The 72,089-nt window shown below is 35.3% G+C and overlaps 3 protein-coding genes and 1 non-coding gene across 4 annotated transcripts; 3 read left to right on the forward strand and 1 right to left on the reverse strand.

The window, feature by feature from the left end:
- Positions 1–8,819: 8,819 nt before the first annotated feature.
- On the reverse strand, positions 8,820–35,049 carry LOC112638479. Its single transcript, XM_025410311.1, is given in 12 exon segments — positions 8,820–9,229; positions 9,462–9,702; positions 9,704–9,933; positions 10,228–10,412; positions 11,655–12,397; positions 12,399–12,794; positions 13,479–13,781; positions 13,991–14,311; positions 14,450–14,604; positions 23,818–23,921; positions 34,079–34,553; positions 34,648–35,049. Coding segments are annotated over 12 exon segments (3,903 nt in total). The 3' UTR covers positions 8,820–8,881.
- Positions 35,050–43,134: 8,085 nt separating this feature from the next.
- LOC112638476 (proto-oncogene tyrosine-protein kinase ROS-like) lies at positions 43,135–45,325 on the forward strand. Its single transcript, XM_025410304.1, has 6 exons — positions 43,135–43,152; positions 43,304–43,445; positions 44,008–44,101; positions 44,241–44,561; positions 44,771–45,073; positions 45,319–45,325. The coding sequence occupies exons 1-6, from the start codon at positions 43,135–43,137 to the stop codon at positions 45,323–45,325; spliced, it is 885 nt and encodes a 294-aa protein (XP_025266089.1).
- A 439-nt stretch (positions 45,326–45,764) lies between these two features.
- LOC105255159 (protein sevenless) lies at positions 45,765–51,267 on the forward strand (the record flags this gene model as incomplete). The annotated part of the gene is made up of 6 exons (XM_025410305.1): positions 45,765–46,780; positions 47,230–47,246; positions 49,383–49,487; positions 49,673–49,890; positions 50,163–50,636; positions 50,892–51,267. Coding segments are annotated over 6 exons (2,178 nt in total), but the record flags the coding sequence as incomplete, so codon positions are not given.
- Positions 51,268–58,222: 6,955 nt separating this feature from the next.
- On the forward strand, positions 58,223–58,294 carry Trnaa-agc. The gene has a single exon. It is a non-coding gene; the product is annotated as a tRNA-Ala (tRNA).
- The last annotated feature ends 13,795 nt before the right edge of the window (positions 58,295–72,089 follow it).

Consider the following 72,089-nt stretch of genomic DNA (forward strand, 5'->3'; position numbering starts at 1 on the left):
TCCGGAGGTCAGACGTATCGTCGCTGTTACAAACACTACAATCAGCCGTGGCAGGAAGCGCACATCGACGGTCCGGCGCCATTGATAAAGAATTGCAGCGAATGTCAACGAAAATAGGTTAGGGCCTATTAAATCACGCGATAAACAAACTTCCGATCGAATTACATCCTGGCTATCAGTTTTGCGGGCCAGGTACACGGTTGGAGAAGCGATTAGCCAGAGGTGATCGAGGTATAAATCCATTGGACGCTGCGTGTCGCGAACACGATATAGCATACTCTCGAAGCAACGATTTCACCGAGAGACACGCTGCGGATAGGATACTCGCCGAGAAAGCGCGGAATCGCATCGTTGCGAGAGATTCGACTCTCGGTGAGAGAGCCGCCGCTACAGCTGTCTGGACAGCAATGAAAGCTAAGACGAAGCTCGGTATGTGTCTGAAGACAACGAAGACGAAGAAAAGAACGGTGAAGAAACGGATACTTCCGGTAGCGAAATGCGGCGGCATATTGCCGATTCTACCAATGTTGGGAACGCTCGGATCCCTGATCGGTGGAGCGGCTGGTGTAGCGAAGGTGGTGAACGACAGAAAAGCCGCGCAACGTCAGTTGCAGGAGATGCTACGTCACAATCACGCCATGGAAGGTCGTGGATTATATCTCGCTCCTTACAAACACGGACGAGGAGCCTCACCGAGAAAAAAAAAAACGTCAAAGAGACGCTAAAAATGCCGCAGGGTGCAACTACCAACGTACAATTGCTGCAACTGGCAAAACGTATGCGCATTCCATATTTGAGAGGTGTTTTCATGCGCAACTCTTTACCAATCGGTTGTATTTATCAAAACGAGAGCGGCATCGTAAATTTGGATAGCGTCGAAGGAGCAGGTACTCATTGGATAGCGTACGCAAAGAGGAGAAATCGCGTTATATATTTAGACAATTTCGGCAATCTTCGACCACCGAATGAACTGGTGCGATACTTCGGACGAAACGTAACGAAGATACAGTACAATTACACACCTGTTCAAACTTACGAGACAGAGCATCTGTGGACAATTGTGCTTGCAGTTTCTTCGAACGGTCGATGCGTGCGAATTTAAAGACTGATATTGCGCTATTTAACTCAGTATTCGTTAAACAGTTTTGCCGACATGTCTATGACATTCACGTTGAGTGGGAAGAGTAGCGTTCTCACGGCAAACTTCTTTCCCGCCGTAGATTTGGGCGACGATGCATACGAACTCAGTCTAACGGATTTTGAAACATATCACACAATACCGAATGTGAATTCCTCGAATAATAAATTTTACTTTGGCAAAGACGACGCGGAAATTACGATTCCCGAGGGATCGTACGAGTTGCGAGATATACATGAATTTTTGAAACATGCAATTTCACGACAACATCGCGATACGAAACACAGTGACGACGGTGTCAATGAAGATGACGAATATCCGATAGTGTTCCGCACTAATTACAATACGAAACACATTGACGACGGTGTCAATGAAGATGACGATGGTGTCAATGAAGATGACGAATATCCGATAGTGTTCCGCACTAATTACAATACGATGAGGAGCGAGATCAAATGCGCATACAGATTAAACTTTAGCAAACCCGGCAACATTGGATCGCTGCTAGGATTCTCGAATCGTATTCTCGAGTCGGGAAAATGGTACGAATCGAACATGCCGATTAACATTATCAACGTTAATATTATCCGCGTAGAATGTAACGTGACCGCGGGCGCGTACAACAACGGCAAACTCGTTCATACGATACATGAATTTTCACCGAGGGTACTGCCGAGATATAAGATATCGGAAACGCCAGCGCAGATCATTTACCTGCCGATCATCGCGCGGAGCATTACGGATTTAACGTTACGCGTTGTCGATCAAAACGGACGATTGCTCGATTTTCGAGGAGAAGAGATCACCGTAAGATTGCACGTACGACGGTTGCAGCGATAACGTACGTATGCGACGTACGGATCGAAAGACGTGAGAGATAACACAATCTTTATGAAATCAGTGACACCAACAACAACAACAACATCGACGTTCGTTAATATACAATCATCCGAGAAAAAGAAACTCAACACATCGAACGTTGCGTTTTTGCAATCTTTGGGATTCGCTGTGCGAAACAGTTGAACGATGATCGACATCCTCAACATCGGTGACGAACCTAACTTTGACGATCGTATCGTCAAGATCGAGACTCACACGTACAACCCGTTCGCCAATACAACGTTCGGACACAATGACGAGATAAGAATACCCATACAACAATAGGATCTGTATACGCTGCTGCATGAGAGTTTCCTATACATCGAGGGAAAACTAACAAAAAACAAACCACAAGCTAGAGGAGAAAATGAAGTGTTACTGGGAAAAAATTGCGTCGCATTCGTGTTCGATGAGATTCGATACGAACTCGACGGTGTTGAGATTGAACGCAATAGAAACGTAGGAATAATTACTATGCTCAAAAACTATGCAACAGCATCAACCGATAGACACGTGATTTTGAAAAATGCTGGCTGGGAGACGTCTACCTACACGAATGGACATTTCAATTTTTGCGTATCGCTCTACATGTTGCTGGGATTCTGCGAGGATTATAGACGCGTGGTGATTAACGCTCGTCACGAATTGATCTTGATACGATCGCGCAACGACAACAATTGTCTGCTTGGAAGTTCGGTGCAGGAGTCTGTGATCGACATATTCAAGATACAATGGCGAATGCCTTACGTGCTGTTGAGCGAAATCAAAAAGTTGTCGATGCTGCGTGCTCTGGAAAGCGGACGATATCTCAGCATGGATTTTCGCTCGTGGGATCTGTACGAGTATCCGCTATTGCAGTTTACAACCAAGCATTCGTGGGCCATTAAGACTGCGACTCAGCTGGAGAAACCACGATACGTTATCTTCGCTCTGCAGACAGGTCGGAAGAATGACATGTCTAAGGATGTGGGTGCATTCGACGATGCAATTTTATCAACGTGAAACTCTATCTGAATTCGGAATATTATCCGTATGACGATATGAATCCGGATTTCGAAAAAAGTAGATATGCCATTCTGTATGAAACATACGCACGCTTTTGCAAGAATTATTACGGACACGAGTATCTCGAGCGGAGTCTCACCGTCCTGAAGTTTCTACAACACGGTCCGTTCATGATTATCGATTGTTCTCGACAAAACGAATCGGTCAAGAGCGCGACCGTGGATGTGAGATTGGAATTCGAGTGTAAGGAGAACGTGCCGCCGAATACCACTGCGTACTGTCTCATCATACACGATCGCGTGATCCAGTTCAATCCGTTGACCAACGTTGTATGCAAAATCACCTAGGCGACACAAGAGTGAGGGGGAAGAGGAGCATGATATAAATCAAAGTCTTGCGAGATGGTTTTAGAGTTTTGTTATTCCTTCCGACTGGCGTATCGAAGAGAGAGAGATCTCATCATGTCTGTACCAACGTTTGTGGATCTGCAAGGATTTATCGTTGGGAAAAATTTTGTCGTGAAGGAAGCGGCAGTCTTGAGAAAGGGATACATTCTATCGCATTACTTTTTCGTAAGTCCCGTACCGTGGAGCGTGCTTACAAAATCTGAGCGATGTCAAGTCTCATGGCTGATTAGAAATCATCATGGATTACAATGGGAAGATGGAAACGTTCCGTATGGTTTGGCTCAGCGTGTAATTACAACAGCTGTCGTTGGTACGATACACGAAGAAGAAGAATCGTCTATCGTATACATTAAAGGACTTGAAAAGCGAAAATGGTTGACCGATATACTAGACGATGCGGGGAATGGCTATATTATTGAAACCTTGGATGCAGATTACGAAGATATTGATGCTTTAAATAAATTAGATATTATCAATAGTATGTGGAAAAGCGATGTGGAAAACATATTAAGAATTGCGCATTACAAAATGTATTTAAAAGGTATCGAAATATTTAACTGGTGGTCGCAACGCCAGAAAGAATTGCAAGAAAATAAAACAAATATGTAAACATTAATATGTGTTTTATCTCTTATTTCCTCCCCCTTATTATCCTCCTCCCTAGACCTTTCCTTGCGTTTCTAAAAATATTTTATCTGAACGTTATTTCACCCTTCTCCTAAAATTCAAAGCGTTAGAAGCATTGATCCCCCCACCACATTATACTTTTGGAAGATGAGCGTCACGTATACCCGGTTAATTCCTGTACGATCAGTCTCGCGTTAACCGCTCGTGGTTCACTTTTCATAACCTTCAAAGAAATGTACTACGTCGAAAGAAGCAGTAGCGGCAGCGACGTCGGAAGACGCGTGAATAATAATTACGTGCCGAGTCGTAATAAAACTTCATCATTTGAGAACAAATGTGATGAGTAAGTTTCATTTAACTTTTTTCTATTTTTATAATTTTATTATTATTACTATTATTTAATTTTAATTTTTCTATAGCATTTCGTTGGAGCGTCGTGCGACTCGTATACTAGGTAGACGATACGCATTGACAGCTACGGAATTCAAATTCCTCGAAATTGGTATCAACGTGGGTCCACCGAGTTACGTGGAGATTGCAATAGGAGACCATGCAATAGGAGGAAAGGAACTGATATTATCTCTCGAAATGTGGAAAGGACTCTACGAGCAACGTCGCAATATTCAAAATTTACTTCGGAACGACTCTAAAGATGACTACAATTTCATAAGCGTTGGACCGCTAACAGTGAGAGTTCGTACGATTAACGACGTCAAACTCATAAGTCTCGAATCTTCGGATGTACGCATGATGATGGTCGAATCGACGTTACATCGTATGTTCGATCTCGATCAATGCATAGATGTAACTTTTGATCGATTAGATAAAATTATCCAAACAGTTGATGTTAAATTTACGCAATTCTGCAATATCGCGTCCACTGTAACGGATCCGAAAGAAGTATCATATGTAATACGCGCGAGTGATGTTTTCAACAAGCATCAACTCGTCGATTGCGAGCTGGCAGCTTTAGCTTTTAATTCTTAATATGTAAGACAAAAATTATATTTGTATACTAAATATATAAGCAGAATAAATAGTTATAAATCTATATTATGGTGTACTTTCTTTGCGTTTTGGCGTGCTCTCCCGTTCCAGCTTTCATGCATAGCTCCTTGCGAGAGAATTATCATGAGAGAGTAAACATTAGGAAAGAAAGAGACAGAAGGAATGATACGGCGCACGTGAGAGAAGAGATATCACGCAATAAAAATATTTTTGATAATTTAATAGAATTTTTTAATAGTTTTCTTATAATTTAGTAATAAATGGAGCAATGAAAAGAGAGGGAGAGAGAGGAATTTGGAAAATAAATCAGATTTTTTTATATTAATTAATTAATTTTTAATAAAATAAAATAAAATGTGTATTATATACATAGTGTGCAAAAGAATTTAAAATATACAAAATATAAATGTGTATTATATACATAGTGTGCAAAAGAAATTTTAAAGAATTTAAAATATAAATGTATATTATATAAAGTGTGTAAAAAAAAGATACTGTAAGAAAAATTTAAAAGAATTTAAAATATAAATGTGTAAAAGATAATGTACGAACAAAATTTAAAAGAATTTAAAATACACAATATATACAATTATATAATATATATAATACAATTATAAAAGTATAAAAAGAATACAAAATATAAATGATATATATATAATTGAATAATATAATATAATAGAAGGGCGATGGCGACGACGATATGGTGGTGGTGGTGGTGGTGGTGGTGTCGATGAGAGGCGATGGTGGGGCGGCCGGTGGAAGAGTGGTGACTCTTTCTGCACATAAAAAAATTTATTAATTATTTGAATAATTTGAAAATAAATTCCTACACATGCGACCTACCTCCAATTATTGATCAGCATCCATATCAGAATCCGAATCAGAATCATATATTGATATACTGATATTACATAACTGATCATATATTCAAGATAGTTATGCTGATGGATTCCTCGCATCCTTTCGGAACACGCTTCTCGATTTCTACCTGGCAAACAGCAATCTCGGCAAATGGCTGCCTCTAATTTGTTCCTCTTTCTAATCCGCATATCCCTCTTTTTTATCTTTATATACGATTTTAGATGGGAGGTCGCGATTGGAGAATTTCTTCCGCCAAGTTCGCGATTTCTTAAATATTCCACCACCGACATGTTCATTAATTTTTTATTCCGTTGCTCGCACACTTTAGTCTTATTCAATGTTTTTTTTTCACAACGTGCATTGTGGACACATATTGCACGGGAATGTTAGATATAATGGATCTCTGCAATTGGAACAGTATCGTCCATCCGTTGCATCCAATGTCTGAATTACATGTTTTCGTACGGCATACATCACTATGGGGTCTACACCTTGCAGCCTAATCATGCAGGACGCACATACTGCTAAAGCGCCGCCAGTCGAGTAATAAAAGAATATCGTGCAATATTTTTTTCGTCCGCTTAATGCATTAATTTCTGCGATAGATACTATTTTTGCTCTGACTAGTGCAGAGTCACTATCCTCACTGCAGTCACTAATACAGTCACTGTCGGACGACAACACGCGATCTTCGTCTTCGTTTTCCATTTTATATATTATCACACAATATATCACACTTTCTAACAGAACATTGTACTTTCTGACAGAACACTACTTTGCACTATACTTTTGCTATCCACGTGTTAATGCGCTTTCAAATCACGTACTATGATATGATGCGCTTCAATCCTTATATTCGACTAACAAACTTTCAGAGATTGTCGGGAACAAAAATTTTTTTGCAAATGCGCTATTATATTACGTCGATACACAGATTGCTTGAAAAGGTTGGACGGAAATATCTCAAAAATATAAGTTTATGAAATAAAGTTATTAAAAATATATATAAGGGTATAAAAGGTTTTTTTACAATATCCCATTTGCAAAAAAAAAATTTTTTGTCCCCGACAATCTCTGAAAGTTCGTTAGCTTACTCTGTATTGTTCATACGTCGAACGGAAAAAAACCTAGAATTTTTTATATTAGGGGGGTGTACCGCGAGAGCACAAAGTAGCCGAACATCGACGCTGATATGTAAACGGGGGGAGACAAAGCAGTCGAACATTGGCGCTGTTAAAATTTTTCCTTAAAAAATAAAATAAAAAATAAAATAAAAAATAAAATAAAAAATAAAATAAAATAAAATAAGATGATAAAAAATGATTTTTTGGGTTAGGCCCAAAATCATCTTCAAAAGAATACCGCCCTTTTTTCCTGTTTATGCATGTCATAAAACATCCAACACGTGCATCCCCCACCCCGCAACCCCGCGTGACGTCATACCCCCGCTCCGCTGAGATCCCCTCGCACCTCCCCTGAGAGGACCTGAGTTAGAACCCTTCTAGTACTAACTACTATTCTTATTTTCAAAAATGTTCCTATATTGTTAAAGAGACATTCTGCATAAGAATATTTTTAATAATGTAAACATTAATATAATGATCTTTTTTTAAATTCATGCATAATAATAGATGTATTTTCAAATATTTTACAAATTTATAAAAATTTCTTACTCACCAACAAAGATATATATATACGTGGAAAAATTTTTTCGAAATGATAGACCGTACTTGTGTGTGAATATATATTTATATATTATTAGCTTTATTAAACAGTTATTGGAGATAGAACAATAAATGTAGTTCATTTTTACTGCATACTTTTGTAATCATCAATATAATTTGAATATACAGTAAGTCATTAAATAAAAAGATATAATATATGTATATACTTATCTCGAATGATGTAAAAAATTCATACATGATAACATGTTGAACGCATTTTGCGGTTAGCATTCAGTTAAGAGACAAATATCACATGAGAGCTTCGAGAACTGCAGAAATTATGACGTTTACATTTAATTCTTCTAGCTTTAAACTTGGCTGATTAATTTTAAGTTTATTACGATCTCAATTTCCTTTTGTTACGTAAAAAGTTATTTTTGAAAGTCTAAGAAAATTATTTTTGTTAAATTTTAACTTTTTAATTTGTTACAAAATTAATAATTTTAACTTAATACTTTAACTTTTTTAAAGAGAGTTGTTAAATATTTTATTATTTAAAAGAAAATGAGACTGATTTTTGCCATAATTAAAGTTTTAATAAGTGGACACTAATGTTTATTTCATTGCGTAGTACAAATTATCTATTGTTAAAGAAAAAATATACTAAAAAAGATTTAAGACTGTTGCCTAGTAAAAGATTTATTACTTTTAATAAAGTGAGAAAACAAGAATTATCTCAATTATTCATTATCAATCCTAAACTGCCCTAGTGGAGTCCTAAACTTCCTTCCCAGGAAGGCAGATTAAGAGAACATACTTTCTTAAAAGTAAAAACAATGTACTACTTTCAAATGTGTTTCTTTTAGCATACGTTTATATTGAACATTAACAATTAAACTAACTTATAATTGTAGCGGAGAATCAATTTCTTAAAAATTGAAAAATCTATGAGCTTTAAATAAAAAAGTGTTCTATAGTGCCCCCTTCACTCCTATATATACAATCGTAATCATTAGCTTTCGCTTCAATTACTCAAAAACACAAATTAGATATATCATTATATTATTTGATTTTGAACAATCATGAAAACGGATGTGATATTTTTTAATAATAATCAAAATTTTATGGAAGGTAAGATTAAAAAATTTCTTTTACTTTCATTGGTACATATAATATTAAGTTCAAACCTAAAAATAAGCATCAATTTAGAAATATCCTAGAAATATTTTTTCTACATTAAGATTTATTGAATCGTTTGGAAAATAAGATAAACATTAATTTAATTATATCGGCTAAATAGTATCGACTGGACTCAGTAAGGCATCTTCCGTGTCCTTTCTTAAAGCTATAATATTTTTCAGACAAAGATTAAAATTTGGTCTGGCATCTGCTGTATTCCAGCAACGCAGCATCAACTGGTACAACGTTGATGGACAGTTAAGAGTTATCGGTAACTTGCCTCCAGCACGTACATAATTTATCACTTCTTCATTAGCCTTGGCACTATAAGGTTGCTCACCCAACGATGTAATTTCCCACATTAATATTCCAAATGACCAAACATCGCTTTGAGAAGTAAATATTCCCATTATCAAAGATTCGGGTGCCAACCAGCGAATAGGAAGCAAACCTTCTCCTTTCTAAAACATGATTTAAACAAAAATTTAATTTTCTGATTTATGTTGTTCATTTTTAGAATGTGTGCAAAATCAAAAACGTTCATTTATCTTATGCTATATATAAATAAAAACTTACTTATATTCTATATTACTTAAAAAAACAATGCACGCTACTATTATGATAAAAAAATAGAAAGTATTTTTAGAAGAATTCATTTTTTAATTATTAACTTTTTTTCATAATTGTATTTACCACGCGATAATAATCATCCTTGTAGATATCTCTGGACAATCCAAAATCTCCAATTTTGATGATACGATCCTCGCGATTTCTTGAAGATACTAAACAATTGCGACACGCTAGATCTCTATGTACGAAACGCAACTCTTCCAAGTAGCAACAACCTCGCGCAACATCTTCGCACATGGCGAGCAAATCCTGCAAATGCAGAACAGGCGAATCTGATGCTTGCAAATTTCGACAATCTCTCAAATTTTAACAGATCACCAGTTTCCATCAATTCCAATACTAGTAACGAAGAATCTCCATCTAAACAAACGGCCAACAATCTTAATATATGTTTGTGTCGAAAATGATTCATAAGCTTGGCTTCTTTTAATAATTTCTCTTTTTCATAGGAAGAAGCATCTTTTCGAAGCGTTTTTATTGCAACGGATATCTCTGTGCCCGATTTTTCTAAATCCTTTACCTTTCCTTGATACACCTGCGAAATATTTCACACAAATTTACATGCGTACTTTATTAGAAAAATGTATAGTTTACTGTAGTATTATATTTTATTTTATATTAAATAATTCAATGAAAAATATATAATAAAGTGCATGCTTGTTGTCTCATGTAAATTTTATATTACTTATAATCTATTAAAAAAATTCATGTAATTTATATCTTTATTAGAAAATACGTATTTGTTTTATAGAAAATACGTATTTGTTTTGTTATTTCAAATTAATCCAAAAATTAATTTGATCTATTGCTTGAAAAAATCAATTTTTACCATTCCGAATGCGCCGCTACCAAGATGTTTTGTGAGTGTAATTTGATTTCGTGCGATTTTAGTTATCGCACATTCATCCGGATTATAATGTAACATAGGACTGTAAATCATATTGAATTGAGTGTTTCGGCAAGATACTTCATGTAGAATCGCCAATTCTACATCGGTCATTGTTGAAGACAAAAATTTTAGATATTATATCAGATATATATGTGTAATCTACAATTCAAGTCGACACCTACATCAAATATACTTACAACGATAAAAATAGCAGATACAGATTATTATAATTATAACGATAAAACATAACATCAATAATAAGTAATATTTTTTCGCTTTTATTCCAGGAGTGTTCGGAACATCTGTATTAAGCAAATATATAATTTTAATATCTTGGTGTGTGTATATTTTTACAAATTTATTTTTACTCATAACTTTATTACAAAATTTAATTTTTTAAAATTCTAGGCCTATTCATATCTAAAAAATTAGCATATAATGTTATAATATCTATGCAGCACAGAATGTTACAACTACTTTGCAATAATATTGCAATATTACAAATTGCAATGCAACATTACAGAAACATTGTAGAAATATAATTTAAAAAAGTATGAATTAGACATTAGTAATATAATATTTATATTTTGAAAACATTTTAAAACTATAACACCCTTTAATGTATCTATAAAAATAATGTAATAATATATTTTTTTATATTTGTATATATGCGATGAATTTTACTTTTTTGCAGAAGTCGAATGAAATAATGACACAATAATACTCGACAGAAATAATCGAGTAAATATAATTCTAACCCAGAGATAAGCACTGCTATCTTTTTATTAAAATATAAATAACATTTTATATCAATGTTACAATTACGATATTAATCTTCAAAGATAATATATCTTTTTATTATATTAAGTATATAGAGACTATTATAACTATCATTATATTTTTCTGTGCATTTTTATGTACCTTTCACATGCAAATAAATATAATTATAACGGATATTTTAAACTTTTAAATAAAAATATAATAAAAAATGTATAATTAATTCTATAACTAACATATATGTATATGTGTATAAAGTACACATTATAAGAGGACATAGAACATTTAAAATAAAAAAAGTGATTCGTAAGTAGGAGTTCGTAAAGAGTAAAAAGAGTTTAATTTTGTATAAAAATATAACATTTTATGTTATATGATTATGATTAATGCAATTTTGTAATATATTATTTTAGATATAATTATCTTAGATATTGCAAACTTCTATTTATATCGAACTATTTAATTTAATTTAATTTTTTATTAAATGTTTGTAAGATATTCATCCATCGAAAACAAAAATATGGTTACAATAACATTTCCAATATATTACACTGTAATATTACTACAATGTTTCATTGCAAAAAACGAACAGCTTAACTTTATCGCAATCTTATAACAATAACTCAGCAGAATTTCGCATTCGATTTGTAATATTGCAATGAAATTATTTTTCAATATATCCGTAATCTTATTGTGTTGTATGGGTATTTTCATTTGCTTACCACGTTTGCTACCATGTGTTGAAAAAATAAATCTTTCATCAGCCGGCCATATAAAAGTTTCCTCATATTCGAGGTATCTCAATATCAAGCGAAACTTGTATAAAGTTCCCGATTGTAAATTTTCGATATAGTACATTACTTCATTGTTATAATTCATTTTAATATAATACATTGTTTGCCACTTTTCTGCTGCAACATCTTTGTACTCTAGTGTAAAAAAGATCATCAGATTAATGTTTGAGATCCATGAAATGTTCATGCTATTTATGTTGACCCCGCTTAAAGTAATATTGTTTGGTTCTGAGTATATGTGAACGATCTTGCTTAAACTCTCGTTGTAGAAATCGCTGAAATTAATTGGATACACACGCACGTATATCAAGTAATCTTGTACTGATAGCGACAAGTTAATCTTTGTGAAAAATCTGCCGTCTACCATACGTTTCGGCACATTGATAAATTGTTTGCCTTCTTGTTGCGTGCCATTCACTAATGCAACTGACTTCCAATGCACTTCGTAGGTCACGGCCGCGCAGTTCAATTTCATGGATGGCATCCAATGAACTACTGCTATAGTAGGCGTCAAAGCCAAAACACTTATGTTTTCTGGCATTAGGCCTGCCCAAATTAGTTTTTATTGATATCACATTCGAATCGAATGGATTTATTGATAATTGATCAAAGTAAAAATTGCTTAAAGTAAACTTCAACTTGTACTCCGTAAATGGTGTTAAGTTCTGAATCTCGTAATATCGCTCGTATGTCACATATCGCAGCACATTGAATTTCTCAGACTTGTTGAGATTGTTGTATGGACAGCTTACAGAGATAGTATATATAGTAGTTGGTAAATTATACTTTTTGCATCCACTCTTTACAACCGGCTCCGGAAGATTCACAAAGATGCTATTTGCCGTTGCATTCACATTCTCAAAATTGTAAACTTTTTCGTCAGGTGTCAGGCATCTCATTGGAGGATATGGTTGTAAAGATTTATCAAAAGCGTATATTTTAAATATATATTTATATAAGCTTTTTGTTATCTTTTCAATATATTCGGCTGCATTTACACTCTTGAGACTTGCATATTTCTTTTTCAAAGCGTATATATATGGAAGATAATTCAATTTATCATCATTTTCATTGTCTGCTAAAATGTAAATGTTTGTTTTGTCAATCGTTATAGATCGGAAGTAGGTGTCATCAGTTATATGTTTGCTGTTTAAAATCTCATTGCACATAGAAACATTAATGTCTGTTACAATTAGGCAATTTCTATCTAACCAGTAAATTAACGGCTCTTCATTATTCATGTTATCAATTATCAAATCATAAAGAGAATTTATATAATTTAATAGGCAATTGGGTTTATTTATCCGAGCAATTTGCTTGATTTTTCCATCGAGATCATATTGCATCATATTAGATTCTGTATGCGTACTATCGTCTAATAGAGCATATAAAATTCTGAAAAATATGTATTTATTTTACTCATTATAAAACATTATTTTAATAAAAAGAGAAACTTGTATGTAGTAAAAATTCGAAATTCTTATAATTATATAATAACTTATTATATTTTTTACTTATGATCTTAATTATAAGATCATAAGTAAAGTTATAGAAAAATTACAAATTTCGATAAATCTTTAAGAAAAAATTATTTTCTTAGGTGAGCGGTAGTAAACGTACCCCATAGACGGTGATATACGTAAAGTAAAGTCATTAATTTTTGTTTCCAAAAGCTCATCAAATTTAATTATGCCACTTTCCCACATTGTTAAATCGAATTTTACAACATAAGAGGACCATGTATCTTTGATCTCGAAATATAGATTTCTTGTTACCCAGTTAATGCAGAGATTAGATAGATCATTATCAAAGCTAGCTATTTTTGTGACATTATTTTCATTAATCTTCAATGTCATTAGATTTTTTTTGTCAATCCAATAAATTCTATTCTCTTGTATCGAATAAGCGGCATATTCTACTTTTCTGAAAAATAGAGCCAACTATAATTGTATAGTAAAAAATTATAGTTGAGATTTCTAATTTTATAGTTATTACTACTATAATGTTGATAATAATAAACTTGTGCATAATAATAATAACTTTAACTTTATAGTGTTGAACATAATTTATAATAATTAGTGTTGAACATAATTTATAATAATTATAACTATTTATTTTATGAGTATACGTACTCTGATGTTATGAAATTAGTAACGTTTAAATCCACGTCCAATATTTCAATACCTCGATTCGTTGTGAATAATAATTTAGGTATTGGATTTTCATGTGTAGTCGACACATTGATTAAATCCGTGTAAGGATCAGCAACAATTTTAGTATGCGCACGTACTCGAAAATAATATGTCGTGTTAGATGTTAGATTGTGCACCGTGTGCTCCATTTTTGTAGTTGTGATATTTTTATCGTCGCAGGTTTCTTTAAAGTCCTCGAAGAAAGAACATTGCATTTGGTACTCTTGTATTATTTCATCAGTAAAGTTAGGTTCGTTCAATCTGTAAAAGAATAACATTTCAATATTTTTATATTTAGTAAAATTATAACAAATTTAACGTTTTTATGTGTATATGTCGTTGAATTTAAGAAAAAGAGACAAAAATGAAAGATACAAACTAAGAATTTAGATTCTTTACCTCAATGTCACAAAAATGTTGTTTACTTTTTGAGTGAATTGACTGTCGAATTGTACAAATGCTCTGAGAGATGTTGGCTTGTTCAAACCGCTTTCTAGAGATTTTAAGATTGTACAGGGTGTTGCATCAACATACAGATCATTACGACGGGTTACCTGCCCATAGGCGCGCAAAGCCGATAAAATAGAATAGGCAATTCAGTCCATTCGCGCACGCAATTATCGACGTATTATATATACTAGCTGTCACGCTATGAACGCGTAATAAGCTATTAGAAGAAGAAATCACAACGAAAAATATATTTTTTGTAAAAGAATTATAAACTATAGTCGTATAACATTTTATAAAAGTGTATGTTTAATATTTATACTTTATATTTTTTTTCACACACACACAGACACACATACACAATACTAAATTTTTTGATAAGATTTGTCGTGAATTAATTTTATTGTAAAATATATAACTTAACATAATATAATTCTTAACATTATAATATTATTAATATTCTTTTATAATATTATTAATATTATTTTTAATATAATATTATTGTAATTATACATATATAGATAAGGATTATTGAAATATAATGTTAAGAATTATATTATGTTAAGTTATATATTTTACAATAAAATTAATTCACGACAAATCTTATCAAAAAATTTAGTATTGTGTATCTGTGTGTGTTAAAAAAAAATATAAAGTATAAATATTAAACATACACTTTTATAAAATGTTATACGACTATAGTTTATAATTCTTTTACAAAAAATATATTTTTCGTTGTGATTTCTTCTTCTAAGCTTATTATGCGTTCATAGCGTGACAGCTAGTATATACATATAATACATCGATAATTGTGTGCGCGAATGATCTGAATTGCCTATTCTATTTTATCGGCTTTGCGCGCCTATAGGCAGGTAACTCGTCGTAATGATCTGTATGTTGATGCAACACCCTGTACATATTAACATAATTATATATAAAATTCAGTGGATTATCTCAGTATATCAGAAAGAACAATTTAATGTGAAAATAGAGGAAAGAGAAAATATAAATAAATGTACTCTACAAAATATGAAAATTAGCACAGTATTGATCTTTAAACAAATAATATAATAATTTTTTGCGTCATTTAAGATTTAGAAAAATTATTGTTAATCGATGACAAAAATGAATAAATAACTTTTAATAAAATGACAAGTATTTTTCGATAAATTCCTATAGCTTAAGAAATCAAAAATATAATATTTGCGACTGCTTCAAAAAAGCAAATTAATAAAATTGTCTTTATTTTAAATCATGACAATTTTTATGTACAATGTTATGTTTATATTATGCTTTTCTATTTCTTTTTGGGGTAGAATTAGAATTTATATTCTTTTGAATACTGAAAGATATTTTTAGATTTGACTGCCACTCTCTCTTTAATTTAAATTATATTAACACTTTTTTGTCATAGATTTTGTTATTAATGTTTTATGCATTTTTTTTGCAACTTACCGATAGATTCTGGGATGATAGAAATATTTGCAAGTGTAACTTCATCGACTTCTCGCTCATTTCTCACAGTATTATCAGAATGACTCTGGTCGGATTTGAAATTTAGTATATGATGATCATTTTTCTTGGATATTGAAATATCTTTATAAAGTATTACATACGAAAAGAATTAAGTGACTATCGTTGAAGCGGTTTGATGCTTTTAATGTTAAATTATATAAATTATAAAATTAAATGAAAAATTTCCATTCGTTTTTTGTTTGCTTAATAATACCGGTTTGATATACAGGGTGATTCTGAACAAGCGTGCGTCTTTAAAATATCAAATTCTTGAATGAATTCTAAGACGATTTTTCCTTTACCAAAATTTTCTACGAGACTTAGTTTTCAAATTATTAAATAAATAATAAAATAGTTTTCGAGTTACGGAACGAGTACAAGAGGTAGATAGGGACGGCGCAACTCACTGTCCGATGTAGGCGATCATGCGGGGCGCTCGACGCGATCAGCTGATTGCTGCACACGAGGAGTGTAACAATCAGTGTGTGTGTGTTGCGTGTGTGCGCGCGCGCGCGTGTGTGGTGTATTTATACTCGCGACATGCGACTCGCGGATTCGTCGCGGGAGACGTAGAGGGGGTATGGACCCCCTGCGAGGATCGTATAAATACGGTCGGATGATCGATGCTGCAATCAATAATCCTTCCATCATTAGAAGTGTTAAAAGAACGATATGGCGTACACGAACGAAGAATATTACGATATGCTGATGGCACTTCGCGAGTGTCATGGGCAATATCGTGTAGTTGCGAGAAGATACACAAAATTGTATCCGAATCGAGCAAGACATCCATCCGCTGGCGTAATACTTCGAGCAACTCAAAGGCTGTACGAAACTGGCAGTGTCCTTTTAAATAAACACGACACTGGGAGACATCGCTATGTAAGAAATGTATGAAATATGGAGCAAGTTCTGCGTGCTTTCGAGAATCATCCCGAATCAAGTATTCGGGTGATTGCTCGAGAACACAATTTATTTTACGCAACTGTACAAAGAATAATGAAAGAAGAAAAGTTGCATCCATTCCATTATATTCGCGTGCAACATTTGCGAGCAGAAGATTACCAACCAAGACGAACGTTTTGTGAAAATTTTTTACGAAAAGTGGATCAAAATCCTAAATTTCCTTCTTATATAATATTCAGCGATGAATCGCTTTTTACACAAGAAGGAATTTTTAATACTCACAATATGCATTTTTGGAACGAAGAAAATCCCAGAGTCACGCGACAAAGAAATTTCCAAGTTCGCTGGAAGATGAATCGGTGGGCTAGAATAATGAGAACTAACTATACTTGGTCCAGTTATTCTGCCAGATATTTTAACAGACCAAACATACGCAGAATTTTTAAGAAATAATCTGCCGGAATTTTTAAAAGAAATTCCATTATTAGACAGAAACAAGATTGTTTTTCAATAAGACGACGCTGGACCATACAACGCCAGAGTTGTAACAAATTATTTAAACGAGCAATTTCCTGGACGTTGGATGGGTTGATATGGTCCGATACGGTGGCCCGCAAGATCCCCGAATCTCAACCCTCTCGATTTTTTTTATGGGGATATTGTAAGGAAGTAATTTACAAAACGCTTTCCGAAGATGTCGACGAATTAGATACAAGATTACGACATGCTATTTGGGCTATCGAAAATGAAATGATGGAGAACGTCCAAAATAATTTACTGAAACGCATGAGAGCATGCATTAGAATGGATGGTGCTCATTTCGAGCATCTATTATAAATCTTATTTAAATCCGCTCTTCTCAGAGCGATCAAAGATAATCCGCTCTTTTCAGAGCGACCAACATATTTTTACATTTGGCTTGGAACATTTTGCTTGCGAAAAAGAGACAAAGCAAAATTAATATTAGTAAATTATTTAAGAAAACCGAATAATATTATAGATTTATTTAAATCCGCTCTTCTCAGAGCGACCAAAAATAATCCACTCTTTTCAGAGCGACTAACATATTTTTACATGGAACATTTCGCTTGCAAAAAGGAGATAAAACAAAATAAATATTAATAAATTATTTACACAAACCGAATATAATAGTACAGATTTTGGATTTTCCAAACTATCGCATTCACAATGCGGAAGCTGCAGCTGATTATAAGACACACGATAGCGTCTCGCGTCTCGCGTGTAATGCTACACGTTTATATTTGGCAGCGCTAGAGGCGCTAGTACTAACCTGCTTGTCGTCGGTCGTCGCGTCGCGCGCTTTGCATCGAGTATCGCGTGCTGTTAACGCATTTCTTTAATCGAGTGTGTAATTAATAATTAAATGTGTTAATCGTTTATTAAATTCGTACTGTAATCGTTGATAAATTCCTCCTTTTATCAATCGCGAGTGATTAAGTGCGCGAGTAAATTTGTAAAAGTGTCAGACTGCGTGTGAAGAAACGACGTCTCGTCGACGATGATTATTATCACACACTGGGCACTGCTATTTATCAGCAATATGAAGAATCTCAAGTATTAAGGTAAGAATAAGTGAATGAGTGAGTGAGTGAGAGTAAGAGAGAAAGAGGGGGAGAGAGAGAGAGAGAACGGCATGTGTGAATACGCATGCATAAATACACCACACACGCGCGCGCACACACGCACACACACACACACACACACTGATTGTTACACTCCTCGTGTGCAGCAATCGCGTCGAGCGCACCGCATAATCGCCTATATCGGCCGGTGAGTTGCGCCTTCCCTGTCTACCTCTTGTACTCGTTCCGTAACTCGAAAACTATTTTATTTATTAATTTAAAAACTAAGCCTCGTAGAAAATTTTGGTAAAGGAAAAATCGTCTTAGAATTCATTCAAGAATTTGATATTTTAAAGACGCACGCTTGTTCAGAATCACCCTGTATACCATTCCTAAATGATATAAATTGAATGTGATGTAGTTTTCTTCATATCATAAAATCTATTTTTTTAATTCTTTTTAAGGCATTTTATATATCTAACATAACTCATGTCAAAAATAATACAATCAATAGGTTAACGAGAGTCAATGAGGAATCATAACAGCTTTTAGCAAGTAATGTAAGCGAAAGTGTAGCTCTTTTCAATTATTAAAACAATTTTGTCTAACGATTTGTTTCTTTTTCACGATAAGTCAGTTAACTCTTTCCAATTTTAACCTAACCTAACTCAAATTTCGTTTCAAGAATTTGCCGATATTACTAAAGTTTAATTAATATTTGTACTTTAAATATAAAAAGGTTAAAAATATTGTTTCTTTACAGTTATTAAATATTAATCATAAAATTATATAAATTCTTTTATTTGTATATTAACTTTTTCAAATTTTTTTCTCGAATATCGTTATATTTTTAATACAAACAAATTTTGAAAATGATAGTATAAACCGATAGTATAAATCGATAATGCCTCCATAAAAATATGTGGATATATAATTGTATATAAATGGATATATGTACAATGAAAATTAATATAAATTCGAGTGATTGTTATTGAATATATTGTCGATTAAAATATTAGCATTAATAGATACAATTTGAAAAATGTTTGTTGAATGGTTTTTTTATTAGACAGACTTCCTAGCTTGATATTTAGTAGCTTTGTTTCGTTATATAATTATCCTTAACACAAAGAAATGATGCTAACTTTCTAAATTAACTTAAAATAAAATTTACATTAGTATAAAGCTTACTATATCAATAAATATTATATATATATCTAGGAAAATAAAGAAATTTTAAAAATTGAAGAAACATAAACAAAAAATTTGTTAAAGTTCCATTGTATGTATACAGGGTGTCTGCTAAACATTTGTTTCGAAAATAAAAGCAATAAAAGTTTTTTGACCAATTTTTTTTTTTCTTGTAATTTTTAATAATTTTGTTAAAAAACCTGTATCGCCTGTTATCTATGGAATAAAAAATTGGTAAAAAAACTTTTAATGCTTTTATTTTCGAAACAAAGCATTTTTTCGAAAATCATCAGATAACAAAAAAGTCTTAAAATAACCCAATAAATCACCCCCTGAATTTTTGCCGCATGTTTAGCAGACACCCTGTATATTAATGTAACAGATAGTAGACAGAAAATTTCATTAATTTTAAAAATTGTTAGAAATAATATATCTTTAGAAATAATAGATATAATTTTTAGAAATAATATATCTATATTATATATATATTATATATATTATAATATATATATATACAGGGTGACCCATTTTAACTTAGGCAGCCAAATAACTCGAAAAATAAGCACACTACGAAAAAATGGTTAGAATCAAAATTTCGTCATTTCGAGGGGGACGTACAATGACGTTAAAATCAGCCCCTCCACCCCTCCCCCTGGGCGGTGAGGGGGGGCAAGTTTGAAATCTTAAATGGGAACCCCTATTTTTTATAGCATATTCCTGTAGCTTATCTCGAGAGCTTTCCAAAACACTATAATTAAGTACCTTTTTATTAAGTACTTTTTGAGTTATAAGGCTTGAAATAATTTCTTAATTTTACATAAACCATAAAATATCTAGTAAACCATTCATTTTTCGATTATCTTACCTTCATACTTTTATGTACAAAATAATGAGAGGAATCAATTGGTGTAAAGAAAACACATAGTTGTTTCTAAGAAAAAATATATAATTTGCAATTAACAACTCCATATTTTTTCTTAAAAACAACTGTATGTTTTCTTTACACCAATTGATTCCTCTCATTATTTTGTACATAAAAGTATGAAGGTAAGATAATCGAAAAATGAATGGTTTACTAGATATTTTATGGTTTATGTAAAATTAAGAAATTATTTCAAGCCTTATAACTCAAAAAGTACTTAATAAAAAGGTACTTAATTATAGTGTTTTGGAAAGCTCTCGAGATAAGCTACAGGAATATGCAATAAAAAATAGGGGTTCCGATTTAAGATTTCAAACTTGCCCCCCCTCACCGCCCAGGGGGAGGGGTGGGGGGGCTGATTTTAACGTCATTGTACGTCCCCCTCGAAATGACGAAATTTTGATTCTAACCATTTTTTCGTAGTGTGCTTATTTTTCGAGTTATTTGGCTGCCTAAGTTAAAATGGGTCACCCTGTATATATATATATATATATATATATATATATATATATATTGCGACGCTTTTTCAATTCTAAATTTTGATTCTCGCGGGGGAGCGGAAGCGCCGTCAAAAACACAAGGGTTTTATGTACTCGCGATCGGTGGGACAGGGTTGGAGGGTGTCCGTGCGCGAGCCGCGGCGGAGCGAAGGCCGTCTCGTTACCTCAGAACTGGGCGCCAGGTACGGTCTTTCACGTACCAGTTTCACAAATTCTTCGAAAGAAAACGCGAAAGAATACGACAGCCCGCTTCGCCACGGGCTGGCTAGCTCGCCTAACGGTAGAGGGGCGGGGTTTGCAAGAAAAAGTGAATTGATTGAGCGAGCTTATTGCATTAACGGACAAAGACGAACACAGAAGTTACGGACAATCGCCAGTCAAATAAAGAACGCGAGATTTAGTAAATAAGAAAATAACAGGTTTATTAAGAACGTAAATAATCAGACAAGTGAGTGACAAAAAAAAATAAAAATCGCTACCGAATGAAAACAGAAATAACGTACTAGACGTGAACGGACAATGATGCTCGAAACGCTCGAAAAACGCGCGATATTCTAAGTCGGTCTAACAAAGAACGTCTGTTACGGCGGCTTCCTAAAATCGACGCTCCTGAGAACAATACTTGATATAACTGAATTTGATAATTCGACGTCTCAATAACTGTCTTACCATACGAGAGAGAGAGAGATAATACCAGCCTATAATTCGCAGCTTCGACAGCCTCGCGGAGAGCCTACTAATTAGCTGCGTATTTCGCAATTTCCTCCGAGCGGGCTCGGAGTCGACAACCCCGAAATAAGATAGCCGATCAGCTACGCAATAAGCGACAAGATATGAATTCCGCGAGGAGAGATCCCGCATACGATGGGCGGACGATACCGGCGAAGTTCGATAGCCGGCGGCGGTCGGAGATTTTTCCGCCTTTTTCGGCGACGCTCGCAACTCAAATATTTCTGGCAATCGGGGCGATGCGGCAATGTAGTGTCACACCCCCGATACCTTCGACAGCGTGAGAATTAATTGTTTTCTCTTATCAAGGAAATAAGGAAGGCCGGGCGACAGTCCCGCACCGCGCCTCCTTCGATAGCCGTGCTATTCGCCAGGAATTTCCTGACCTCAGGCCTCAATACTTAGAATCGTGCGATACCCGCACACCGCGACAATTTCGAGGAATTACGTTCCTTCTTGTGAGACGAATAACTCACACGCACACAATAGACGCGACAATAATACTCCGGTTCGCACCAGATTCACGGACGATTAAAATACACGAAGACTCATTAATCACGAATAATTATTTCCACAGACTCGCTCTGAGACATATTTCAGAGGTGCGAGACGCGGCTTCGACAACCAGACGACAGCCCGTACGAACTACGCATTTCTCGCGATTTACGACGCACGCGGTCGATACCCGCTGGTCGGATGCTACGCGTATTACGCACCCTGATACCCGGAGAGAGACGAGAATTACCCTACGATACGCACTTCCGTCACCAGTGTCCGCGCTTCCTCGGTCGCTTGTCTCCAGTCGCCCGAAATACACAAAATCGACCGACTCGGCAGAAGGCTCGAGCGGTCGCGATAAGCCGTAATGGCGACGGCGACAGAACGGCCGGCGAGCGGACACGATCACGCTCGCGGAGTACAAGAATTACGTGGGCAACCTCACCGACGGAGCTCCTCCTGCTGCGGGGATGATCCTCGGCCTCGTCCTCCAAGTTTTGCTTCGTCTCGAGAGCACACACCGAACAATAGAAACTCGCGACTATCTGAGGCGAGCGGCTGCGACAAAGTGAGCCCTGGATCTCGCGATCCAGGGTCGATAGCGGGGTCGTTGGCCGCGCAGGGGGATGCGCGGATCCCCGGCCAATTAGCGGCCGACACGCGCGAGGTCCTGACGCCTCGCGCGCCACGCGAGGCATTTTCGCGCCCCGCGCGAAATAGCGCCAAACTTGAACTGTGCCGCGGGCCCTTATCTGGCCCGGGTGAGGTCCTTTCCGGACGTCTCCTCTCCAGGAGGATGACTGTCGCAGCGGCTATCATTTCTGGCGGTCGAGGGGAGGCTAGGCCGCTTTCCCCTTTTCGAATTCCCGATGCCGGGCTTGCCGGGACAGAATCCTCCGCTCCTATGAAGGTCCCTCGGCTGTCGCTCTTCGCTGTCGTGGGGAGGCGATGCCGTGTTCCCCCGGTCTTCGGTGGTGAGGTGCCTCAGACTCGACTCGATACAATGTAAAAAGATACCACAAAATTAATAATACACGCAATAGAATACGGAGTCCCTCGTCTCTCCGGGGAGGGCGATAGTTCTCTCTCTCTCCTGACCCTTGACGCAGCCACTCGGCCCGCGCCCCGTCAAGATTGCCGGGGTGGATGTGCACAACGTGACGGCCACGTCACATCATATATATATATATATATATATATATAAAGAGAGAAAGAGACAAAATAATACAGTCAAATTTTAAAATACTATTTTAATTAAATTTAATATATTATATAACATCCATTTGTAAACAAAATTTCAAAACTTTATCCATCTTTTTTTACAACATCATACATTCCTTTTTTTTTATATTGAATTGTTTTATTTTATCTTATCTTAGAGGTAGAATATATAACTTATTGTCATCCATTTTTAGTTATACTACTAACTGTTATAACATTCAATTGTTTCTTAATCAAGCGAAAAATATATCTTACCTGCGTCAAATTTAAATCAGGACATATGGAAACACTTTCTTCTTGGAGGATGTTTAAAGTGATATAATCCTTTGGCGTGATAGTTGCTTTTGTCAGTACTAAATCTTTCAATAAAACACATAAAATTGTTCCAAACGTAATTTGCATTTTTCGTAAACGTTTGCATTCAATCAGTTTTTCCATTTAATCCTCAATTAATTGTTTTCTCACTCTACTAATTTTGATGTATTAATCAAATTGATTTTAATTCATATATATACATATATTTTCGATAAATTCCTTAAAGCTCAATTTTAACAAATCGCTAGTTATTATCTTCTAATATAATATTTTTAGATTTCTCTTTATGGTCATGATCACAGTATATATCTTAAGATTAAATTAGGGAATTCTTAGTAAGTAAATAGTTTCTATTTTTTTTAGGAGAACAAATGATAATGCAAATTGATATACATTCATTAAATTTTATCATGAATACAGGATTATAATTATTATCAGCTTTCCTTTTTTATTAATACTATAGTAGAAAAACGTCGATAAAAAGATAACTACAATCAAATTACAAAGAAGTTATAGAATTATAGATTTTGTAACATTTTTAGCCATATTCAAGCACACGCGGCGTGTAATCAAATTCACCTAAGTATTTACTATATCTTTGGTTTTATTAAATATATAATTATGACGATTCGTTCGTACGATTATGTTACTATATACAATTGTGTTACTACGTATGCGAAATTCACTATTTGTACACAATTTTTTGTGATATTCATATAATATAGTTTGAATCAAACGATAAATAACGCGGTAGTGTGTTTGGCTAGCAATCACAATAGTAACTGACTTCGAATGATCAATCTGATCATCTATTGCCATGATGTCTTATTAGCTTCATTCCGTTTGTAATTTATTTTTCTCTACGGAAATACTCGAGTTAGTTCAAAAAGAATTAAAATCCTAAAAAATTTTTTGACAAAAATGTTATATATGTGTAAAACAAAAATAGTTCTATGTATAAATAAAAATAATTATATGTATATATAATTGTTTAATGAATTTTATTTTAAACTTTTTATATTAATTTATTTTTGAGTATCTTCTCTCTCTTTGGCATAAGAGGCAAGTTTACTATATAAAAAGATATTCTGATTATAAGAAAAGTAATGGATTTATAAAAGTGATTTATACGTTTTCTGTGACACTCATATAATGCAGTTTGAATCAGTACGTAGCGTTTTTAGTATAAATCTAGAGTAGTTCTAGTATAAATAAATATAAATTTTCAATAGTATAAATAACTAAAATAATTGTACCAGTTATTTTTATCGTTATTTACATCGAATGCCCTTATAATATAATAACGTATATCATATAACTTCACTTAATATTAACTTAACATAATATAATTAATATAATATATAATATAATATAATATAAAAACGTATAATATTAATTACTTTATTATTTTAATTATACTATTGTAATTTTATATACAACAATTTTTATATTCTCCAATGCGAATTAATGCATCCAATCAAATTCTGTCTTTCTCTCGCTATAAATCAATTATTTTTTCCAAAAAAGTGATAAACACTTTAATTATGTAAAATATTATTGAAAACAATTTTGTAATGCTCCGATCTCCTTTTGTAACTTAATCAGTCCATTCGTATATTAAATGATATACATCATTTTTATTTTTAAAAATATTTTTATATTATTAAAGAAACATTCTGCTAAGAATAATTAAGAATAATTCTGTGTGTTAAGAATAGCTAAGTATAATAATTAAACAAGTATTTATATATATAATGATTTTTTTAAATTGATAAAGAATACGGCTCTATGTATTTAACAACATGATAATTATGAAACGAGCGATAAGAGCCTAAAAACGCGGATGGTAATGCGTAAATTTTTTTTTTTTCAAACATTAATTGTTCGCGAAAACATTTTTTTAAGACGTGCACGAGACATTTATACATATATTTTACTTGGTGTATATTCCAAGTTATAGATTCTCTTGGTTTGAGACTTCTATGACACCCTCTTTACCCCCCTGATGAGATGTAGACAGGAAAAATATCGGGGCGAAGTCGCTGAATCGGGAATCGAACCCGAATCTTTCGCTTGCCGGGCGACTGCTCTTATCACTGAGCTATTCAGCCCCACACCGATAGCTCTCCTGTTTTTATTAATCTATGGAAATAATGAGAACACGATCTTTTTAGCTCGGCGTGTAGTTCTAAATAAATTGATAAAGAATACGACTCTATGTATTTAACAACATGATAATTATGAAACGAGCGATAAGAGCTTAAAAACGCGGATGGTAATGCGTAAATTTTTTTTTTTTTTCAAACATTAATTGTTCGCGAACAATTTTTAGAACTATAACGTCACTTCTTAGAACTATAATATTTTCGAGACAAAATTTGAAGTTTGATTTAATTTCCGCTGGATTGCAATAAGACAGCATTGATATCAAATGGACAGTTAACCTTTAATTATCAATTATTAATAGATGACGTAACACAACGTTTTATGACATGTGATTGTCGTCAATAAATAACTTAAGATATGCTATGATGTACGAGGTAGCACTCGTTCGTTTTATATACGTTTTTTAAACGTATCCAATATTTTTTTAATCGTAAAATATTAATAAGAAACGTTTTTAAAACCATAGTTAACGAAACATATTTTTCACGTTTCTAATATAGACAAAATAAAAACTAATTTTTATTATTTTGAAATTACATATACATATATACATACATATACATACATACATACATATATACACACACACACACACATATATATATATATATATATATATATATATATATATATATTGTAAAATTGGTTAATTTGTAGGCCAAGATATAATTAGAGGACGATTTAAAACGCGAGCAAACCAAAGATCGTGATAAATTATTTATTAATAAATATAATCTGATCTTTAACACATCACGACTAAAGTCGGAGACAAAAGACACACGATATTGATTAAATATTAATAGCTTATAACTAAGAAGAGATTTAATAGCTTACAATTAGTTCATAGCAAAAGCTTGACTAACTAATAAAATAACGCGCCAAATTCATATCTTACAATATATATAATTATTACGAAAACTATATTAATTTCTATTTACAAATATATAAGTGTTGGTGAGTGCAAAAAGAAAGAAAAAAAAAGAAGAGGTACTACTAAAAAAATAAAAAGATAGAAATTTATTATAGCAAATTTCATTAAAGAGAAAAGAAAGAAGAAATTCTTTTCATGAACTTTTGTTCTTTGTTTTTATGTAATAAAATCATTAAAAATGGCGTGCGTTTCATTAAAGATATTTGCATATTAATAAGTGATAAAGAAAAAATCGAAGTAGTTAGGGAAAAATGAGAATCTCCGAAGACGGATAATCTGGGCTAAATTGTATGAATGAAAATGAGGGCAGAATCGAAAGAAATTTCTCTACGTTTGCCCTCACTTATCTCTTCTTTGATGCACACGATCGATTTGCTAGAATTTCTCGAAAGAAAAAAAAGATCATCCGATACATTCTTGTAATTAGAACTTGACAAATTATACAAAAATAGATTTACGTCAGACAAATCATCGATCCGATTACATAACTAAGAATTTTTTTGCATTGATTGTATAAATCTGATTGGTTTTTCCTCTCACATGGACTATTATTTTCTAAACACGTGATATGTACAAATTAATTTTAAATTTAGCGAACTACAATGATCATCGTGCTACTGTGCTTTACTTTGTTCTATTTAACGAGGATTTATTCAAAGAAAATTACAGAGGATTTATTCAAGGAAAATTGCCAGAGGAAAAGTACAATCAGTCCCGCGAGATGAATATATGTATTATATAATAAATTTAACATAAGCTTTTTCGCAAAACACGGTCTGTGAAACTTCTATTCCTCGACTGTTATCTACCGATTAGCTTCGAGAGAATGGAAGGCAAGTAGAAGAAAATAATATAATAATAATAAATAATATAAAAGTCGATGTACTTTCCGATTGATTTGAATTAAAAAAATGAGAATTTAATTTTCTATATAAATAAATATGAATATTTCTTTTATACGAGATTTTTAGAATTTTAATTTATTTTATTTTTGAAAAACAGTGTAGCTTCTCATTAATTTCCCGAAATTTCACGAGCAATCGATAATTCGGACAATGGTTTATTTGCATTAAAGCTAATGTTTTTTATTTATATTTGCGGAATTTATAAGTAAAGAATTATGTGAAAAGAGGAAGATCTTTTTGCGTTACTCATCATCGCGCGAAGAAATCGCAAAGAATTACGTGAAAAGAGGAAGATCTTTTTGTGTTACTCATCATCGCGCGAAAAAATCGCAAAGAATCGTCAACTAAAATGACGATGATGATGAGAACTAAAAATAGTATAAGCGACGAGAGGCGCCAGGATGCAAATAGATAAATTCGATTTTCGCGTTATTGTGCGAGTCATCGCGATTTTTCTTCAGTTTCGATAAATAATAGGCAAATAAGGAAAAAGGCGATCTTTTTAAGTGCAGACGAAAACGAAATTTTTATTTTGCGAAAATATTTGATATAAAAGAGGCTCTTATAAATTATATTATATGTAGGTATTATTATACAGGGTGTCCCTAAATTCGCGCCCACGGAGTACAAGGCGTGATACTTTAGGCTAAAAGAAATAACTTTTTCCTTTAGCAAAATTGCGTGCGATAAGTAGTTTTTGAAGGAGAGCAGGTTGAAGTAAACCAATAGGCGTTCTGGTGTAAGTGGCGCTCAGAGCCGGCGCGCGCGCTTCGCTCACTTGTATCAAATTCTTGACTAGTATTTACAAGTAATGTTAAAACATTAATGCTTTGTTATAATTAGTTTACTATGAATTTATTTTTATCTTAGTTATGATTTTATTTTAATTATACATATAATTAGTTAGATTATACTTAAGACTCAAATAATAAGAATCAACTTGAATACTGAACCGTGATCTTTTTCCATATTGTATTCTTTAAAAAGTGAATAATTAACAAAACAAATATTGCTTTTATTTTTTACGTAATAAAAGATAAAAGAATGTCTGATTTCGTAGATCTATCTGAAAATAGAGACAAATGTAAATAGTAATGTGCTTTGCGAGCTAAACCTAATGCCAGCGGCACAATTGATATTTTTGTAGAAAATTTTTCAAAATGTAAGAAAATGATGAAAAAAGAAAAAATTTAGAAGAATAGAAACGCGTTTAGCTTGCAAAGCACATTACTATTTACATTTGTCTCTATTTTCAGATAGATCTACGAAATCAGACATTCTTTTATCTTTTATTACGTAAGAAATAAAAGCAATATTTATTTTGTTAATTATTCACTTTTTAAAGAATACAATATGGAAAAAGATCACGGTTCAGTATTCAAGTTGATTCTTATTATTTGAGTCTTAAGTATAATCTAACTAATTATATGTATAATTAAAATAAAATCATAACTAAGATAAAAATAAATTCATAGTAAACTAATTATAACAAAGCATTAATGTTTTAACATTACTTGTAAATACTAGTCAAGAATTTGATACAAGTGAGCGAAGCGCGCGCGCCGGCCCTGAGCGCCACTTACACCAGAACGCCTATTGGTTTACTTCAACCTGCTCTCCTTCAAAAACTACTTATCGCACGCAATTTTGCTAAAGGAAAAAGTTATTTCTTTTAGCCTAAAGTATCACGCCTTGTACTCCGTGGGCGCGAATTTAGGGACACCCTGTATATAGGAGTTCCATTAGTACTTTTACTCCACACAAATCGGACCTGCGCAGCACTCTGGGTAAGGCTTGCTGAAATCCAATTTTTTTCCAACCGATTTGCTTTCCTTCTGCACATTGGAATAAAGGACATCTGGAAAGAAACATAATTATAATTGAATATTGTCGAAATTCAACGGGATCAGAAAATAAATAAAGTAAGATTAAAAAGGATAATTAATTTTGACAGGAAACTTTATTTATTATTGAATAAATAGAATTATCATTAGTGTTATTATATCTATTGCAACATGCAAGAGAATGATGTGAAATTTGTAAATGTTAAGTAATATACAAGATATCTTTCTTTTCAGACAGTATTGTCTTGTTGCAATGTAACTACAATAAACCGTATAAATTTTATGATTTATTGGCAAATAAAACATGTTTTATAAATCATGTACTTTCTCGGTATCGCAATCTCAAGTAAACTCTACTCCAATATTTCTTTTTTTAAATTTTTTTAAATTAAATGATCAATCGTGTGTCAATTATTATTATCGCGCATTTCATGAAAATCGATTTGCAATCAATCGATTTGCAAAGTCGAAAGTTGGGATCCGGTTAACAAAAGCTCCTTATGTAATAATTGGCTTGCTGGAATAGATAATTAAACGTTCGAAAGTACCAATTAAAAGCAAGTCTCATATCTCTACAGGTTGTTGTGCCCGAAACGGCACGGGGTGTGAGGTGCAGTCGGGAGATATGAATATCTCAGGCCGTCGAAGGAGGGGAGTTGAGAAACGGCTGTTTCCTTTTATCAGTTGTCAAAGAAGTTGTAGATTTAGTACAATTATACCTTTATTAATACAAAGCCAGTCTTATCTAACGTTCTTATTTAGTTGGATTCCTTTTCTGCCCTTGCCTCTATTTCGCGTAGGCTCAGTAATTATTCTAAGTTTTGGCGTACTTAGTTCGGTCCGCAGTTGCACTTGGTTACGTTGCACTTGGTTTTCGACTGTTCGACTGTCCGACTGTCCGACTGTCCGTCGTGCTCTCGCGGTGGTTCATATTTAAACCCTTGTTTTGGGAGGGTTTTTGAGAGGGGACCGCTTAGTAACATGGCCATACGGGGTCATGGTGCGGTCAAGTTAAAATGCAAGTGAAGGTGATTCGATGTCGAAATCCTTCGTTGCACTTCCGTATTTTTTGGCGAATTCGCACGTAGTACGCTGAGACAGCGATTCTATGAAGTGAATATTCGCTATCGCATTTACCAATAATATTTATTGTGAACCGTCGTTTCCAAACTGATCTGTTATTCAAGTTCATTTTTACATTTTTCTTTTATATTATTTCTTTATTAATAAATTTGTTATATTTCTTTGATAAAATCGCGTAATTTATTTGAGTGTTAGTTTCTCGTGGTTGTCGATACCCGTTTTGTGTCTGTCGCATTTTGAATTAGTGAAGTCTCGTATAATCAATTGACTTTTTCCTAAAACCCCTCCCCTCTACCGTTAGGCGAGCTAGTCGGCCCGTGGCGAAGCAGGTTATTATTTTTCGCGTTCTTTGGGGTTTCGTGGAAAAACTGATGCGTGAAAGACCGCATCTGGCGCCCAACCTATCAAGATATCGAAACGGCCTCCGCTGCGGCTCGCGCGAGAACGCCCTCTATCCCTGTTCCCCAGAGCGCGAGTACATTAATTTCGTTATTTTTTTTTTGACGGCGTTTCCGCTCCCCCGCGCACGCTTCCGTCCAACACCTCGAGGAGTGTTGCGAATAATTCGAACTGAAAAGAAACGTCGCAAAAATTTGGCTTATGCTGACGCTTACTTTATACTTTAATTATATATATGTACTAATACTTTAATTATATATAGGTTATAGTCTGTGTGACTATAACATCCCTCCCCCATTAAAAAACAAAAACGGAGGTTGAAACGAAGTTTTTCTATAACTTTTTGCGATTTTGAATATAATACAATGTTTTTTCCCGTTTCACAATGTTGATTATAATCGTTTCTTACATCTAGTTTATTATTATACCCTCTTTTGTTTTTAAAACCGTGTGTTTTTATTTCTTTTTAGTATTGATTTAGGCATTCCATATGATTTGTCAATTTCATCGACTAATGTAACAACAGCTGGTCGTTTAGATTTCCTTTTCCTATGTTGGATAACTATCCATACTATTAATGCTATAATGATTAAAATATTATTCCACTAGTAACCGTTGTATAAATGAATTGTTTTTGTTTAAAAAAGTTACTGTCGTTATTGTTCAAGTTATTATTAATTTCTTCTAATTTATTACTTAATCCTTTTAATTCTAGTGGATTATTTATTATTTCTTTAAATTCGTATTCGTGATTAATTTCTGTGATTGTTATATTGAACTCTGGTAAAAATGTTTCTATACTTGTATTATATGTAATTGTTTCTGTCTGTATCGTCATATCTGTAGTTATTAGTTTACAGTTATCGTGTAATGTAATCCGACCTGTGTTTTTGATTATCTTTTTATAGTCAGGATGATCATTACATTTTATCTGTTGCTCGAATGATGTCGAATATAACCAAGAGTGCGGCTGTTGTAATGTGATCCATATTGCGCGGATCGCTTTTTTATAGTCTATATTACATTGATTGCGATAGTTTTGTCCTTGTACATAAATTTTCGCTTCGCACGGTGTATTTTCGTTGACATGGTAGATTGGTTGATTTTTGTCGCATAGATATAAATTATTATTATTTGTACATTCGTTTAAATCTTGTTTTCTTAAAATTAAATAGGTACATATTTCTTTATTTACAGCGATCAACTTATTAGCTACTTCTGTATATATAAAACTATTTTCGTAGTTAGGTGTCGGTAACGGAATTACATTTAAGACGTCAAATATTGGTTATGTAATTAATGGAAATTTTAAAATTGTGTATTTATTTGTTTTCTCGCAGTACGCGCTTACTTTCATGTAATTTTCGATCGTTAGCCATTCGTCAATTTTTATTTGAGAAGGAAAATATGCTCTTTGTGATAACTGTAGTACTGCTTCTTTTAGATGTAGAATAATTTCATTTATCGGAGTTAACAAAGGATGTATTGTGCCCTTACGTACATGTGTAAGATATTCTAAAATATCTTTTGCATCTCTAATTAAATCGTTTATCATTGCTATGATTATGGTGAAATGTTTGTCTATCTCCTCGCGCGTAGTGTATTCCCTAATGTAGTGGTTCATTAATTTACTGTTATAATCCAATATGTTTTCTAATTTACTTAAATGAACTATAGTGGTGTTCAAGACTTTGATTTGATTTTTCGCAGCGTGTTCCAATATTTGCTGGTTATTCTGTAATAACTGTATCATCTATTCTGTAATATCTGTTCATCTATTAATTTCCTATCGTTCGCATCCATAATTTCGAATAAAGTTTTCGTTATTGAACCTATTCCATCGATAAGGCTTCTACGTTTATTTGTTTGAGTCTTATATAAGGTATTTATTAATGTTATTATTTTAGATATTATTTAAGATATTAGCATCATTGTTAACTATTTTTTTAAGATTGTCGCAAGTTCGTTGGGTGCTTTTTTCGAAATTTGACTCGGTGCACATTTTGCTTGTTTGTTCGATATATTGGTTTACCTGCCATGTTCTATCGTTTAGTTCTGTTACATCTAATTTAATTACTAGCTTCCACATCTGGTTGGTTTGATGCAGGCGTCCAATTTTTTCATAATATATTCCTGGTGTATTATCAAATTCCGCCACTTCGAACGAAAGAACCGTTTCATCTTGTTCTGCGGGGACGGAGTAGGTGCTTAGTGTTACTCTGTAATAATATTGGTGAGTTTTTATTCATTCTTTAATTTTCTATAAATAGTTTAATTTATTTATATATTTTAATTTATTTATATGCATGCGCACGGTTTTTCTTCTCCTTTTTACTGTGTAATTTACGTTTGAATTTTTGTCTAGGATCGTATATGGCCCTGTCCGTAATGATTCTAGTTTCTTTGATCTCCCTCGTCGTAGAGTTTCATCATAGATCAATACTTTGTCACCTATTCTAAAATGTGCTTCTTTTGTACTTCTATCGTACTGTTTCTTTGATTTTAATTTTTCTTCTTTTAAATGTTCTTTCGCGAGCTGATTGGTCGCTCGTAGACGCTCTTTCAATTTCTGTGCATAATCATTGTAATTATATGTTGGTTTGGGCGGTTTCGTCAATGCGGTAATTATTAATAAATTGGTATCTCGACTTGGTGCCCATAAACTAATTCGAAGAGGGTAAATCCCGTGGCGGTATGTGGTGTTGAAATGTACATAAACATCGCAAAGGGTATCCATTCGTCCTAGTCCATTTGATCTTCGTTTATGTAGTGGCGTAAATATTCAGCCAATGTTCGATGAGATCTTTCTAACGCGCCGTTGTTTTCCGGATGATATGCGGTTGTCTGGATTTTATTTATTTTTAATAGCTTACAGGTATTTTTAAAGATTTTGCTCATGAAATTCATTCCTTGATCCGTCAGGATTTTTTCCGGTATTCCGTGCTCAAGAATTATTTTTGTAACAAATTCCTTGCTAACGGTATTTGTTTCCTGATTCCGTATCGGTATTGCTTTACTGAATTTTGTTAGATTATCCTGGAAAGTCAACAAGTATTTATTTCCATTGGTGGTAATGATTAGTGGTTCGACAATATCTAAGGCGCATTTCTCGAACGGTTTGTTAGGCGTGTCCGTGATTATTAACTTATCTCCTTGAAATTTAGTGTATGTAGGATGTGCAGGTATAACTTTCCTTCCTTGATTCTGTATTCCGGTCTGGAGGCTGGATCCTGTTTTACTTCTTCCTGCACTCGGTCGTACCAGCGGCACTTCTTCCGTTCGATAGCGCAGACTTCCGGGTATCGTGACAGCGCATCTGCCACGCGGTTTTGAACCCCTCGACGGTATCTAATGTCGAATTCGTATTGTTGCAACTCGAATATCCAGCGTCCGAGTCGTCCAGTCGGAGATTCTAGTTTTTGAAGCCATTTTTTTTTAAGACCTGGTGATCGGTTATGACGGTGAAGGCATAGCCTTCCAGATAACTTTTCATCCGCCGGATTCCCCAGACGATCGCTAGACATTCGAGTTCGGTCGCGGAGTAATTTCGTTCTACCGCGTTTAAAGTTCGACTCGCATATGCAATAACTCTTTCTCCGTCCTCGTGTTGTTGCGTGAGGACTGCACCGAGACCGGAAGTGCTTGCGTCTGTCTGCAAGAAAAAACGCTTCGTAAAGTCTGGGCAGGCCAGGACTGGAGCGGAGACCAGTTTTGTTTTTAACGTGCCGAACGCCTCTGCCTGTTCGGTTCCCCATGTCCAGCGTGCGTTTTTCTTAGTTAGGCGTGTAAGCGGTACAGCTATTTCGGAAAAATTCGCAATGAATCGCCGATACCACGAGGCCATTCCGATAAATTGCCGAATTTGCTTGATCGTTCGCGGTTCCGGCCAGTCGGCTACTGCGCTAACCTTTTCGGGGTCTGTACGGATTCCTTCCTTGTCTATAATGTGCCCGAAATATTTTAGCTTATCTACGCAAAATTTGCACTTATCAGGGTTCAGCCGTAACGATGCGCTTTAGGGGGTGCACAGGGTGCATCGTTACATTCTTCTATCTTTAGAATTTCTTCATCCTTTTCCAGGGATGGTTCCGGTATCGCGTTGCGACTTAAGGCGTCGGCATTTGCGTTTGCTCATCCGGCCTTGTGTATGATTTCGTAATCATATTCTTCGAGTTTTAATCTCCATCGGATTAATCTCGATCCGGAGTCGTTTACATTGAACAAGCATATTAAAGGTTTATGGTCTGTGATAATCTAAAATTTTGTTCCATATATGTTGTGACGTGACGCTTTTTTTTTAGCTCCGTCACGGTTGCCCTGTCGAGGGGAAATAGCATGCGCGGGGTCGTCTCTCGCGCCTGAAAGGGAACCAAAATTAATTATAATCCGATCATTTAGATTTATGTTAGCTTGAATGTAAGATCCGTGAATAGGGTGCGGCTACTGTGCGCGCGTACAATTGGCGATACCGTCAATTGTATATGAAGGTCCAGCGAGATACCGAGAGGGGAGGAAGCCATATAGGAAGATACCGAAGATGCCGCAGGAAAAAAAGGTCATGTAATGAGATCCCGCGCCGCAGCTAGTCATAATTCTGCAAAATATTAAAACCGAATAATTTCAGATTAGAGAACGGCGGAAAATCCGGACGACGGAACTGAAAACAACCTCCCAGGCGGCCGACTGGGAAATGAAGAGGATTCTGAAAAAGACGAGGATACGACCTGGCCAGCCGGTCCCGTCTACAAGGATCAGAACTACCGTCAGATACCGTCGCACGTGGATCCTGGGCCCCTGCGCAAGGGCAACGCCGTCCTACAGCTGTGACTCTGAAGGGGGCGGAGAATCAACCCCCCGATTTCCCTGAAAATTGACGGAATTCGCGGAAGATCGGCGCGGGATCCGAGGGCCTCGCGAAAGCAGTTAATATTCTTCACTATTCGGTGAGCGTGAGTCGAGGAACCCCGTTCCGAGAATCCCGAGGAAACGATCCAGCAAGAAACCGCCGACATCGACTCTTGTAAGCCGCCGCACAGGTAGCATATTTATTTTCGTTCGGGATCAGCTGGCGTCACCGTTTCGAGATACCGTCGCAGGGCGACGACCATACCGTAGAGATTACTGCGTAAAGTCTTTGCACTTGTACCGTTAATTACAGGACGCCAGCTGTCCCCGGGTGTCGTAGATTTGTCCCTCTCAGGGGGATTCGTATCGACAGTCACGTGCCGTACAGTCAAATACCGTTTCGTATCGTCAAATATTGTATCGTGTCGTTTAATATCATTTATGTTACCGTTACATTCTGGGCCAAAATTCAAGTCCTAGCGTGACGTGGCAATTTTGGCCGTTTAGTATCGCGTACCGAAAAGCGGGATTTGCGCGGAAAACTTCTTCGCAGGCACGGGTTACCGTAACTTAGAAAAACGGCTCCGCAAGAATATTATTCAATGCGAAATCTGCGCCGAAATATATATTACCGTTATCATCTATTTGAAGATTCTATTGTTCGAATATCGAGTCGTTATTGCCGAGTATAAAAGGTCGCAATAAGACCGTTGAATAAAGTAAACCATTTCCGCATAAACATCCTTGGAGCTACCGTTAAGCATAGCCTTTGTCTTCTGTCAAATATGTATTGTGCAATATCATCGCCGATTACCGTATGGGAAATTCGATTTGATTCATATCGAAATTTTATAAGATCCGTCTGCCGGCAAATCTATACTAAAATTATATTCATTTGTTATCTATTAGTCGTCATCAGCCATTATTAATTACCTGCTTTATAAGTTACCGTTAAAAAGCACATATAGTTTGATTCGATTTATATCGAAATTGTACACGAGGCTAGTGTCTCCGAGTCTGTTCTGAAATCATACGGGTCTACTGTATTCTGATCGTAATTCGGATCTCACAATTGATTGCCGCTGGTTACCGCTGATTATTGTGTAGAACATAATTTAATTTATATCGAAATCTCTTAGCGAGGCTCATGCCTCGGAGCGTGTTCTGAAATCTGGCGTAATATTGTCTATCGAATGTTTAAGATTAACTCGCCGTAAATTATTAAGTGATTCTCCTTACCGTGATCTGAAAAATATTCAAAATACGCGCCTCTCCTTGTGTTCCTATCCCTACAACTCTCTTACGCTAGTTGTAAGTATTGCGTTAATCTCGATATTATCATTCTCTCTTATACACGTAGTCTTCGCGCTATCGTTCTCTCTCTCGCACGCGTTGTCTTCGCGCTGTCGTTCTCTCTTTCGCGCGCGCTAATTGCAAGTCTCGCGATATTATCGTTGTCTCTCTCGCACGCGTTGTTTTGCGCTATCGTTTTCTCTCTTTCATATACTCGTTGCTCACTTACCTTTACGTCGTCCTTTTCCCACCTATGCGTCATCCTTGTCCCACGATGATGACATCCTCGTAGCATTATCCTTTCCCACACGTAGCGCTGTTCTTCTCACACCACCGTCTTCTTTCCGCGGATCCCCCTTCACCGCGCGGACCCCCTCGTCCATCGCTCGCGCCGCTGATCCCCTTCACTGCGCGGACCCCCTCGTCCATCGCTCGTGCCGCGGATCCTCCTTCACTGCGCGGATCCCCTTGTCCATCGGTCGCGCCGCGGATCCCCCTTCACAGCGCGGACCCCCTCGTCCATCGCTTGAGCCGCGGATCCCCCTTCCCCGCGGGTGACGTCACCCACCGCACGCCGCGGTTCCCCTCGCGCCTCACCCCTCCTGAAAGGACCTGAGTTAGAACTCTCCTTGTATACCTACTCCCAAATATCTCAAAAACTGAGCGCGGCTGACAAAAAATGTTTCAGACAAAAGTTGTATGATTTCGAAGGGGACATAAGATGGTGCCATTAGTTTGATCTTGAAGAATCACTTGAAGGTCACATGAAGGTCACCTCCAATTTTTTAAATGGGATACCCTATATACTTTTACATATTCTTGTAAGTTATCTCGAGAGCTTTCCAAAACACTATAATTAAATTAGTTTTCATGAAGTACTTTCCAAATTATGAGGCTTGAAATCATTTTTTTAATTTTACATGAACCATAAAATATCTTGTAAAATATTGATTTTTCGATTATTTTACCATAATACTTTTATGTACAAAATAATGAGAGAAATCAATTGATGTAAAGAAAACACATAATTGTTTCGAAAAAAAATGTAATTTGTAATTAACAATTACATTTCTTTTCTTAAAAACTATGTGTTCTTAATAACTATGTGTTTTCTTTACACCAGAGCTGTCCACGTTTTGCACATTTCGGCCGATTTCTGTGAGTCAACGTTTATCGCCTCGCACTTACGTCTCGAGATCTTAACAACGAGCTAGCTAACAACCGTAATTAAGAAGCGCGACACTTTACTTCAGGTACGGCTCATCTATAACGATGTTGTTCCCTACGTTCTATCTATCAAATATTATACTTTAAAAAAATACGCGAGTTTTTTAAAATCTTTTTAGATAATTAATTCAAAATGTATAACAATGTTTCAATTCCCAATTATTAATTACATTAATAATAAAATATTAACATTTGACAGACGGGATAGAGAACGGTATCGCGTTATAAATGCGCCGTATCTGAAATGTTTTGATTACGGTTGTTAGCTGGTTTGTTGTCAAGAACTCGAGACGTAAGGGGGGCGATAAGTGTTGACTCACGGAAATCGTCCGAAATGTATAAAACATGGACAGCTCTGCTTTACACCAATTGATTCCTCTCATTATTTTGTACATAAAAGTATTAAGGTAAGACAATAAAAAAATGAATATTTTATTAGATATTTTACGGTTTATGTAAAATTAAGATATTATTTTAAGTCTCATAACTCGAAAAGTACTCAATGAAAAAATACTTTATTATAATGTTTTGGAAAGCTCTTGAGGCAAGCTACAGGAATATGCAAAAGCATATAGGGTATCCCATTTAAAAAGTTCGAGGTGACCTTTACGTGACCATCAGGTGACTCTTCAAGGTCAAAATATATATATATTTATATGTATGTATATGTACATGTATGTATATATGTATGTATGTATATGTTTATATGTATATATATGTATGTATATATGTATATATGTATGTATATATAATTTGAAATTAATAAAAATTATTTTTTATTTAGTCTATATTAGAAAAGTGAAAAATATGTTTCCTTAACTACTATATTTTAAAAACGTTTTTATAAAAACGTTTCTTATTAATGTTTTACGATTAAAAAATATTGGCTACGTTTAGGAAACGTATATAAAACGAATGTGTGCTATCTTGGGCATCATAGCATATCTTAAAGTTATTTATTGACGACAGCCATATGTCATAAAACGTTTCGTCATCTATTGGCAATTAATAATTAAAGGTTAACTGTCTATTTGATATCAATGCTGGCTTATTGCAATGCAGCGGAAATTAAATCAAACTTCAAATTTTGAAAATATTATAGTTCTAAGAAATGATGTAGAAGAAATGATATATCGAATCCAATAAATATTATTGTGATATATATTATCTAACTGATATAAATAACTTATTGATAGTTAACGAAGAAAAAATTGTAGATGAATATGCATGTATTAATACTTGAATGTTTGTTTTCTTACGATATTTATTAGATATTCAACATGTGTATTTTTATATTTTATACATTATATAAGATCTGCACACTTTCATAAACGTTAACACACAATTGTAATTTTCTTTTTAAGCTTTTTTTATATTATGTTTTGGAGCTTTTTCTTATTTCAAACTGTACATATAAATCTTTATACGAGTACATACATATATCATTGCTGTGGAGGGAATAAATTTTTATAAATTTATAAAATATTTTAAAATACGTTTATTATTATGCATGAATTTAAAAAGAGATCATTATAAAAATACTTGTTTAATTATTCTTAGTTATTCTTAACAAACAGTATTATTCTTAATTATTCTTAACAGAATGTTTCTTTAATAATATCAAAATATTTTTGAAAATAAAAATGTTGTATATCATTTAATATATGAATGCACCGAATAAGTCACAAAAGGAGACCAGAACATTACAAAATTATTTTCAATTATATTTTACGTAATTTAAGTATTTATCACTTTTTTGGAAAAAGTAATTGATTTATAGCAGGAGAAAAAAAATTTGATTGAATGCACTAATGCACACTACATATAAAAATTGTCGTATATAAATTACAATAGTATAATTAAAATAATAAAGTAATTAATATTATAAGTTTTTTTGTATTATATTATATTATATATTATATTATATTATGTTAAGTTAATATTAAGTAAAGTTATATTATATACGTTATTATATTATAAGGTCATTCAATGCAAATAACAATAAAAATAACTGATACAATTATTTTAGTTATTTATGCTATTGGAAATTTATAATTATTTATACTAGAACTACTTTATACTAAAAACGCTACGTATTGATTCAAACTGCATTATATGAATATCACAGAAAACATATAAATCACTTTTTAAATCCATTATTACTTTTTTTATAATCAGAATATCTTTTTATAGTAAACGTTTATAGTAAACGTGCCTCTTAGACGTGCCAAAGAGAAGATACTCAGAAATAAATTAATATAAAATGTTTATAATAAAATCCATTAAACAATTATATATACATATAATTATTTTTATTTATACATAGAATATTTATACATATTTTTGTTTTTTATACATATTTTATACATATATAATTTTATACATATATAACTTTTTTGTCAAACAATTTTTAAAGATTTTAATTCTTTTTGAAATAACGCAAGTATCACTGTGGAGAAAAATAAATTCTAAACGGGATGCAGCTAATAGGACATCATGGCAACACATGATCAGATTGAGCATTCGAAGTCAGTTACTATTGCGATCGCTAGCCAAACACACTACCGCGTTTCTTATCGTTTGATTCAAACTGCATATGAATATCATATGAATATCACAAAAAATTGTGTACAAATAGCGGATTTTGAAAAGCATACGTAGTAACACAATTGTGTGTAGTAACACAATTGTACAAACCAATTGTCGTAATCACATATTTAATAAAACTAAAGATATAGTAAATATTTAAGTGAATTCGATTACATTCTGCGTGTGCTTGAATATCACTGAAAATGTTACAAAATCTATAATTCTATAACTTCTGTGATTGTTTGTAATTTGATTATCCTTTTATCGACGTTTTTCTACTATAATATTAATGAAAAAAGAAAGCTGATAATAATTATATTCCTGTATTCGCGATATAATCCAATGAATATGTATCATTTTGCATTGTTTCATTTGTTCTCCTGAAAAATAGAAATTATTTACTTACTAAGAATTCCATAATTTAATCTAAAATATATACTGTGATCGTGACAATAAAGAGAAATCTATAAACGTAATATTAAAAGATAATAACTTGCGATTCGTTAAAACTGACTTTTAAGGAATTTGTTGAAAATATATGTATATATATGAATTAATATCAATTCGATTAACACATCAGAATTTGTTGAGTGAGAAAAACAACTAACTGACGATTCAACGGAAACCGATTGAGTGCAAACGTTTACGAAAAATGCAAATTATGTTTGGAACAATTTTATGTGTTTTATTGAAAGGTTTAGTACTGACAAAGGCAACTATCACGCCAAAGAATTATATCACTTCAAACAGCCTTCAGAAAAAAAGTATTTCCATTTATCCGGATTTAAATTTCACGCAGGTAAGAGATATTTTACGTTTGATTAAAAAACAATTGAATGTTATTGCAGTTAGTGGTGTAACTAAAAATGAATGATAATAAATTATATATTCTACCTATAATAGGATAAGATAAAACATAAAGCAATTCAATATGAAAGTAAAAAGTATGTACGATGTTGTAAAAATAAGAAGGATTAAGTTTCGAAATTTTGTTTATAAATGAATGTTATACAGTATATTACATTTAATTAAAACGGTATTTTATAATTTGACTATATTATTTTGTCTCACTCTCTCTTTATACATATATAATTATTTCTATTAATTTTAAAAATAACAAATAATTTTAAAAATAACAATTTTTAAAATTAATGAATTTTTCTGTTCTTCTATTATATTTATCTGCTACATTAATATATACATACGATGGCACTTCAACAGATTTTTATGTTATTTTTCTTCAATTTTTAAAATTTCTTTATTTTTCTAAATATTTATAATAATATTTATTGATATATAGTAAGTTTTATATTAATGTAGATTTTATTTTATGAAATTAATTTAGAAAGTTAGTATCATTCCTTTGTGTTAAGGATAATTATATAACGGACTAGAGCTACAAAATATCTAGAAAAATCTGTTTAATAAAAAAATCATTCATCAAACATTCTTCAAAATTGTATCTATTAACGCTAATATTTCGATCGACAATATATTCAATAATTATCGCTAGAATTTATATTAATTTTCATTGTACATATATCCATTTATATACAATTATATCCACATATTTTTATTGAGGGATTATTGGTTTATACTATCATTTCCAGGAAACAATATTTTTAACCTTTTTATTCTTGAAGTACAAACATTAATAAAACTTTAGTAATATCAGTAAATTTTTGAAAAGAAATATAAGTTATGGTAAAATTGAGAGGAGTTAACTAACCTATCGTGAGAAAAAATCAAATCGTTAGACAAAATTGTAATATTTTAATAATTGCAAAGGCTACACTTTCGCTTGTACTACTTGCTAAAAGTTGTTATGAATCCTTATTGATTCTCGTTAACCTATTGATTAATTTTCTTTTTGACATGAGTTATGTTCAATATACAAGATGTCTTAAAAAAGATAAATAAATTGATTTTACGATATGAATAAAACTATATTATATTAAACTTATATCATTTAGGAATGGTGTATATCAAACCGGTATTATTAGCAACCTAAGCAAACAAAAAATGAATGGCAATTTTTCGTTTAATTTTATATAATAATTTATATAATTTAGCATTAAAAGCACCAGAAACAACCACTTCAATGATACTCAATTAATTCTTTTCGTATGTTATATTTTATGAAGGATATTTCAATATCCGAGAAAAATGATGATCATATACTAAATTTCAAATCTGACCAGAGTCATTCTGATAGTACTGTGAGAAATGAGCGAGAAGTCGATGAAGTTACACTTGCAAACATTTCTATCATTCCAGAATCTATCGGTAAGTTGCAAAAAATGCATAAAACATTAATAACAAAATCTATGATGCAAAAATGTAAATATAATTTAAATTCAAGAGAGAGTTGAAATCAAATCTAAAAATACCTTCCAATAGTGAGAAGAATATAAATTCTAATTCCGTTCAAAAAAGAAATAGAAAAGCATAATACAAACATAACATTGTACATAAAAATTGTCATAATTTAAGGTAAAGTTAATTTTATTAATTTGTTACTCTGTTTTAAAGCAGTCGCAAATATTATACTTCTTCTGATTTCTTAAGTTATAGGAAATTTCCGAAAAGTACTTGTCACTTTATTAAAAGTTATTTATTCGTTTTTGCCATGAATTAACAATTACTTTTCTAAATCTTAAATGACGCAAAAAATTCTTACATTATTTTTTTAAAGATCAATATTGTGCTAATTTCCATATTCTGTAGTTTATATTTATTTTTTCTCTTTCCTTTATTTTCACATTAAATTCTTCTTTCTGATTTACTCAGATAATCCATTTAATCTTATATATAACTATATTAATATGTACGATCTCAAAATCTCTAGAAAACAGATTTAACAAGCCAACATCTCTCAGAGCATTTGTACAATTCGACAGTCAATTCGCAGAAAAAGTAAACGACATTTTTGTGACATTGAGGTAACAAATCTAAATTCTCAGTTTGTATTCTTTCATTTTTCTCTCTTTTTCTTAAATCCAACTACATAAATATATCAATATGTTAATTCTGTTACAATTTTCTTAAATATAAGATAGCTAAAATTTAATTTTTTTATAGATGGAACCAACCTGAATTTACCGATGAAATAATACAAGAGTACCAAGTGCAATGTTCTATCTTCGAAGACTTTAAAGAAACTTGCAACGATAAAAATATCACAACTACAAAATTGGAGCACACGGTGCACAATCTAACATCTAACACGACATATTATTTTCGAGTACGTGCGCATACTAAAATTGTTGCTGATCCTTACACGGATTTAATCAATGTGTCGACTACACATGAAAATCCAATACCTAAATTATTATTCACAACGAATCGAGGTATTGAAATATTGGACGTGGATTTAAACGTTACTAATTTCATAACATCAGAGTACGTATACTCATAAAATAAATAGTTATAATTATTATAAATTATGTTCAACACTAATTATTATAAATTATGTTCAACACTATAAAGTTAAAGTTATTATTATTATGCACAAGTTTATTATTATCAACATTATAGTAGTAATAACTATAAAATTAGAAATCTCAACTATAATTTTTTACTATACAATTATAGTTGGCTCTATTTTTCAGAAAAGTAGAATATGCCGCTTATTCGATACAAGAGAATAGAATTTATTGGATTGACAAAAAAAATCTAATGACATTGAAGATTAATGAAAATAATGTCACAAAAATAGCTAGCTTTGATAATGATCTATCTAATCTCTGCATTAACTGGGTAACAAGAAATCTATATTTCGAGATCAAAGATACATGGTCCTCTTATGTTGTAAAATTCGATTTAACAATGTGGGAAAGTGGCATAATTAAATTTGATGAGCTTTTGGAAACAAAAATTAATGACTTTACTTTACGTATATCACCGTCTATGGGGTACGTTTACTACCGCTCACCTAAGAAAATAATTTTTTCTTAAAGATTTATCGAAATTTGTAATTTTTCTATAACTTTACTTATGATCTTATAATTAAGATCATAAGTAAAAAATATAATAAGTTATTATATAATTATAAGAATTTCGAATTTTTACTACATACAAGTTTCTCTTTTTATTAAAATAATGTTTTATAATGAGTAAAATAAATACATATTTTTCAGAATTTTATATGCTCTATTAGACGATAGTACGCATACAGAATCTAATATGATGCAATATGATCTCGATGGAAAAATCAAGCAAATTGCTCGGATAAATAAACCCAATTGCCTATTAAATTATATAAATTCTCTTTATGATTTGATAATTGATAACATGAATAATGAAGAGCCGTTAATTTACTGGTTAGATAGAAATTGCCTAATTGTAACAGACATTAATGTTTCTATGTGCAATGAGATTTTAAACAGCAAACATATAACTGATGACACCTACTTCCGATCTATAACGATTGACAAAACAAACATTTACATTTTAGCAGACAATGAAAATGATGATAAATTGAATTATCTTCCATATATATACGCTTTGAAAAAGAAATATGCAAGTCTCAAGAGTGTAAATGCAGCCGAATATATTGAAAAGATAACAAAAAGCTTATATAAATATATATTTAAAATATACGCTTTTGATAAATCTTTACAACCATATCCTCCAATGAGATGCCTGACACCTGACGAAAAAGTTTACAATTTTGAGAATGTGAATGCAACGGCAAATAGCATCTTTGTGAATCTTCCGGAGCCGGTTGTAAAGAGTGGATGCAAAAAGTATAATTTACCAACTACTATATATACTATCTCTGTAAGCTGTCCATACAACAATCTCAACAAGTCTGAGAAATTCAATGTGCTGCGATATGTGACATACGAGCGATATTACGAGATTCAGAACTTAACACCATTTACGGAGTACAAGTTGAAGTTTACTTTAAGCAATTTTTACTTTGATCAATTATCAATAAATCCATTCGATTCGAATGTGATATCAATAAAAACTAATTCGGGCAAGCTTAATGCACCAGAAAACATAAGTGTGCTAGCTTTGACGCCTACTATAGCAGTAATTCATTGGATGCCACTCAAAAAAGTATACTGCGCGGCCGTGACCTACGAAGTGCATTGGAAGTCAGTTGCATTAGTGAATGGCACGCAACAAGAAGGCAAACAATTTATCAATGTGCCGAAACGTATGGTAGACGGCAGATTTTTCACAAAGATTAACTTGTCGCTATCAGTACAAGATTACTTGATATACGTGCGTGTGTATCCAATTAATTTCAGCGATTTCTACAACGAGAGTTTAAACAAGATCGTTCACATATACTCAGAACCAAACAATATTACTTTAAGCGGGGTCAACATAAATAGCATGAACATTTCATGGATCTCAAATATTAATCTGATGATCCTTTTTATACTAGAGTACAAAGATATTGCAGCAGAAAAGTGGCAAACAATGAATTATTTTGAAATGAATTATAACAATGAAGTAACATACCATGTCGAAAATTTACAATCGGGAACTTTATACAAGTTTCGCTTGATATTGAGATACCTCGAATATGAGGAAAATTTTATATGGCCGGCTGATGAAAGATTTATTTTTTCAACACTTGGTAAGCAAACGAAGATATTTTTACAGTACAATAAGATTGCATGGATATATTGAAGAATAATTTCATTGAAACATTGCAATATTGCAAATCGATTGCGAAATCCTGCTGAGTTATTGTTATAAGATTGTGATGAAGTTAAGTTGTCCGCTTTTTGCAATGAAATATTGTAGCAAGATTATAGTGTAATATAAGAAAAGAGTGCAATGTTATTGCAACCATATTTTTGCTTTTGATGGTTGAATATCTTGAAAACATTTAATTAAATTAAAAAGCTTCATATATGTAAATACAAATTTGCAATATCTATGATAATCATGTCTAAGATAATATATTGCAATATTGTATTTAAACATAATCATATAACATAAAATATTATATTTTTATACAAAATTACTTTGAACTCTTACTTACGAATCACTTTTTAAATGTTCTCTATACTCTTATAATGGGTACTTTATACGCATATATATACAGGGTGTATCAGAGCGACCGTATCAGGCTGGTATTTCGAAAAATACGCATTTACTTGAAAAATGTTCTGAACAAAAGTTGTAGGACTTTAAGGGGTGCATTACATAGCATGGTTAGTGTGACCTTGGATAGTGTTGTTAAGGACACGGAAAAATCAATTAAAAGTTTTTAAATGGAAACCCCTATTTTTGATTGTATATTCTTATAGCTAACCTCAAGAGCTTTCCAAAACACTATAATAAAGTATTTCTTCATTGAGTACTTTTCGAGTTATGAGGCTTGAAATCATTTCTTAATTTTACATAAACCGTAAAATATCTTGTGAAATATTCATTTTTCGATTATCTTACCTTAATAATTTTATGTACAAAATAATGAGAGAAATCAATTGATGTAAAGAAAAAACATAGTTGTTTTTAAGAAAAAAATATGTAATTTGCAATTAACAATTACATATTTTTTTTTAAAACAACTATGTGTTTTTTACACCAATTGATTCCTCTCATTATTTTGTACATAAAAGTATTAAAGTAAGATAATCGAAAAATGAATATTTCACAAGATATTTTACGGTTTATGTAAAATTAAAAAATTAAAAACTTTTAATTGATTTTTCCGTGTCCTTAACAACACTATTCAAGGTCACACTAACCATTCTATGTAATGCGCCCCTTAAAGTCCTACAACTTTTGTTCGGAACATTTTTCAAGTAAATGCGTATTTTTCGAAATACCAGCCTGATACGGTATCTCTGATACACCCTGTACATATTAATTATAGATTTAATTATACTAATTACTAATTATATCTTTATTTAAAATTATTATTATATAGTAATATTACATTATTATATAATAATTATTATTATATCTTTATTTAAAAGTTTAAAAAATCTGTTATAATTATATATATTTGCATGTGAAATATAGTATACATAAAAACGCATAGAAAAATATAATAGATATAATAGTATCTATTCTTCATATAATAAAAAGATATATCTTTGAAAATTAATATCATATTCGTGCATGAAGTGAGAATATATTATAAAATATATTGTAACATTGATTATAAAATGTTATCTATATTTTAATTAAAAAAAAGCAATGCTTATCTTTAGCTTAGAATTATATTTACTCGACTGATATTTTTATGTCATTATTTCATTTGATTTCTGCAAAAAAGTAAAATCCATCGCATATACAGGGTGAGGCATCTAAAACAGGCCACCTGAATAACTCCGTTGGTAAGCCGAATATAAAAAAATTGTTCAGACAAAAGTTGTATGGTTTCAAGGGGGATATATGATAGTGTCATTAGTTTAATCTTGACGAGCCACCCGAAGGTCACGTGAAGGTCAGCTCCAACTTTTTAAATGGGACACCTTATATGCTTTTGCATATTCTTGTAGCTCATCTCAAGAGCTTTCCAAAACACTACAATTATGTTAGTTTTCATTAAATACTTTCCAAGTTATGAGGCTTGAAATCATTTTTTAATTTTACATAAACCGTAAAATATCTTATAAAATATTCATTTTTCGATTATTTTACCTTAATACTTTTATGTACAAAATAATGAGAAGAATCAATTGATGTAAAGAAAACACATAATTGCTTCGAACAAAAAAATGTAATTGTTAATTGGAAATTACATTTTTTTGTTCGAAGCAATTATGTGTTTTCTTTACACCAATTGATTCTTCTCGTCTGAACAATTTTTTTGTATTCGGCTTACCAACGGAGTTATTCAGGTGGCCTGTTTTAGATGCCTCACCCTGTATACATATATATATATATATATATAAATATATTATTACATTATTTTTATAGATAAATTAAAGAGTGTTATAGTTTTAAAATGTTTTAAAAATATAAATATCATATTACTAATGTTTAATTCATACTTTGTTAATTTATATTTCTATAATGTTTCCGTAATGTTGCATTGCAATTTGTGGTATTGCATATTGCTGCAAAGTAGTTAGAACATTCTGTGCTGTATTGATGTTATAATATTATGTGTTAATTTTTTAAAATATGAATAAGCCTATAATTAAAAAAAATTAAATTTTTGTAATAAAATTATAAGTAAAAATAAATTTGTAAAAACATACACACACGAAGATATTAACATTATATTTTTGCTTAATATAGATATTCCGAGACCTCCTGGAATAATAGCCAAAAAATATTACTTATTATTGATATTAAGCTTTATCGTTATAGTTACTATAATCTGCGTCTACAACTTTTATCGTTGTAAGTATATTTGATTTAGGAATCGACTTGAATTATAGATTATACATATATATATCTGATATAATATCTAAAAATTTACTGAAAATAGTAATTTACTTATATAAAACTAAATGAATAAATTTACTAAGAAACAACAGATTTTATAATACATATTATTACATAATTAAGTCGAAATTTTATAACAGTGTATCATCAACGCAGAGGTAATAATGAACAATTTTTGTCTTCAACGATGAACGATATAGAATTGGCGATTCTACATGAAGTACCTTGCCGAAACACTCAATTCAATATGATTTACAGTCCTATGTTACATTATAATCCGGATGAATGTGCGATAACTAAAGTCGCATGTAAACAGATTACATTTACAAAACTTCTTGGTAGCGGCGCATTCGGAAAGGTAAAAATTAATTTTTTCAAAACAATGTTTCAAATTAATTTCTGAATCAACAAAACAGATATGTATTTTCCAATAAAGATATAATATAAATTACATTAATTTTTATAATAGATTATAAGTAATATAAAATTTAGATGAGACAACAAACGTGCACTTTATTATATATTTTTCGTTGAATTAATTAATATAAAGTAAAATATAATATTATTTGATATTAAACTATACATTTTCTAATAAAGTACGTATGTAAATTTGTATGAAATATTTTGCAGGTGTTTCAAGGAAATGTGGAGAACTTAGAAGGATCCGGCATAGAGATATCCGTTGCAATAAAAATGCTTCGAAAAGATGCTTCTTCAAATGAGAAAAAAAAATTTTTAAAGGAAGCCAAGCTTATGAATCATTTTCGACACAAACATATATTAAGATTGTTGGCCATTTGTTTAGATGGAGATTCTCCGTTACTAGTGTTGGAATTGATGGAAACTGGTGATCTGTTAAAATATTTGAGAGATTGTCGAAATTTGCAACCGTCAGATTCGTATGCTCTGCGTTTGCAGGATTTGCTCGCCATGTGCGAAGATGTTGCGCGAGGTTGTTGCTACTTGGAAGAGTTGCGTTTCGTACATAGAGATCTAGCGTGTCGCAATTGTTTAGTATCTTCGAGAAATCGCGAGAATCGTATCATCAAAATTGGAGATTTTGGATTAGCTAGAGATATCTACAAGGATGATTATTATCGCGCGGTAAATACAACTATTAAAGAAAATTAGTGATTAAAAAATAAATTCTTTTGGAAATACTTTTCATTTTCTTATCATAATAGTAAATAGTTCTTATCATAATAATATCATACATTGTTTCTTTAAGTAATATAGAATATAAATCGTTTGTATTTATATAAAGCAAGAGATAAACGAATGTTTTTTTCATTTTACACATATTCTAAAAATGAACAACTTGGACCAAAAAATTAAATTTTTGTTAAAATCTTATTTCAGAAAGGAGAAGGTTTGTTTCCTATTCGCTGGATGGCACCAGAATCTTTGACGATTGGAATATTTACTTCTCAAAGCGATGTTTGGTCATTTGGGGTATTAATATGGGAAATTACATCGTTGGGTGAGCAACCTTATATTGTCAAGACTGATGAAGAAGTGATAAATTATGTTCGTGCTGGAGGCAGGTTGCCGATGTCTCTTAACTGTCCGTCAACGTTGTACCAGTTGATGTTGCGTTGCTGGAGTACAGCGGATGCCAGACCAAATTTCAAACTTTGTCTTAGAAATATTATAGCAATAAGAAAGAACATAGAAGATACCTTACTGAGTCCAGTCGATATTATTTAGCCGATATAATTAAACTAATGTTTATCTTCTTTTCCGAACGATTTAATAAATCTTAATGTAGGAAAAATATTTCTAGAATATTTCTAAATTGATTTTGTTATTTAATATTAATATTAAATTTATGAATAAACATAAAAAACATTTTTTAATCTTACCTTCCGAAAATTTTAATTATTAAAAAATATCACACCATTTTTTATGGTTGTAAACAGCTGATATATTGATACTAATTTGTATTTTTGAGTATTTGTGTTTAAGTAATCGAAGCGAAATCTAATGGTTGCGATTATATTTGTTTGCAAAATTTAATTACCTTTCGAGTTATGTGAAATAATTTAATATTAAATTTTTGAATGTGAAATAATTTCTTAATTCTATATAAAAATTCTATATAAATTCTTAATTCTATATAAAAATTCTACACAGGGTGGCAGGGAATTTTTCATCTTAACGAAGTAAGGAGGTAGATTGGTTTAAATTAAGAAGGAAGAACTTTTATTGTTTTGTGATTGTCGCAATAATTAACGAAAAATTAAATAAAGAAGATCGGCCAATGCGCGTGACTAGAAGCACACGACGGCGAAGGCGGTCTGACTGTAATATAATGGCGGCGCGCGGCAAAGCGGTGATTGAGGAGGGGAGGTGCCTTCGCCACGCGCTTACATACTCATCGCTCCTCTCCTTCCCACACACACACGTCCACGACTTCTGCTTCCTCTTGCCTTTTAAAATTATCATTTTTCTCTGTCGTCCCTCCCCCTATTCTCTCTCTCTCACTCTCATTCTCTCTCACTCTCACTCTCTCTTCCTCTGCCTCCCTTACTCCTCTCATTCCACTGTCTCCTCTTACTTTTTTTTCTTTCTCATACACCATTCTCCCTCCCCTTCTTCCCCCAGAATCCACCCCACCTCTTCTTGCCAACTTTCCCCCCCATCCACACTCTACACCCCTCCCACACGTGTTCCCATCTTTCCATCTGCCTCTCACATAACCTACAAATCCTTTTGCCTTCTTCCTCCCAATATTTACCTTCTCTTATCTTATTCCCTAATCTAAACCTTAACACCCTCCTCCACCTGCTCTTCCCCCATCCCTTCTTTAGATATTCTGGTATTCCTTCCAGTTTTCTAACTTTGTATTATCTATTAAATCTTGATTCTCTTATTCTTCTCTCTCTCTCCAACCTTTGCTCCTTTCTATCCCTCCTGATCAGCTCTCCAAACCACCCATCTCCTTCCTCTCCATCTCCCTAATCTCCCATCCCCTGTCTTCAAAGAACCTCCTTTTCTCCTCCTCCCACTCCGATTCTGTCTTTCCCTCCTTTGCCCCTTCTCTCATTTCTTTCCAGCATAGTCTCGTTAACTCACTACCCTTCCCTTCCCCCAACCTTTCCTTAAAGCCCCACGCTCTCCTTCCCGTTCTGTCCCTTAACTTTCCCCTCTTAATTTTTTCTCTTACCATAGAAGTTCCCCGTTCTTTTCTTTAATCCCAGTACCCATTTCATGTATCTTTCCTCCAATCTTTCTATTCCTTCCCTTTCTTTCTATCCCCATATCTCTACTCCATAGCTCAGTACCGTCCATATTAGCTTATCGAATATTACCTAATCATAGTCTTCTACATCAGTCCTTATCAAATTTTCTCTTTCCTATTCTCCATACCTTATTCCCCATTACTGCTGCCGCTCTCTTAATCCTTTTCATAATGTGCGCTTCCTGTCCTCCATTCCTTTGTAGCGTATAACCTAGGTACCTAAATTTCTTTCTCTTTCAACCTTTTTCCTCTCTATTCTCCATTCTTTTTTCTTCATTCTATCTTCTTCCTTTTTAAATCTCATTATCTTTGTCTTATCTATATTCAACTCTAAACCTCTCCTCTCTATGTATTCCAGCAACCTATCAATCATGCTCCTCATTTCATCTTCTTCCTCTGCCAATAGTACTACATCGTCTGCATATGTCAATGTATATATCCTCTCCCCCACCAACTTTATCCCACCACACTTCACCTTTCTTATTTTCTCCTCCGATATCATTATATTGAATAACATCGGACTCATTGGATATCCCTGTCTTACCCCCCTTGCCGTCCAAAAACTCCCCCCTGTTTCTCCTCCTGTTCTCACCTTACTCTTCGTCTCCCTTAATACTTCTTTCACTCTTTCTATTAAACCTTCTCTTATCCCTCTTCTCCTCATTGTCTCACATAGTACCTCTCTGTTTATCATATCGAACACCACCTTCAAGTTCACAAAAAGTGCCACCAATTCCCCCTTCCCTAGTTGCCTACCTATTAAATAGTTCATAACATAAATATTGTCCATTGTCCCCATATCCTTCCTGTCTGATTCCGCGGAATCACCCCCTTTTCTTCGCACTCCTTCTTTATTCTTTCCGCTAACCCCATCATATATACCTTATATATACCTTATATAATACCGCCATTAACGTTACCCCTCTATATTCTTCCACTATCTTTCCCTCTCCTTTCTTTATAATTGGGACTATCACCCCCTCTTTCCATCCCTCCGGCCACCCCTCTCCCTTCCATACCCTATTGCAAAAGTGCCATTCCCAATCTATCACATCCTCTCCTCTATACTTCAATACCTTTCTCGGTATTCCATCGCACCCGGCAGCCTTCCCATTCTTTAAACTTCTCGACCGTCTCCCTTATTTCCTCTCTGCTTAATTCCCCCTCCCCATCCTCACAACTCCTGTTCCCATTTCCTCCCACCACTCTGTGATCTACCCCCCCTCCCCAGTAATCTCATAAAATAATCTCTACATTCCTTTTCCTCTATATTCTCATTCTATACTCTCTTCCTCTTTCTCCTACCTCTATTTACAATCTCCCAAACGTCCCTCTCACTTCTTACCTCCTCTGCCTCTTTTTCCCATCTATCTTTTTCCTCTCTTTTCTTCCGCTCACACAACTCCCTATATTCTTTTTTCTTTTCCTTATACCTTTCTTTATCTTCTCCGTCCTTTCTCCATCTTCTCAGTTCCTCTCTTACCTCTCTCTTCTTATCCTCGCATTCTTCATCCCCTCACCCCCTTCTAATTATTTTTCCTTTTCTCTGTTCCTCCTTTCCACTCTCCCTTCTATCCAAATCTCCACGGGTGATGATCTGAGTCTATTTTATCTCCTATACTCATTCTCTTGATTCACCACTCTCACCTCCTCATCTCCTATCATAGTTCATTACTGTACAACCTTTGCCCCCCATAAATGTGTATTCCTCTTCCTCATCTCCACTCATATTTCCATTAATAATGTTCCATCCTTTTTCTTCTACCAATTCCACTAACTTCTTCCCGTCTCTATTTATCTTATCATCCTTCGAATTTCTTCCTTTCTCACTTCCCGATCCTCCCTCCTCTTCTTCCCTTACCGCTCCTTCCTCCCTTCCTGTTCTCGCGTTAAAATCTCTACGTATCATTATTCTACACTTCCTTTTCTTCCATATCCTTTAGTACCTCCTCCACATTCCCCTCCACATATACTCCTATTATCCTTCACCTTTCCCTCCCCACTCTCATTCTTTCTTCCATTAATCTCTCCCTTCCTGATTTTATCTCCTGTCTTTTCTCTATTAATTCCTTTCTTATCCCCATAGTTATTCCTCCCATTGCCCTCCCGTTCCTACCTCTCTTTTTTGCTAATTGCTTCCCCCATTTGTATCTTTTCAGCAGATTACCTTTTATCATTTCCCATCCTTTCTTCTCCACCCACGTCTCTGACAACACGATCCCATTTCTCCAATCTCTTCCAAAAATTCCTATTCCCTTATTTCTCAACCCTCCTACATTCCAAAACGTCACCCTCCATTCATCCTTACCTATCTCTTTTCTCCCCGCCCCTCAATTTTCCGATTACTCTCTTCCCCACTTATCTTTCTTCCCCTTGTATTTCTCCTCTTATCCTTCCTTTTTCATCCCTCAGCACCTCTTCCTCCTCATCCCACCTCCGTCACCGATTCTCCTATCCTTATTCTCCTTCTTCTCATATAAACTCTTCTTCCCTTCGCTTCTTCTACTCCCGCTATCTCCCTTAGCTTCCATCTAACCCTCCTCTCTTTTTATGACAGATCCTCCGAATTTCTCTCCCTTTTATCTCTTAACTTCTTCTTTTTCTCCATCACCTCCCATTTTTGTTCCTCATTTCCTAGCCTAACTAATAACATCTCCCTTCCTTTTTCTTTAATCTCTCCTATCCTTTTATCTCCTCTACCACCACTTTCCCCCCCACTCCTAATATCTCCTCCACTACCTTCTTTCTATCTCCCTCTCTTACTTCCACATTTCTTACTACGTTCCTCTTCTGCTCCTTTTCTCTAATATCTAACCTCCTTTCCAACTACCTTATCTATTATGTTGTTCCCTCCTATCTCGCTTTGCATCCTCTCTTTATTAAAGCTATCCTCCTCCCTTTTTTTCCTTTTCCAGATTTTCTACTCTCTTCTTCATCTCCTCTGTATTCCTCTTCAACTCCTCCTTTTCTTCCTTCCATTCCCTCCGTTGCTCTTTAAACTCCTTCCACATTTCCTCCATTTTCTCGTTTAGCACTCTCTCTTGCTCCTTAAATTCCTTTTTTACTTCCTCCTTCTTACTTCCTCTCTCCGCTCTTTTCGCCACTTTCTCAAAGCCATTCTTCATTTTATTCATTCACTCTTCCCTCTCACTCTTCTCAATCCCCTTCACCGGCGATCTCTCTATTATTTTACTTTTTTTAAAAATCTCCTCCTCTCCTTCTCCACTCCTCTCCAAATTCTCTCTCTTCCACAGCTCCTCCAAGCACCCTATACTCCCCCTCTCTCTTTCTCTCCTTCCTTCCTCCATTTCCTCCCACTCTCTCTTTTCTCCCAGTCTCCATTTAAATCGCGCGCGCTTCTCTCTACCTCTACTGTATACTCTATGTCTATCCTGTGCCTCGTTGTTTCCTACCTACTCACTGTATATGTTCAATGTCTACCACCCACCTTTCCATATTCCTATCTATTATCCGTCTACTCTATACCTTTCCTCCTGTCACACCGCTTCCCTTTTCCCTCTGATTTGTCCCTATTCCAGCCTTCCCTTTGTGCCTTTTATACTCTCTCATCCTCTCTCTCTCTCTCTCTCTCTCTCTCTCTCTCTCTCTCTCTCTCTCTCTCTCTCTCTCTCTCTCTCTCTCTCTCTCTCTCTCTCCTCTCTCTCTCTCTCTCTCTCTCTCTCTCTCTCTCTCTCTCTCTCTCTCTCTCTCTCTCTCTCTCTCTCTCTCCACTCTCACACTCCACCCTCTCACTGTCACCGCCCTTCTATAGATCCCACCAAACCCTTCACAATCACTCTTGCCCACTTTCCACGTGTCACTTAATAACGCATCGGAAGCAGAACATCTTACCTCAATATTTTTATGCACAAACAATAAGAGGAATCATTTGATAGAATAAAAACACAGTTGTTTTTAAGAAAAAAATATTTAATTTGCAGTAAGCAGCTACAGCTATTTTATTCGAGATATAAACAACTTGGGTACTCCAAAATTTTATATCTTACTTTTATCTAAAGACCTTTTATACTGATTTGCATTACACTTTTTTTTAAATTATTCTATTTTTTTATATCGTAGAATATATTAAAAGACGAAAAAATTAAATAATATTTTTGCAAAATAAAATAATTTAATATATAAAATGAAATTAATTTAAAAATAAATGTGAAATATAATATTATATATGAAATATAATACAATATATAATACAATATATAATACAATATATAATATTATAAAATAAATTTTAAAGAAATTTTAATAAATATATTGTAATTATATAAATTTATATTTTATTAAAAAGTCACATTAAAAGATAAAGAAATAATATAAGATAATATTATAATGTATAAGATTAATAATACAAGATTATAAGATAAAGATAATATGATAAATTTTAAATCTATATATTTAAACAACATGATAATTAAGTAACGAGCACCAAGAGCCTACAAAACGCGGATGGCAATGCGTAAATTATTACGAACATTAATTGTTCGCGAATAATTTTTAAGACATATGCACATATGCCAAGTTATAGATTCTCTTGGTTTGAGACTTCTATAACACCCCCTTTACCCCCCTGGAGAGATGTAGACAGGAAAAATCGGGGCGAAGTCGTTGAATCGGGAATCGAACCCGAGTCTTTCGCTTGCCGGGCGACTGCTCTTACCACTGAGCAGTCGCCCGGCAAGCGAAAGACTCGGGTTCGATTTCCGATTCAGCGACTTCGCCCCGATATTTTTCCTGTCTACATCTCTCCAGGGGGGTAAAGAGGGTGTTATAGAAGTCTCAAACCAAGAGAATCTATAACTTGGCATATGTGCATATGTCTTAAAAATTATTCGCGAACAATTAATGTTCGTAATAATTTACGCATTGCCATCCGCGTTTTGTAGGCCCTTGGTGCTCGTTACTTAATTATCATGTTGTTTAAATACATAGAGCCGAATTATATACCAATTTATTTAGAACTACACGTTGAGCTAATTATCGTGTTCTCATTATTTCCACCGATTAATAAAAACGTACAGGAGAAGTGTCGGTGTGGGGCTGAATTGCTCAGTGGTAAGAGTAGTCGCCCGGCAAGCGAAAGACTCGGGTTCGATTCCCGATTCAGCGACTTCGCCCCGATATTTTTCCTGTCTACATCTCTCCAGGGGGGGTAAAGGGGGTGTTATAGAAGTCTCAAACCAAGAGAATCTATAACTTGGCATATGTGCATATGTCTTAAAAATTATTCGCGAACAATTAATGTTCGTAATAATTTACGCATTGCCATCCGCGTTTTGTAGGCTCTTGGTGCTCGTTACTTAATTATCATGTTGTTTAAATACATAGAGCCGAATTATATACCAATTTATTTAGAACTACACGTTGAGCTAATTATCGTGTTCTCATTATTTCCACCGATTAATAAAAACGTACAGGAGAAGTGTCGGTGTGGGGCTGAATCGCTCAGTGGTAAGAGCAGTCGCCCAGCAAGCGAAAGACTCGGGTTCGATTCCCGATTCAGCGACTTCGCCCCGATATTTTTCCTGTCTACATCTCTCCAGGGGGGGTAAAGGGGGTGTTATAGAAGTCTCAAACCAAGAAAATCTATAACTTGGCATATGTGCATATGTCTTAAAAATTATTCGCGAACAATTAATGTTCGTAATAATTTACGCATTGCCATCCGCGTTTTGTAGGCTCTTGGTGCTCGTTACTTAATTATCATGTTGTTTAAATACATAGAGCCGAATTATATACCAATTTATCTATATATTTAACATCTGTACATCATATAAAATTTGTATAAAAACTTTTTTTAAAGTTTATATACTTTTTAATTTGAATAAGATTATAAGAAAACGTAATTGAATTTTCTTAGCTGTATATATATTGTGACGTTATCGACGCACGTCCATCCGCCCCGGAAATCTTCGGAGCGCGAGCCGAGCGGTCGCGCCAGAGAAAAGATTGAGAGAGCCGTATTGAAATCTCCGAAAAGACGAGCCATTATTATATTTCGAATCATTATTAATTATTTTTTTTGTTATTTTTTTTGTACTATTCTGGACAAAAGCAACCCGCCGGAGAAACTCTAAGAGTGAATAGAAATCTTGACGACAACCGATACGGCGCTTCCACCCTGCGAACCGAGGGAGGAGATAGCGCCCGAGGAGCAAGACAGCGAAGAGTCGCGGGTAGAATTCGCCCCCGGGTGGACTTCGCAATTAAAGGAGAAGAAAGCCCGAAAGAAGCAGCTGTCTTGAACCCTGCCCCAGATACGATGTTGTCGCGGGGCGCATTAATACCTCTCGTGTCGCGGCGCTCATAGCGGGTAGTTGCTTTGAATACTCTTTGTTTCGTTGTCGTTTTCGTTAAGTGTGTCGCTGCTGAGATCTGGTCGAGAGGACAGAGCCGAGGATCATCCCCTGGCTACGAGAGCAAGTGTCGATGAGGTTGCCTTTCGTTAAATTGTAAGCCACGTACGCGATTCCGTCCGAAGACCGGCCGTTCTGTCGCCATCGCCATTTTCGTGTCGCTCGGTCTTTGTATCGAGTTTTCGATTTTCGTATATTTCGAGTGACCGAAAACAACCGACTGAGACGTCAAGGACGATCGTAACGTCGGCCGTAGTCGATAAGGAACTGTTCGTCTCTCTCCGGGATTCGGGGTAAAACGCATAACAACCGGCTCTCGTATATCGATCACGTGCGCGGTAAATCACGAGAAACGCGTTCGCTATCCGTACTGTCGAAAAAAGTTGTCGAAGCCACGTAAGGGATTTCCGCAATCAATCTTCGTGCGACCTTCGTATAATAATTAGCGTGTATAACTTGCGTGTAGTAACTTTGCGAATATTGTGCTGTCTTTATCGCGCTCGTTACATATGTGATTTGCGCTTATTTCGAGATATTTGTCGTACGTGTGAGTGTGTCACGGTGCGTAATAGCTTATAACGAATTAAGAAATTGCCGAAATTCGAGAACTGCGCGTAAATAAAGAGCGTTACGTAGTAAGAAAAATATAAGCGGCGTCCGACGGCCGTCGAATATCAATCGCATCGACCATGCTCGTTGCAAGCGAGATTCTGTCTTCATGAATTACTCCATCATTCTCGCTCGATTGTTACTCTGTTGAATATATTACTGTCGTTTAGAATATCGAGTAAAAGAGAAAAGGAAAAGATCTGTACAAGAATTCGACGAGTAGATCAAAATTCCGTTACATTTTCGAAACGCCGATCGACCTCGCAAAACCTAGCCGTTAAAATAAGCTAGAATAAATATCGGGAACAACTTAGCGTTTTCGTATGTTATCAATTTCGTGCAAATATTCGATCTATTGGATTTATTATTATTATCACTGTCGATTGGATATATGTTATATATTTCGTCATTTCAAATTTCCAAACTTATTGTGAATATTCTTTCTTTCTTTGATTTGTTATTTATTTTATTTTTTTAATAAATCTGTCATATTTTTCTTTATTCAGTCCGCATAATTGATTTGAGTGTTAGTCTTTCGTGACTCTAAAATTCTGTTGTGTTTGTCGAATTTCGAAATTATCAAAATCTCGCATAGAACAAATAACTTTTCCACAGACCCTGCCCCTCTACCGTTAGATGAGCTAATTAGCTCTTGGTGAATCAGGTAAGCGTATCTCGCGTTATTTTGACGTTTAATGAACTGATATGTGAAAGACCGTATCTGACGCCCAGCTTTAAGACGGCCTTCATTTCCTGGCTCGTGCGCAAACACCCTCCATCCCTGTTTCTTCGAGTGCGAGTATTCTCTATTCGCCTGGTGTTTTTGATGACGTTTTCGTTCCCCCTTGATATTCTCCTCTCTAATACCTCGAGAAGGAATTGTATATAAAATTATGTATATTAAATTTGAAAAGCGTCGCAATACACGCTCGAACGCCGGCCCGTCGCTGCCGGAAAATTTTGCTATAATCGATTGTAAATCATCTAGTAATATTCATGCGAATCTGTCTCGTTAAAAATTTATCTATTTGTTAAATATATTCATCATTGTTATTCTAATCTTTTGTCTTATTTGCAGCCACCTTGTATTCTCGATCCTTCCTTGTTAATTATTAAACAGACCGCCCCCTCTGCCATTTTCGAGACGGGGCTAGCCGAGCGTCCGTCGCGATTAATTGAGTAGCGTTTTCCGTGCTAATTATATCGAGGTATTGAGTTATATTTTTTTGAAGTGGTGCGAATTATTGCACCTGGCGCCCAAAAACTTTTGGAGATAAAATTGAGTAAAGAATCGCGCCGAAGGTGTGCCGTGGGCCAATAACACTGGCCAGATCTCATCATTAGCTCTAATTAGTAAAAATTAACGGTCACAATATATATATATATATATATATATATATATATATTTATTTATATGTATGTATATAAATGTATATGTATGTATATATGTATATATGTATGTATATATATGTATATATGTATATATATATAATTTGAAATTAATAAAAATTAGTTTTTATTTTGTCTATATTAGAAACGTGAAAATATGTTTCCTTAACTATGATTTTAAAAATGTTTTTATAGAAACGTTTCTTCTTAATGTTTTACATTTAAAAAATATTGGATACGTTTAAGAAGAGACACCTCCGATTAGACACAGTACAATTGGACACAACTGGCTTTGATTGGCTAATCGTGCTTGATCGTGCTGGTTACCCTAGGCATCGGTCGATATGATTGGCTGTGTCTAATCGTACTGTGTCTAATCGGGCAATCCCCTTTAAGAAACGTATCTAAAACAAAAGTATGCTACCTCGGGCATCATAGTGTTACGTCCAGCCGGCTTCGCGTTTCCTTCCTTCTGCCTTTTTTTGCGAAAATCTGTCCATACCAATGTATTTTATCTCGGCCTAATAATCCGCAAATATCCGACTAAATAATCTATCTCGAGGGATAGGGAATAGAGGATATCAAATTTTATCAGAAACACCTGAATAAATATCAAGAACAAAACCTAAATTACCAAGGATCGAACGTAATAAACTTACAAATAAATATAAAGAACAAAATCTAAATTACCAAGGATCGAACGTAATAAATCTACAAATAAATATCAAGAACAAAATCTAAATTATCAAGGATCGACAATGTAATAAACTTACAAAAATTCGGAACTTTAGACACTTGAACAAATGTTGTGAAATCTAATCGAAGGACAAGATATGTATCTACGAAGGAACCGAGAAATCTAACGAACACCCGAGCAAATCTTGTCGAAGGACAAAATATGCAAAAGATAACCGAAGACAGAGTATAAAAAAGAAGCTCTCGAGGAAGCGTCAATTCAGTTGTGACCAGCTTATACTTAGTGCAAGTCTTCGCAGCCGTGACAAATCTATACTCGGTGGTACAACTATCATCCAATTTCATCACCACAACTCCCTCATTGATAGGGACAACACTCTAGAGGAGTGCCTTGCCCATCAGCAACCGACCTGCTCTTCGACGAACAGTTCATCGACAAACAGCTCCTCGACAAACAACTCCGAAAACAGCCAGCTCGAACAGCATTCATAAATAGTAAGTCTATCCGATTTCTCATCGCGGTCTCTCGACTTTCTTATACCTCAACTTTTTATTTAATTATTATTATTTTGCTCTCAGTGGAATCCCGTTCCACTCGTACTAACTCCGACAGGCGTCGCGTTAAACGCAGCAGATACCGCCAGAATCGTCGAACGCGGAATTTACTGGCCCGAGCGAACGATCCCTCGTTCCGATTAGATTTAAGTCAAATTAACACCAACTTGCCCGCTGCACGGATCTTCTTGAATAGCATTAAAGAAGATCCACGAGACACTCCGTATCTATCTCCGAGAACCCTTCCTCCTAATTACATCCCTATACAGGGTGTCTCATTTTAAGTGTCCATCCCAAATATCTCTCATTTTTTATTTTAGAGGAAAATGATTCAGACATGTTTTGTATGGTTTCGAGGGGGCCATAAGATGATACCATTGATCGACTTTGAAGAGTCATTTGAAGGTTATGTGAAGGTTACCTCAATTTTTTTAAATAGCACCCTTATTTTTTATTACATATTCTTGTAGCTGACCTCGAGAGCTTTCCAAAACACTATAATCAAATGTTTTTTCGTGAAGTACTTTTCGATTTATAAAGCTCCAAATTTACAAAATTTTGATAAAAATACAAAATATTTCGTAAAACATTCACTTTCCGATAGTCTTATCTTACATGATCCAGCCAGTCAAGGCAAGATCCGAGCATAATCCAGCCAGTCAAGGCAAGATCCGAGCATGATCCAGCCAGTCAAGGCAAGATCCGAGCATGATCCAGACAGTCAAGGCAAGATCCGAGCATGATCCAGCCAGTCAAGGCAAGATCCGAACATGATCCAGCCAGTCAAAGCAAGATCTTTTGTGTACAATGACTTTAAGTGTTCAAAAACTTGGCCATTTACTTGTATGCATAGCTCTAATCTGTTATAGTCTCACAGACTATAACCTATATATAAAGTATTAGTACATATATATAATTAAAGTATAAAGTAAGCGTAAGCATAAAATATTATTGGTAAATTCGATAGCGAACATTCACCTCATAGAATCGCTGTCTCAGCGTACCACGCGCGAATTCGCCAAAAAATACGAAAGTGCAATGAAGGATTTCGACATCGAATCACCTTCGCTTGCACTTTAACTTGACTGCACAATGACCCCGATGGCCATATTACTAAGCGGTTCCCTCTCAAAAATCCTCCCAAAACAAGAATTTAAATACGAACCACCGCGAGAGCACGACGGACAGTCGGACAGTCGAAAACCAAGTGCAACGTAACCAAGTGTAACTGCGGACCGAGCTAAGTACACTAGAACTTAAAATAATTACTGAGCCTACGAAATAGAGGCAAGGGCAGAAAAGGAATCCAAATAAATAAGATATGATTGATAAATTTAGGCAAAGGGAAACCACAAAATATAGATGTAATATGCAAAAAATGTTAGAATTATTAAAATAAATTGTAAGTTACAAATGAACGCGCAAACGTTTCGATTTATTCCAGATCCTTCTCAATGCTGACATAATAGAAAATACAAAAGATATAAATATAATGAGTGAAAGGTTGCTCGCAAATAATAACGTTCGCAAAATTTGAATCCAAATACAAAGTCAAATATTCGAATTAATGAAAAAAGTCGGCACAAAGAAAATATTCATCAGTGTAGCGGAATATACAATAATAAAATCGGAATATATAGTAGAGAAAACTAAATTTATAACAATAATAAAATCGGTATATATAGTAGAGAAAAATAAATTTATAACGCTCGGATGAAAAAATATAGATGTGGATATGCCCACATGTCGGCATGTTACTCACCAGATATATACACAGAGATCGCAACTGTGTAGGAAAGAAGGCGTCGAAAAACGATGGCATGCGAGTAAAGGACAGAGATACCGCACGCTATCCACACTTTGTTTAATACCAAAAAGATTCTTTATTTTGCAAATTAATAAATCCAAAGCCAAATAAACCTGGATCTGAAAAATAAATTGAGCAGAGCAACACGCGTTCATGCAATACATATCACAGAAAAAAGAAAAAATAACGGAGAAAAGAAAAATTAATGTGAGAAAGCGATGATCGAAGCAAATTAATAAATGCAGTTTATTGATACAAAATACATACAAGCAGTAGAAAAGCCCGATAGACAAACGACAAAAAAAATGCAGGAAAGAGAGCAATTACACTAGTAAATTATAAGAGGCATGTAACTCATCCAAGACAACGAGACGTACTGAGCTACTCAAGGAAGGATGGGAAGTAGGAGAGGAATGGTGCGTCATACTGTTATGAATAAGTGACTTAATTCTGTTGGTAATAATGGAGAAAATGAAATTTGTAGGATAACCATTATTAGAAAGTATCTCAAAGATGAGTTTGAAATTCTTCTCATGATATTAGGGATGTAACAATTTAAAAATTTTGTCAAGCCCAATAATTACGCCCTTTTTGTGTGCAATAGATGTTGCGAAAAGAAGTTTAAAAATCTTCCAGAAAAAGTGGATTCCACTTTTTTCAGATTTAATGGGATTATTTACAAGCAAATATTCGGAACTCCTATGGGCTTCCCTCTTTCACCCATCTGTGGTGACTTGATCTTGCAGGATTTGGAGGATAAAGCACACAGCTTCCCTTCATCTTCCTTTCTATTTCAGATATGTGGATGACATTGCTTTGATTGCGCCTTCCTCCTTTCTTGATCTCATTATGATAGTTTTCAGTTCTTTCCATGAAAGACTCAAATTCACTATGGAAATCGCCAATCATAATCAGCTTAATTTTTTGGATGTAACAATTATTATTAACAATAATCACATTGAATTTGATTGATACATGAAACCCACTTTTTCTGGAAGATTTTTAAACTTCTTTTCGCAACATCCTATTGCATACAAATTGGGCGTAATTATTGGGCTCACTGACAAAATTTTTAAATTATCACATCCCCGATTTCATGAGAAGAATTTCAAACTCATTTTTGAGATACTTTCTAATAATGGTTATCCTACAAATTTCATTTTCTCCATTATTACAAACAGAATTAAGTCACTTATTCATAACAGTATGACGCCCCCTTCCTCTCCCACTTTCCATCCTTCCCCTTCTCCTTCCCATTCTATCTTTGTGATTCCATACATAAAAGATGTTACCGAACATTTTAAAGAAATTGCTGCCAAACTAGATAAATCTCTTGCTTACGTCGTGTTAAATAAACTGAATCGTTTCATTAAAACGCATAAGGATCCATTACCGACAGATAAACATTCAAATGTTGTATACAAAATTTGTTGCAATAATAGCTCCGCTTTTTATGTGGGGCAGACAAGCAGGCAACTTTCGACTCGTGTCCGCGAGCATCGATGGAACATTGATCGATCTACGAAATATCTATCAGTCTTATCCCATCATAGACTGGAGGGACATGAATTTTCATGGAACAATGTCAAAATTTTGGATCAAGATTATTCGTATCTTAGGAGGATTCTCTCTTCTTTCAGAAATAATTCACATTACACGACAGGACAATGGCTTAAATGTTCAATATGACACAAAAAAAATTCGATAAAATTTACCTTCCAATCATTAAATCTTTTCGATCGTAAATCATCCTTCGATTTCAAATTACTATTCTCATATATAATCCGTTCCTGAATTTCTTTCCCTCTCCATCCTTCCCACCGTCATCGGGAGCCAGGCGCTTCAATATTGCATAGCTCAGTACGTCTCGTTGTCTTGGATGAGTTACATGCCTCTTATAATTTACTAGTGTAATTGCTCTTCTTCCTGCATTTTTTTATCGTTTGTTTATCGGGCTTTTCTACTGCTTGTATGTATTTTGTATCAATAAGCTGCATTTATTAATTTGCTTCGATCATCGCTTTCTTACATTAATTTTTCTTTTCTCCGTTATTTTTTCTTTTTTTTGTGATATGTATTGCATGAACGCGGGTTGCTCTGCTCAATTTATTTTTCAGATCCAGGTTTATTTGGCTTTGGATTTATTAATTTGCAAAATAAAGAATCTTTTTGATATTAAACAAAGTGTGGATAGCGTGCGGTATCTCTGTCCTTTACTTGCATGCCATCGTTTTTCGACTTTCTTTCCTACACAGTTGCGATCTCTGTGTATATATCTGGTGAGTAACATGCCGACATGTGGGCATATCCACATCTATATCTTTTCATCCGAGCGTTATAAATTTATTTTTCTCTACTATATATACCGATTTTATTATTGTTATAAATTTAGTTTTCTCTACTATATATTCCGATTTTATTATTGTATATTCCGCTACACTGATAAATATTTTATCTATGCCGACTTTTTTCATTAATTCGAATATTTGACTTTGTATTTGGATTCAAATTTTGCGAACGTTATTATTTGCGAGCGACCTTTTACTCATTATATTTGTATGTTTTGTATTTTCTATTATGTCAGCATTGAGAAGGATCTGGAATAGATCGAAACGTTTGCGCGTTCATTTGTAACTTACAATTTATTTTAATAATTCTAACATTTTTTGCATATTACATCTATATTTTGTGGTTTGCCTTTGTCTAAATTTATCAATCATATTTCATTTAGATTTTATCTTTAAGACCACTGTATCGATTGATTAATTTTCCTTCAACTAAATAAGGACGTTAGATAAGACTGGCTTTGTATTAATAAAGGTATAATTGTACTAAATCTACAACTTCTTTGACAACTGATAAAAAGAAGTAGCCGTTTCTCAACTTCTCTTCTTCGACGGCCTGAGATATTCATATCTCCCGACTGCACCCCACACCCTGTGTCGTTTCGGGCACAACATTAATTGGTGGCAGCGGTGGGATGCACGCCGGAAGAACCGCCGAATTCTGTTGACTTAACGGCTGAAATAAAAATAAATACAAATTAGAGAAAACAAATAGTACAGAAGAAAGCCTAAGAAAGTAAATACAAGCCACTGAAACACGCAACATCTACGGGCGACAAAAGCAGACAAGGGATCATGGCCAAGCAGCTGGAAATCGGAAAGGGATACCAGCGTTCAAGGACCAACACCGATCCACGATTTTCGCAGAAGCAACACAACGTCGACAAACAACACGTCACTGTAGGACGACGCCCCAACGTGTCAACACGCAGCGTCAGCAGCCGAGCAACCCGATACGCGACCATGCGAGTCATTGTACTACTAATGTAAGTCGAAATTTACAATTAAATGTCGGGACCGTTAAAGCGAGTTAGATTCCAAAGCCCGCGATTTTTGAGCGAGCCAGCACGATTGGCAAATAGGTCAAGACTTGTACCACCGATACAAGTAGAGGAAGAAGCTGTCTGCGACATACGAGATAGCGTGCGAAGAAATTTAGAAAACTGTTATCCGAGTTCTGAATCATCCGAAGCGCGTAATAACGATACCTTCGAACCAAACGAATCACGCGTTAATCGAGTTACATTTAGATGAATTATTCGCCATTAGTAGTGATATAGGGTGGGTTCTAACTCAGGTCCTCTCAGGGGGGGTGAGGCGCGCGGGGGATTACGGTGGCGCAGGGGAATGACGTCACGCGGGACGGAAGGGATTTCGGCAGCGGCGCGTGTTAGATGTTTTATCGCAATATTGTATTACATGCCCGATTGATAAACAATATTGCGTACGAACATGTTCGGTTTATAAATAATATAAACAGCAGCATTTTTTCGAATGGCAACGCGTGCGAGGGAGAGGGGGGGAGCGATGATGCGAGAACAACGCGTGCGAGGGAGAGGGAGCGATGGCGCGAGAACAATGCGTGCGAGGGAGAGGGAGCGATGGTGCGAGACTTACAATTAGCGCAACGATGATGTCGAACGAGGCTTACAACTAGCGCGAGAGAGAGAGACTTATAACTAGCGCGAGACTTAGATTAACGCATGGGAGATAACGATACTTATAACTAGCGCAGGGATGGGAACGCAAGAAGAGGCATGCGAAATAATTAGATTTTTTTTTAAAGTAAAATATATATAAAATTTATTTTAAAATGTGCGTGTGTATATTATACATATTTGTGTGCGTGCGTGCGTGCGTGCGTGCGTGCGTGCGTGGCGTGCGTGCGTGGTGCGTGCGTGCGTGCGTGCGTGCGTGCGTGCGTGCGTGCGTGCGTGGGCGTGCGGCGTGCGTTGCGTGCGGTGCGGGTGGCGTGCGTGCGTGCGTGCGTGCCGTGCGTGCGTGCGTGCGTGCGTGGCGTGCGTGGCGTGCGTGCGGGTGCGGGGGGTGCGTGCGTGCGTGCGGTGGGCGGGTGCGTGCGTGCGTGCGTGCGTGGCGTGCGTGGCGTGCGTGCGTGCGTGGGCGTGCGTGGCGGGTGCGTGCGGTGGGCGGGGGGGGTGCGTGCGTGCGTGGGCGTGCGTGGGCGTGCGTGCGTGCGTGCGTGGCGTGCGTGCGTGGCGTGCGTGGGGGGGGTGCGTGCGTGGGCGTGCGTGCGTGCGTGCGTGGCGTGCGTGCGTGCGTGCGTGCGTGCGTGCGTGCGGTGCGTGCGTGCGTGCGTGCGTGCGTGCGTGCGTGCGTGCGGGTGCGTGCGTGGGGGGGGGGGGCGTGCGTGCGTGCGTGCGTGCGTGCGTGCGTGCGGGTGCGTGCGTGCGTGCGTGCGTGCGTGCGTGCGTGCGTGGGCGTGCGTGCGTGCGTGGGCGTGCGGTGCGTGCGGGTGCGTGGGCGTGCGTGCGTGCGTGCGTGGCGTGCGTGCGTGCGTGGCGTGCGTGCGTGGCGTGCGTGCGTGCGTGCGTGCTCGTGCGTGCGTGCGTGGCGTCTGCGTGCGTGCGTGCGTGCGTGCGTGCGTGCGTGCGTGCGTGCCGTGCGTGCGTGCGTGCGTGGCGTGCGTGCGTGCGTGCGTGCGTGCGTGCGTGCGCGTGCGTGCGTGCGTGGCGTGCGTGCGTGCGTGCGTGCGGCGTGCGTGCGTGCGTGCGTGCGTGCGTGCGTGCGTGCGTGCGTGCGTGCGTGCGTGCGTGCGTGCGTGGCGTGCGTGCGTGCGTGCGTGCGTGGCGTGCGTGCGTGCGTGCGTGCGTGCGTGCGTGCGGGGGTGCGTGCGTGCGTGCGTGCGTGCGTGCGTGCGTGGCGTGCGTGCGTGCGTGCGTGCGTGCGTGCGTGCGTGCGTGCGTGCGTGCGTGCGTGCGTGGCGTGCGTGCGTGCGTGCGTGCGTGGCGGGTGCGTGCGTGCGTGCGTGCGTGCGTGCGTGCGTGCGTGCGTGCGTGCGTGCGTGCGTGCGTGCGTGCGTGCGTGCGTGCGTGCCGTGCGTGCGTGCGTGCGTGCGTGCGTGCGTGCGTGCGTGGCGTGCGTGCGTGCGTGCGGCGTGCGTGCGTGCGTGCGTGCGTGCGTGCGTGGGCGTGCGTGCGTGCGTGCGGTGCGTGCGTGCGTGGCGTGCGTGCGTGCGTGCGTGCGTGCGTGCGTGCGTGCGTGCGTGCGTGGGCGTGCGTGTGTGTGCGTGCGTGCGTGCGTGCGTGCGTGTGTGTGTGTGTGTGTTCTCTTCCTGGTACACCCCCGATATAAGTAATTCTAGATTTTTTTTCCATTCGACGTATCCTTATCTCTCTCTCATTGAATTACGCAGCATGAGAATTTATAAACAATATAAACAAATGGCACCTCCCAGAATCGTCCTCCGTAATTTTTTCTCGGAAGAGACGATATTGCGACGCGTATGAGCGCCGATGTTCAGCAGCTTTGCACCTTTGTTTCCTCCTTCATATATAAGAAGGATTGAAGTGCATCAAATCATCATAGTATGTGATTTGAACGCCCATCGACACGTCGGTTGTAAAAAAGTATAGCGGTGTTCCGTTAGCAAGATTTTTTCGTAATTTCACGTTCAAGATAGAGAACGGTATTGTTTATCGTGTGCAAAAGTCATCCGTAGAAAACTGTGAAGTAGTGCTTTAAAAGTGTGAAAAAGACAGGAAAATGGAAAACATCGAGCAGACCGAACGCGATCTGATAGAGGGATCTCGCCGAATTGCCACTTTGGGCGAGTATTTCGCGTGGCTGCAGCGTTGCGAGGAATTGATCCAAGAGCTCGAAGAACGCAGTCGTGTCAAGCGTCCGCGGCTCTCGATCGAAAATAGACAATCTCTGGTGGCTAAAATCGCGCGACTAGAAGGTGCAAAGACTCGATTGCAGAGACGGTTTATTCCCAGTGGTGGTGATTACAGCGGTGACAATAACGCTGAAAGACTCGTTTGGCGAGAGATCGATACCGCGTTCGACAGCCGTATTCTGACCGGTGCCGTGATTAACGCAAACTATATCGAACCTCGTCAATTTCTCGAGGATGCCGAAGACATCGTGTTCGAGCAAGTGCAAGACGTTCTAAAAAGACACAACAGTGTAAAAGTGAACACTGTGTTTAATGGTGAATTTGGGTGATAAGCGCGCGAATAAAAGTGTGAATACGTGAAACTGTGAACTCTTTCGCACATCGGATTTACGCGAATGGTTCGAGCGCCGCGTTATCGAGCCCACTTTAGCGTCTCTGGAAGAGTTTCAGGAACGCGATAGTGGCTGGGCATTGTCGCGAATACAGAATTTGACTGTTAATGTAAATAAATATAATCCAAAGCGCGCGAGATGCCACATTAAATTGTCGCGGGAGATTATGATGAAAAGAGCGGTGGTTAACGTACAGTCTAAAGACAATGCGTGTTTCGCGTGGGCAGTGGTCGCCGCTTTATAACCCGCAGAAAGGAACGCGGAACAAGAATCATCGTACCTGCCTTACGCGACAGTGCTGAATCTCCGGGACATTGAGTTTCCAGTAACTTTAAATAAAATTAAAAAATTTGAACTCGCGAACAATATCTCGATCAACGTGTACGGCATCGAAAGCGAGAACATTGTTCCACTACGACTGACAGAGCAGAAGCGAGATAAGCATGTAAATCTGCTATACGTGGAAGACGGCAACAACGTAGGATATTTCGCGTGGATAAAAAATTTATCCCGGCTCGTGAGCTCGCAACTGAGCAAACACAAGAATCACAAATATATCTGCGATCGGTATGTATAGGTATATATTAATATAAAATAATTATAATTTATATAACAAAATTTTTGTTCAAAATTTAAAAAAATTTTCTTTTTTACAGATGCCTGCATTATTTTAGTTCAGATGACAAGTTGCAGTCGCATACGGTCGACTGCGGGGAGATGAACGACTGCGCTATCCGGTTGCCGAACGACAAGTGGCTCGAGTTCAACAATTACAACAGGAAAGAGCGGCTTCCATTCGTCGTGTACGCCGACCTAGAATGCATTCTGATCAAAACGGAGGAAGAACAACAACAACAAAAATTGTACCAGCATCATCGGGTATTTAGTGTAGCATATTATATGCATTGTTCGTACGACGAACTTTATCGTATCATTCGCGTCGTAGCGCCGATTGTATAGCGTGGTTCGTCGAAGATCTTAAAAATTTAGCGATTCGCGTTAAGAATATTTTAACGACCAATGTCCCCATGGTTAATTTAACGTCCGAAGAGTGTGAAAAATTTCACAACGCCACTCAATGCCATATATGCGAAAAGCCGTTCGCAAGACGATACACGCGTTCGCGATCATTGTCATCTGACCGGGCGGTACAGAGGTCCCGCGCATTCAAATTGCAATTTAAATTACAAAGAATCTTTTTGTATTCCGATAGTTTTCCACAATTTATCCGGTTATGATTCACACTTTATTATCGAGGAAATAGCCACAGCGTTCGAAGGGAGCGTCGAGTTACTT

Source organism: Camponotus floridanus, unplaced genomic scaffold, assembly GCF_003227725.1.
Source record: "Camponotus floridanus strain SB8 unplaced genomic scaffold, Cflo_v7.5 scaffold307, whole genome shotgun sequence".
Lineage (NCBI taxonomy): Eukaryota > Metazoa > Arthropoda > Insecta > Hymenoptera > Formicidae > Camponotus > Camponotus floridanus.

Bases quoted from the DNA above. Each gene is read 5' to 3' on its own strand.
- LOC112638476 (XM_025410304.1), top strand. The intron at 44,102-44,240 runs GTAACAAATCTA...ATTTTTTTATAG, and splicing joins GACATTTTTGTGACATTGAG to ATGGAACCAACCTGAATTTA. The intron at 44,562-44,770 runs GTACGTATACTC...TCTATTTTTCAG, and splicing joins ACTAATTTCATAACATCAGA to AAAAGTAGAATATGCCGCTT.